The sequence below is a fragment of the Delphinapterus leucas genome, chromosome 2 (assembly GCF_059928025.1).
Source record: "Delphinapterus leucas isolate spDelLeu-1000000601 "Yukka" chromosome 2, BTC_Dleu_Yukka2, whole genome shotgun sequence".
In the NCBI taxonomy this organism is placed as follows: domain Eukaryota; kingdom Metazoa; phylum Chordata; class Mammalia; order Artiodactyla; family Monodontidae; genus Delphinapterus; species Delphinapterus leucas.
The window spans coordinates 158,796,103-158,868,191 of NC_143130.1; the positions used below are offsets into that span (position 1 = coordinate 158,796,103).

Below are 72,089 nucleotides of genomic sequence, written 5' to 3' on the forward strand. Positions count from 1 at the left end.
TCCTGAGTGAGAACCCTTGTCTGGCTCCAGCAATAAAGAACAAAGTCCTTAAGTTGGCCCTTGGCTGGACCAGCCCCAACTATCCCCAAGGCATCTTTACACAACACAGGCAACTCCCACAGGCAGTAAGGACTAAAACAGGACTGATAGCAAATGGTATGGAAGGCTTAGACAGCAGAGAATTAAACTCTATATATGTAATATACATTGATACATACCAAAACCAACACAGGCCCCCAACTCTGGGGTAACAACGTGTTTCAACTGAGATTCTATGAGTATAATGTATCATCAGCAAGTATAAATGCAAAATCCTCTCCACTTCTGTTTACTTTCTCAAATTATTAACACACAAATTATTTTCCACCAGAGGGAGGTACATATTTAAAATTATGTTATCGATTGCACTGTATAAATAGAACCATGTGGAATTCAGTCTCTTATTCCAGGACTGCAGTCCTATCTCCACCCCCAACCCTCATCCATTGACAAGATCAGATTTAGGGTATCTTTAATTCAAGTGCTATCAATGAATAAATAGACTGAGTGACACTGGATGGTAGCAGAGACAATTAAAACAAAGTTATGGGCTTCCCTGGTGGCGCAGTGGTTGAGGGTCTGCCTGCCGATGCAGGGGACGTGGGTTCGTGCCCCGGTCCGGGAGGGTCCCACATTCCGCGGAGCGGCTGGGCCCGTGGGCCATGGCCGCTGGGCCTGCGCGTCCGGAGCCTGTGCTCCGCAAAGGGAGAGGCCACAACAGTGAGAGGCCCGCGTACCGCAAAAAAAAAACAAAAACAAAAAAACCAAAGTTACTTGGTGTCCTATCTATCTGTCATATTGGCTGATTTATAAGCTTCCCACAAGAAGTAATTTAATGGCTCTTTAATAGAAGAAGGCTTGAGAAAATACCAGCAGATGGTATTGTGGGTAATGACCCAGGCTATAATGATTTAAGTAATGACTTGTCTTATCTATCTACCTGTACTCAAAAGGCTGAACTCGCATATATGCACACACATGCACACACATTGTCTTCTGATGGACTAGGCTGCCTAAAAGCCTTTTAGTAGAGAGAATGTAAACAAAATTACATAATTAAAATATATAAGACTCAAGAAAGGAGCAAAACTGGAGAAAACAACAACAATAATAACTGATGCCACAGATGATACAATCCAAACAAAAACTACTTAGTACTTCCATTCTAACTTGCCATGGCTTTCCATTAAAAGATATATGGCATCTTCCTAGAGTACATGCCTTTTAACCACTCCCAGCAAGTTTCAAAGAGATCCTGAGTTATCTACTGCCAAGAAAGGATGAATAGAAATGGCTTATTTCTTCCAAATAGCCCTTTGGCATCCATGCACAACAGAGCCAACTCTCACAAACAGTGAGGAGTAGCACAGGACTCATACCAAATAGCATCTCTTCTACTGATTAATTTCTCGTGGTCCCTATTGTCTCAATTACAGATCCTGCAGCTACAGCCATATCCAAAGTAGCTCCCCCTGAACTTATAGGAGTAAAAGTATATTTGGAAACTTTCCTTAGAGAAAACAACCAGGTCCAGTGCAGTGGCATCCTATCTCCTGGTTCATTTTAAGAATTGGTAACATAGCAGGGCCAGAAGCTTGGCTGTAAGCCAGGGGGTCAGTCAGGAGCAGGACGCTGGGACATAAGAGGAAAGTCTACAGTGACTGTGGCTCCCTTGGCCGTTCTGGACAATGGGGTCCAAGAACGTCAAGGACCTGTTCTCTCTTATGCCTTGGCCAGAGCTGATTTAGCTTTGAGCACTGCTTACGACTGGTCTCTATGGGTAGAAATGGTAGCATATTATTTCAGGGAAGTTGAACTTGCCCTTGCCCGCTGCTCCTGGTGCTGCAGACAGTACTGCTTGCCTCTGGCCATGATGAGACGATCCGTGAGGTCATTTCTGGGCAAGGTTTCCATGGAACAGAGACAGAGTCCATTGGGGCTAATACGTGAGAGAAATTTCAGGGCCCTGTTTCCTAAGAGAGCTGGAAAAGACATTATTAGGTACTGAGAAGAATAGCCTGTGGGCTTTTAAAATCAAATTAAAAAGGGAAGGCAAAATGAGAGTTTTCCCAGGAAAACTTGACTTGGACATACTTTCTGCGGGTGGGGTAGCAGACACCATCCCTGACCTTGCTGACCAGTTTTGGATGAAATTAGGAAGCAAACAAAGCTAGTCATCGGGCCCCTGCTGAGCACCCTCAGCCTCTATACTCCCCTGGTCTCCTCTGTGACTCATTCTAGGTTTGCCCTCCCTGTGGGCATCCCAACCTGCAAAATTAACAAGCTGGTTTTCTAAGCTGTGTCCAGTATAGTAGCAGCGAGCCACATGTGTCTATAGAGCATTTGAGATGTAGTTAGCCTGAATTGAAGTATGCTATAAAGTATAAAACACAAAACAGATTTCAAAGATTTAATACAGAAAAAGAATGTAAAATATCACCCTGGTGTTTTTATATTGATTACATGTTGAAATGAAAATGTTTTGGATATATTAGGTTAAATAAAATATATTAATAAAATAAAACTGTTTCCCTTTGCTCTTTTTTAAAATGTGGTTATTGTAAATTTTAAGGTTACATTTGTGGCTTTCATCTGTGGCTTACATTTTATTTCTTTTGGAGCACACTGTTCTCTATCCTCAGGGCTTTTATTTCTAATATGATACATTTACCGTTGACAATGACAAGGGTGAGCTTTCTCAAATAACATGTTTGATTTTAACAGGAGGTTGTAGAGACAGGTATGTGAGGGAACAGTTAATTCCCTTGTCCTGGAATGTGCTTCCATCTTCTTTATCCTGGCAAACTCTTATTCATCCATCAGGATCTAGATCAAATGTCTCCGCCACCAGGAAGCTTCCCCTAACTCTCCCAGGCAGAGATAGTCCCTTCTGTACTGTCTCAGCACTCCGTGCAAATCTCTACCGGAGCACTCTAAATCACTACAATGTACCTTAATTTAAATGTCTTCCCTTCTAAGCTGTGAACTCCTTCAAAGTAAGGACGGAGTCTTATTAGTTTTAATAGTAATAATAATTCTGCAAGAGTCATACTAAAAGTGTTTCCTGATACCTTAATTTATTCACTTATAAATTTATTCATTCATCCTGAAATCAAGCCTTCTGAGCCATTCAACCAGCAGCAGGGGTCTGCCCACATCCCTTGTCCTTCAAATAGCCCATAATTATGGACCTTGTAGTGAGTCTTCCCCTCATGAATTGCCATCCTAGCTACCTGCAATGAATTCACTTAGAAATAACTCTCTCAGTGATGATTGAACACAGAGTTTTAACCATGTCCCTTGACTGCCTATGTAAGTGTCCTGGGTTTATCTCCTTGTACATGTTATATGTTATCCAATCCAGGCCAGTTTTATGCCCCGCTCTTGCACTGTTCCCTACTCTCTTTCTTTCTAGTGCTGTTGTTCTTAGTGTTTTATTGTAAACTATCTTGTTACCTCACCCCTGTGAATAGTCTCCTGCTTCCAGATGCAATGTTTATTATGTTGCTTGGGTGTTGGCTCTCCTCAAAGCCAGTGGAATATGGGATTCATTAGGAAGATGATGGAACTATGCTCCAAAGATTTAATGATTTAGCAAGGATTCTATCCTTTCCTCTTTTCTGACACCTGCCAATCTGAGGGCCGGCAAAGTCACCTTTCTAACACATCCAAACCAGGCTGTCAGTTTGGCCCTGCCTATGGCTTTGTTAGTCCTTGTCACATAGAGAGATGTCCTGTGTGTAGTAAAAGGAGTCAGGACTTGCCTTAACTGGTTGGAAGTGTTTCCCACCTGCACAAACACCCCATGGAATATCCAGGAATAGGCCTTGCTCCTGCAGCCAGCTGCCCTCTTTCTAATGGCTGGGGTGTGAGCCCCCTATACCATTTGGCTTTTGAAAAAGCAGGCCAGCCTTTGTAAAGGGCAGCTTCAAAAGAGGAGGCAGCCTCACTGTTCTTGTGAAAGAGACATAGTCAAAATTCTATTTTTAATTATCATTGAGATGGTGACAACAAACAAGATTGCCAAGTGATGGTAATCATTTGTTAGTGAAAACAAATCAAAGGTCATTGTGAAAGTGTTAAACTTTGGGTCTTGAGAAGGTCGTGACAAGACATTTAAAGGAAAGAGGAAATCTAACGGATACATATCTCTTCATGTTTAAATATGAGATTACACAACTGTGGACATTTAGTTCTCAGCTTCCTTGCCTAGTTTCTACTTTTCAGGTCCATAGGGATAGTTTAGAGATAAAAATTTGGTCTGCCTGGAATGCTCCCAGCCCTCCCACTTTGACTGAATAACATCTACCGCTGCTTTCCTTCTCGTCTTGGACGCCACTCCTACTGCAAAGTCTTTTCTGATCTCCCAGGATGGAGAGAGATGTTCACCACTGTGTGCCCAGTGCTCAGTACAGTGTACAATCCAGGTAGGTACTCAAGAAATGTTTGTTTGTTGAGTGAAGAAATGAATGCTAGCAGGGTGTAAAAAAAAATGGTAAAAAAAAAAAATGCAGACTTACAGATCAAGTTCTACCTCTGCCTTTTATCAAAGAAATTAACTTTTCTGAGATTTGTGTGCTCACCAGTAAAAACTACAGATATAATAGTATCTACTTCATAGAGCTTTCTGAGAACAAGTAAGCCTATGTGGTAAAAGCATTTTGTAAAATGAAATGCCTTATAAAATTTGAAGCTATAACTCCCTTTTTCCTTTTACCTACATATTTGCTGTGAGGGTTTTATGCAACATTTTGGAATGTGAGCCAAAATTATTTGGGTTGCAGGTTGGAGAGAGCCTGTCAACCATATTCTCCGCTAAGTATAATTCCACAGTGGACTGCATATAATCCATGGCTGATATGCAGAGACTCTCTTCTGGGCAATCCAGGCAGTACAGCCCAGGGGTCCCTAGAAATCAGAGCAATGGAAGGGGAGGCACTTGATAAAAGAGATGGTTTCATGCCTTTCATAACCTGTGACTGTCCACAGTGAGGATCAACTGAGTTTTGAGACCAGAGGTCAGTGAGATAGCTCTGGCATACTCTTCACATGTCCAGTGTTATAATAGCTTTGCCAAATGATTGGGTTGAGAATGAAGCTAAATTTATTATCTTGCCTTCCCTGGGAGCAGTTTCTTGCAAAGTCAGGAACATTCTTTGAGTAATGTATGATGAGTAGGGTAAAAGAAATGTATACAGAAACTTTGCTCACTGGCCTCTTAATTCAGTATAGCATCTAGAATAAACTAAGAAGGGGGGGACTAACGTCTCATGCCCCAGCAAACTTATATGAGAGATAAATGGTCAACATGACCAAATCCAGTAGAGCCAACCGTTGAATCTTAAGAATAAAGGGTTAAGTTCTCCCAGGTATAGTTGACATAACAGTCTTTGTGATATTTGTTACCAGGAATAGACACCTAGCTAGCTTATACAAAAGCTTATACACAAGAAGTTTTACAGGCAGCTGAGAGAAGAGAAAGAGCAGGGCCACAAAAGTATAATAACTGGAACTGGGAAGTCCAGGCGTGGGGCACCTCATTTGTTTCTCTTGGACAGCATGGGCATCTGCCTTTTGGCCTCTCTCTGTCTCCTCTTTATCTTGATTGGCCTCCTTTGGTTGCATATGGTCCAACATAACGTCTTGGGAAATCCACCATCACTCATTTTTAACGCCTAGGAACATTGGCTCAGGTGCCTCTCCTTTGATCCTATCAGGTATGACCATTAAATTCAGGGCTACATGATAATAGAAGGCAGTAGGGCTCAGTGTAAAGGCAGAGTTTTAAAAAAGGGGATGAAGACAGAGATGCAATCATTTAAGTGGCTAAATCTACTCTTCAAGAGTAGTTTGGGGCTTATTAATGGTGCCAAGGATGCATGGATTAAGGAGAAAAATGCAGGAAATGGTCTCCTTTATTTAAGAGCCAGGCCAATAAAGCATAAAACCAGGGTAGACCAAAGTGTGATACATCTCCTCCCTTTTCTTGTGTTTCCCCTCAATAGGAAATAGTGATTTCAGCCTTCTGTGAGTCATAAAGGGAAAAGAAAACTCTTCAAGGGGGCGTCTAATTGTGGTTTAGAAAAAAAATGCCTTATAAAAAATCTGTGCCTGATTTTCCCCTTACCAGCCAGTACACTCAGCATATTATCACCAGTAACCAAAATATTAATATAGTCCTAGATTGTAAATGTCTTTCAGTTGCCTTGTGCTTGCCTTGTGCCAGTTAGATTGTGTAAGTCACTGCAAAAGTACAAATGACAAACCCATACCATGGCCCACTCGCCTTCTTTTCCACATCTGCCTCCATCTTTCACCACAAAGAGCCTTAGCCACATGGAGTGAACACCCACCTCAATCCATATTCCTCCTCCAAAACAATTATCCCTTTGGCTACTTTGGGGTCAAGAGAAAAAGAACAACAGTGTAGTTCACTCTTGGGAGGACAGACTGGGGAAGAGGACTGAGTAAGCACTGAGAACTGCCTTCAGCATCTCAGGTTCCCAGAGCAGTACAGAAGTAAGGAGAGGTCTGGCGTAGGGAGCACACCCTATTTGAGAGGTTGACCCTATAATGTGCTGAGCCAAGGTCAGAGACCTTTTGTTGCCATGGTCCAAGAGCAGTGCTGGCTGGCCAAGAATGTCAGAAATCACCTAGGCATGCTTTGACCCAGGTGAAGTCTTTGACATTGAGTCTAGAACTATGCCTCTAAACTCAAAGCAGGGAAGGCAGCAGGAGCTTCTATGGGTCATTAGCCACAGGGAGCTGCGAGTGTCTGGATTTCTGCTCATGTGCTGTCAAGGAAGGGAAGGATCGTTCAATGAGACAATCACAGCTCCAAAAGAGTATTTTAGGTGGAGTGCAGCCATTATTCCATAAAATCCCAAAGATGTGATGTCTCTTCAACAACAGAGATTTAACATATTTGAAATCAAATTCAACACTTTTTCCTCTTCCTTCTTCCCTTCACTATCCTATCCGTGCTAAGAGCAGCATTGTTCTCCCAATAACTTTGACTCTATATCTCTTCAGTTTCTCTCTTTCCTGAACTCTCTAACAATGAATGCTGTCATCAAGTCCCCTTGACCTTCCTCTCTATTAGATCAAATGTCTCTCCTCTTTCCTATCCCTGCTTCAGAGATGTAGTTCTGGCCCTTATTACTTCCTGTCTAGACCATAACAATAAATTCCGGTCATTCTTCCACTTGAATCCAATCTAAACAATAACAAGACTTCTGTCTTAATCTTCTCAAAATACAAATCTGTTCACATTAATTCCCTTCTTAAAAAGCTTCAGTGGCTCCCCATTGGCCAAGAACTTTTCCAACCCCCTTAACCTGGTATCCAAGTCCTCCAAACACAGCTCCAGCCAAGCTCTTGACAGCATTTGTTTGCTTTTTTTGTTACTATAAAAATAATCCCAGGTAATTGTAGAAAATCTATGCAAAAAATATGAAAAATGATATAAATTTGAATCCTAATTTCACCATTCAAATGTATTTTGGTCTAACTACAGATGTCCTTATTTACAAAAGTGAAAACATCTTTTCTTTTTCATTTGATAGAATACCAGTAGCATTTTTTTATACTTGAAAATAATTTTTAATTGTTAAAATACCATATGCTGCACTGGCTCAAAAATAGAAATTCTTATGTATCATCTGTAGCAGCTTGCATACTACCTTTCACAAAGCAGACGATCAATATATACTAGACGCATTAAAATTATATCAAATTAATCTTAAATGAGGTGCTTAGATCTTGTATTCTGAGTAGGGATTTAAAATGATAATTTATGATATAGATATTGGGTCAAAGAGAGGAAACAGTGACAGACTGCATAAAGGGTATGAAGGTGCAATAATCATTTCTAGTATTTTCAAGGTTTACAGGCTAAAAACTAGGAATAATGTTGACTTGTTAAAATAACAAAGTAGCAATGTTTGATGGGAGAAGCAGTTTGTTGAATAAGATAACTTCCACCTTGAACACCTTGAGCTTTAACAGCTGATAAGATACTCAAGTTGCTACTTCATATTTAAAAGTGCCTAAAGGAAATAGAAAGAAGATGAGAGTTTAGGTCTGAAGACATAGATTTGGGATTCACTGTCATTAGCATAGAATTGGTGATAATAATGATTAGAATGGATAACATTCCATAGAAATGAATAGCATCAAGTTCTGCTTTCAGCAATAGGATCAGCTACATATTCCAGAAAAACCTTCTACTACAAACCCTGAGAAATTCTGGATAAAATAAAACAAACAGACTTTAAGGCATAGATGAGCAACAAAAGAGTAAGAGAAATTCACAGGTTTAAAAAAAGAAGCCTAGGGCTTCCCCGGTGGCGCAGTGGTTGTGAGTCCGCCTGCAGATGCAGGGGACATGGGTTCGGGCCCCGGTCCGGGAGGATCCCACACGCGGCTAGGTCCGTGAGCCATGGCCGCTGGGCCTGCGCGTCCGGAGCCTGTGCTCCGCAAAGGGAGAGGCCACAACAGTGAGAGGCCCGCGTACCGCCAAAAAAAAAAAAAAAAAAAAAAAAAGAAGCCTTAAAGCCTGAAACTGAGTGTAAGCAAGTGTTAAAGTCACAGATTGCCTATGGGCATCTCCTGACAGCAGAAATCTAGATGGCCAAGACCAAGAAAGGTGAGAAGACCTCAGTCTGGGTCACAGTAATAAGTCAAATCTGAGACTCCTACAGAAAGTTGGGTTACTTGAAGGGATATTCACTCAATAAAAATGTGAGCCAGAAAAAGATTCATCCACTGGCAAAGAGAGCAACAGAGGAACCAGTTTGCCTTAGGTCTTGGTAGAAAGGAAAAATGAGTCTGCATTGGAAATTCATAATGACAAGCCTGCCCTCACATGGGGTAGGGGCTTGAACACATGTTACCTTTGTATTCTAGTAAACTGCAAGCAAAATTAATTTTTAAGGGCTTCTAGGTTATTAGTGGCCCAGGACACCTGACAGAAGGAAACACAAATCCTGTCCAGAGAAACAATTCCCTTAACCTAGATTCCTCAGAAACGCCATAAATTAATATCAGCAAAAAGGAAGAATATAAAGTAAAATTATCAAAAACACAGGTAAACAATGCACTAACAACAAGTCAGAGAAAAACAGCCCACGGTCTTCAAGTGTTGGAATAATCAGGTACAAGTTATCTTAAAATATGATTTAAAAGTTTTGAGGGTAAAGAGAGAATTAAAAATAAGAATATAGAACATGGTACTTTCAAGAAATACCAAGGAACATTTGGAAAAGGACTCAAAAGAACTTTCATACATTAGTAACATGAATTTTGAACTTCAAAACTCAGTGGATTGGTTAAACAACAGATTAGACACAACTGCAGAGAGAACTGAAGAAATCATAAGACAGATCTGAAAAATTCAAAAAAAAGAAAAAAATGCAGCACCTTTAAAAGTTGAAAAAAGTATAAAAGCCTTGGAGAATAGAACAAGAACACACGTACACCTATTTGGAATTAACAGAGGAAAAAATAAAGAAATGAAGAGAACTGATATTCAAAGAATTGATGGCTTTGAATTTTTTTGACTCTCTGAAAGACATGCATCTTCAATTCAGGAAGCACAATAATACTGATAAGAGTAAATACCAGGAAATTTCCATTTTACTACATGATAGTAAAATTTCAAAACACTATTGTCAAAGAGAAAATCTAAAATGTAGCCAGAGGAAGGGAAAAGTGCATAAAAATTGGTAACAGACTGTTCACAGACTCTCGGCAGCAATATTGGAAACACCAGTAGAATAATATCTCCAAAAGGTTATGTATAATTATATCCCTGCCTGAAGAACAAGAGTGAAAAAGGATATTTTTAAATAAAAAGAAAATAAAGATAAAAAGTCTACTACAAATGCACCATCGCTAAAAGAAGTTTTAAAGAATGAACTTTAGGAGGAAAGAAACTCATTTCATGAGGTAGACCTGATGGTCAAGAAGGATTGGCAAGCAAATGAATTGGTAAATCTGCAAGTAAATATAAATGAATATCTGTGTATGAAATGATAGTAATTTGAAAAAAAAAATAACTAAAATATTGCACCAAAATAACATTTCAGAATATGTGTGAGACATTTATTGAGAAAATTACAAAATTTCATTGAAAAACAAAAAGAATACCTAAACCAATGGAAAGATATATCATGTTCATGTATAGAAAGATGCAATACCACATAAATGTCAATTATCCCAAAAAATAATTAGAAATGCAACAAACTTTTAATTGAAGTGCTAAAAATGTTCTTTCTTGGAACTTGGAAAATTGATTCTAAAATTTATATCAAAGAGCAAAATGCCAAAAATAACCAAGATGCTCCTCAGGAAGACAAGTATGTATGAGGAAAGTAGGGGAAGGAATTTGTAATAACAAAGCTTTTTATGAAACTATAGTGTTAGTTTTGAATCATATGAAATGGACATTTTTATAGGGCAAAAACTAATATTGCTAACTTCTCATAGTTCAATATAATAATAAAAAAGATGTAATAAAGTATTGGTTTAGAGAACAACAAATAGATGAGGAAAATTCAGACTAGAGTACTTTGGGACGGGCCCATGCATATTTGAAAACTTGTCAGAACTGGCATTATAGACCATTGGAAGAAAAAAAATATAAAGATGCTGTAATAATTAATTATCTGTTAGGAAAGTAAAGCCAAATTAGATTTCTTACCTAATATCATAGACAAAATTAGCTCCAGGTAGATAATCACATACTTATGAAAAGCAAATATTTAAAATGCTAGAAGAAAACATAGGAGTATGTCTTTACAGATATGTTTTCTCCTTCTTCTACAGTAAAAAATTTTCAGGTGGGCACATGGCTGTCCAAAATAAAGACATTTTCTAACCTTCTTTGCAGGTAGGGTCATCTTGTGACAAAAGTTCTGGCCAATGGGATATAAGTGGAAATGTCCATAAAAATGTTTCTTAGAATCTCCTTAAAAGATAGCTGATACACCCATACTTTACCCCCCTTTTTTTCTCTTCCTTTTTGCCCTTCTGCCTGGGATATGGGTATATAAGAACAATAAGGCTTCATGAGGGTGGAGCAGAAAGCTAGAAGCAGCCTAGATCTCTCAGGACTTCATGGAACAGAGCTTCCTTACCTTCTGCAGATTTCCTACCTCAGGATTTTTGCATGAGAGAGAAAAATTAGCTTCTGTCTTGTTTAAGTCATTATTATTTTAGGTCTCTGCTCCTAACGCACAGGCAGACCTAATGCTAACTAGGGCAATTTGCAATGACATGTCTTTTCTCCTTATTTTAGAAAGTCTACAAGAGAAAAACAGGATAGGAATAATCCTATAGGAACATCCACTTTTAATAGACTAAATGGGAAGAGAGAAGAATAAAAAAGAAAGAAGAAGCTATAAGAGTTTAGAAGGGCCACATGCTGTGAAATACAGAGTGAGGATGGGAAAAAAATCACCTGTGGACTCGTCTAGATTAGAAGGAGGTCACTGGTGACTTTAGAGGACTCCAAAGAATGTTTCCAAAGAATGACTAAGAAGTCAGTGAAGCAACACAACACTCAAGGGATTATTACCACCTGCACGTTACTTGGAGGCCTTCCAGCTCCACACAAAACCAGCATACAAACACGTTTGGTGTTTCTGGGCTACGGGTGTAACTAGATGTACCTGAATCATCAAGAAACAGAAATAGCCCTTACCCTGGATAATTTCTTAATGTCTTTTCCATAATTATGACACACCCAGTAGGAACATGCCTGGTCTACTCTATCTGGTCACAATTGAATTGATAATTCAATAGGGATCCAATCTATCTCTAGTCTTCACTAAACAAGGGGATTCTTTTTTCTCTATTGTTTAGAAGATAACCATTTTATGCCATGGGATGAACTACATTGATTACTACCAATGTGTATTATAGATATCCATAGAAGTGTCCACCTGTAACAGAAAATGACAAATCTTCTGAAGGTGCAACTAAAATGTGGGCCTGATAACACTCACCATCTGTATGGAAGCCCTGAGCACCAGAACAATGGAAGAAGTGCATGCAGGCCAGAACTTAGAACTTAACAAAACATGAGTAGGCATTCCCCGGTTATACCCAAGGGAGATGCTTTTCAGAAATGTGCACAAACTGAGAATACACAGGCCAAAAGAAATTTTTCCATAAGAAATAGTGGTAAAGAATAAATTTAGGGGATTTCAGTCATTACAACATACAGCATCTACTTATACATCCGTCAAGTATAATAGGGAGCACACTTAAATGGGTAGAGTAAGTAGTGGAGTTGACCAAAAAAAAAAAAAAAAATTAGTGTTGGGTTTGATGAAGGAAAGTGCAGCCATTACAAAAGCAAGGGAGGTTTGTCTCCATAGGGTGATGACTGTTGGAAATGGGGGATTATGGTCCCTTAGTACCATCAGAGGGTGGAAATTCCTAAACTTTCCCTTAGGATTTTATTCACTGTAAAGAACCTTTCCTATGCTGGACATTTACAATGCACCCCCCCCCCCGGGAGAATTTGGTAGAGCACCTAAACCTCAAACAATTAAGGGAGCAAGGGCAACCTATAAGGTATAGATAAATAGAAACACAAAAAGCAATGAAAACTTGGTGGCCGAAGTAGGAACACCTGATGAATAAACATCCTGCAGCATTTATTGGGGATGCCACCTCCTACAGGAGTGGCCTATGAGGACACCTAGGCCTGTGGTCTGTACACGTTATTAAATTGCCTAGACTGCCTCACACGTGTTGTCTAAAATATATGAAGCAAGATTTTTTGCCTCAATTACCTAGACTAAATCAACAACACAATCCACTCCATTCCATCCCATATCCATAATCATGGCATTAGGCTAAAGTTCTTATTTTTTTTGGAAGGAGAGGAGAAATAAGAAGGGGACAGCAAAGCCAGGAGAGGAAACAGAAGTTAAACTCCCTTTTCTAACTTCTTTTTTTTGGCCGCGCTGCATGGCACGCGGGATCCTAGTTCCCCAACCAGGGAGGGAACCCCAGCCCCCTGCAGTGGAAGCATGGAGTCCCAACCACTGGAACGCAAGGGACATCCCCAAACTCCCTTTTATGAAGCAGGAATGGGAATGGGTGGGTTCCTGGATCCCTAGCATTCTTTCAGTCCACTCTCCCTGGTTTGGGCCAGTTAAAATGGCTACCATTTATCAAGAGGTACCTGAAATCTCTGCCACTACTCTAGAAGACCTAGGCAACTGCAAGACCCAGAACTGTCCCCCCTGGATATTTAAGCTACATTGTACAAGTGTCAGTTTGGGCTCCAAGGGGATCAGGGCTCTAGCCAGTCTTGGTTCCTGAAGGTAGAACCATGGATTCCCAAAGTCTAGATGTGCAGGCTCACCCAGGACAGCTCATTAATTTCATAATAACAGACCCTGCATTTTCCTGATTAAGTTTTCAATTTGTTTCACTAGTGTATGTTGGGAATTTATTCTACTCTAGCAGATCTTCCTTTTGTCTCTTGCATAAATCTAGGCCACATCTTGACCAAGATGACTAAACCACAGTGAATCCTCACCCCTGTGAAAACTGGGAAAGAAAACTGGGAAAGGATTGTGAATGCCTTTGCAAAATGCCCCAATGCAACACATTATTATACTAAGGAATTTTATTACAAATTTTCCTGGAATATATTTCAGGGCTCAATGCTGGCTGGAAGACGCCCTTATTTTTAAAACACCCTTTTCTATGTTTCTTTGTCTCCAGTTCCTTCTACAAGTCCTTCTAGATGGAGTTAAATGGCAAAACTTCAAGGTTTTACAGTTCAGTATATTTGAAGATTATACATTAGATACTATGATGCTTAGATTTTTCATTTACCAGCCAGACTATAAACACTTACAGTATGGGAAACCATATTTTATACCATTTGTATATATACCCACCAAAGGTAGGTTTTGATGTTTTGATGACTAGTGCTTTATTTACGACAACAGGTGCCCAAACATTCATTGGCGACTTTATTGTTGGTTATTTAACTGTCTGCTCACCACAAAGAGGAAGAAATACAAAGAAATACAAAACGTATCTCCTATCCTCAGTTCTCTCAATTGTTATGAATTGGATTGAATTCTCCCCTCTAAAAATCATCGACATATTTTAGTGTCTTTATGACTGCTTTGGCCTTCTTAGTCCCAACTAATAGACACTCTGTAAATACATACTGATTAAATGGGAGACATTCATCTTCTTCTCCATCTAAATCTTGCCCATCCTCCTAGGTCAATTCAGGTCCTTTTAAACTCCACAAAGTCTCCCCTGAGAGCTCTATCCTTTCTCTGAGCTTGTTTTTAATGTTGTACCTATCCGATCACTTATTGAGGTGCCCCTCATTTTTAGGGAAGTTAAAAATAGTAGCCATTGAATTAATTTCTGATACCTTGTATATTCTCAGCATTTCTTGCTGTCCTTCTGGTAACAGACACTACTCCCTTGACAACAGAGTGAGCGTGTTACACAAGCTGGTCCAGCTCAAGTCCTTCCCTCGGGATAGGTTCAAACTCTATCTGAGCCAACCTGATAGTTAGAATAAGTGAGGAGCTTCCCCCAGCCAGGTTACCCAGCATACGGAGAAGCTGGTCTGAAAGACAAAGCTGACACCCAAAAAAGAGAAGAGACAAAAGACCTAGCAAGCACTGAAGATTTCTAAGTCACTGGATTTTGCTGTCCCTGAGGTAAGTTTCATCCCAGCTATTTGCAAGGTTTGGTTATATCAGCCAATATATTCACTTTTTTTGTAGACTAACATCAGTTTGTCACTTGCAGTTTTTTTTTTTTGTTTTGTTTTGTTTTGCGGTACGCGGGCCTCTCACTGTTGTGGCCTCTCCCGTTGTGGAGCACAGGCTCCGGACGCGCAGGCTCAGCGGCCATGGCTCACGGGCCCAGCCGCCCCGCGGCATGTGGGATCTTCCCGGACCGGGGCACGAACCCGTGTCCCCTGCATCGGCAGTTGGACTCCCAACCACTGCACCACCAGGGAAGCCCTTGTCACTTGCAGTTTTGACGAATTCATGACAGGTGCCTTGAGGGAGTCACGTCTTTGTGAGTTTAGTTTTACTGCTTTTGTACATCCCATTGCACCTAGCACAGGGTGCACCCTGCAAGGAATAGAAACTCAGTCAGTAGTTGTCAAAGTACTGATTCTTTAAATTTCCATTAAAATTCTGGAATATTATATGACACTACAAATATTAATTACTATGTGTAGGAAATCATGAGCAAAAGTCTCAGATACTGATACTGTGGTTAAGTCACCTGTTTTGGGGAACAAAATGCACATATTTAACCATGTTGCAAATATATTCCTTGTCATTAACAGGCCACTGCCTTCACAAACCATTCTTATCCTTTATATCTTTGCATAGTGGAAAGTGCTTGATATAAATGTTTTCAGATGTTGATTTTTTTATCACACACTACTGTACTACTGATCATGTAACAAATTATACACACACACATATATATACACACAAACACACACAGACATACATACATACATACAGTGTGTGTTATATGTACTGCTTTAACCAACTTCCTGGAAAGTTTTTTTTATTGCACTTAGAAAACTTGGGGTATAAACGTAACAAAGTAAAAGTGTGCTCCACAGTCTCTTTAACAGCTCCCTTTCCATTAATTCTGTGTGCAACTTGTTCATGAATATGGAAAGTATCTGAAGATTTTCTTTTAACTTGTCTTGATTTCCTTGAAGACTGGCGCACAGCATGAGATTAAAATAACCTGGCATTGCTGGTGATTTTGCCCACAAATACCAAGGAATAAATATTAGAATGATGGATTCCCTTTCCCTTGTCAACCATGAACATGTTCCAGCCAGGGGCAAGGTCTAGAGAGTAAGTTAAAAATAAACAAACAGAACCAAAGAGTAACTTTATTCTTTTTATTCAAAGTTTATTAAAATACAAGAACAAATTTAAAAGCACATGTACCACTCAGCACCAATATAATAACTGATTTCTACTGATAATCTCCAAAGCATTTCTGTTTCTGCAGCTAAGAAGCAGAGATGTACACACACACATTCTCACCACATTTACCCAGTACTCATAGCATCATGCCCCGAATATTCTCCTTGCTAGGGAGGCAAAGATGGGCAGAGGCAAACCAATGTGACTATATCCAACCACTAACTGAGTCGATGACTCTTTCGTCAGTAGTTATCATTTGCACACTAGTAACCTCTGCACATCCCAATCTCCCTGTTTGGGCGCCCGATTACTTGGGCTGGTGATAGAGTCTGGTGATAATGTGACGCAAATTTAAACAAAACTGGCCAACGTTCCCTACCCAATATCTTTTAATTGCTTTGGTTATAAAGTACTGGATACGAATGTCTTCACATCTTCCAATCTTAACACACACAAAAACCACACCGACCAGTGACATGGTCTGGAGAAGTCTTGAAACAATTTTATTTCTTTGCCACTCCCCTCTGTGGTCTTCTTTCATTTATGTGTTCACCTATTTGCTTTTTTGGGGGGAAAAGGGGAGTTTTGTGCCAAAATAGTGACTTCATTAAACCTCTCCTGGGTCTTCGAAGTCTCTGCAGCAAATATTAAATGAACTCCATGGAGTTCTAGTGCAGCTGCCCAAGATGGGCAGAGAGTCCCAACTTGCATGAGCAGTATTGTTTGGAGATATGTACATGTTTGCTTTCTGTTGGTTCAGACTCACCTTGGAACAGAACTGGATCTTAAGTCTGAGACCTTGCTTCTAGTGCTATCCAGAACATAAGGCATTAGGAAGTGGCCCAATGTTTTGCTAAAGTCACTCAATGACACTCATCAGCCCTCCTCCAAAGGTGAGAAGTTTCTTTCCAAATCTTCCAGGATCAGTAGACCAAGCCCTCAGGGCCTAGTTCTTCCCAGTTAGCAACTTCCTGAATCTCCAAGTCCCTGTCCCCCTTCTTTCATAGGGGACCTCAGGACACTACCAAGACAGCGTGGGTCACCAGGCAGAGGCTGGTAATTATGCCCCATCTGGACTTACACAGGAAGACTGGGTTTAGCTTCTATTTTTAAGATAAAGGAAGAAGTACAGAGGAGGTTGTAATATAACTAAAAACATTTTAGCTCTGATTTTTGGCAGTATCATTTAAAAAAAAACTCCTGGAATTAAAAATCTTATTGTTAATCTCCACTGCTCAGAGACATAACATTGGGTATATTCTGAAAAGCTCTAAATGCTGGTAAAGGTTTTTATTAATTCTTCAGTGGGACAGAAGTTAGTGTCTACATTTTCCATTTTGCAATGGCCATGTGATTCTAATTAAGCTTATCTTCCAACTATCAATAAGAAATTAGGTAGAATAAAAGTCCATGTTTATCCTCTTATGATTTACAGAACAGGAAGTCCTGCACATCAGTGCGTTCTTCTTGCTGCGGACATGGCCCATAGTGCATGCTGAGGGTACCTTGTATCCAGCTGGGAGTTTTCCAAAAGGCGTAGACATTGCCTTTAACCTACCTCTCTGGTATTTTATGCATCAAGGCAGCACCCATGCATGACCTCACCATATTTCATAATTTTTATTCAAGAGCCCAAAAAGTGAAATACACTCAGGCAAAATGAAAGACAGCAGGCCTTTCTTCTCTCCTTGATCACAGAATCAGCATTTCCTGGTTAATGGTAGGAGAACTTAACTAAATCAACAGACCATTTCAAAGTTGATGTTACCAAAAATCAGGGGTACATTCTATAAACAAGGTGAAGACAAAGGACCAGAGATCGAAAGTCATATGAGTTAAATGACTGTAACTTTAGCTATACAAAGTGAGAACAGCATTACTAACCTGCTTCTAAGGAGGTCAGTTAACATTTTAATATCTGTATCAAACACTTCTACCCTACCATGCAGACATTTCAGTCATGCCCATTCAAGAAAGTCATCCTTGATTCCACTAATGTTTTCTCTAAGCAATAAAATAAAGTAAGTTTTGAATAGTTCCAAGACATAAGTCTTTCAAACACTAAATGTCTGAGTAAATCCAGATGTTATAATAATACCTAAAACTGCTTGGAAACTATTTCTATAATGGACAAGCTAATCCAGTTTAAAAGACTAAACTGATAGCTCCATGTAAACATAGCCTATGGGGTGGGGGGCAAATGTTTAAGTATTAAAAAGAAGAAATCACATATATATGTTTATATATATAAGCTTATAATGTATAAGTTTATATATATATATAACTTATAATTTTTGCCTTGTGAGAATAGGAACTACAATTCTTCAAAGAAACATACCTTATAAAAGATAGGATAGGTAGGGTGGGTATTGACAATCTAATAATTTCTCTGAACATACCAGCTAAACATTGATTCTCCTCTATCTCAAATAATGAGTTCTTGTTAAGTTCATAAAAGATACACCACAGGAAATCATAAAAGTTCATGATGAGATAAATAAGTTACATAATTATAGGCTTATCCTAACTCTGATAACACCAAGCCATTCTACATATTGTAGGATTCCTGAGCTTTGTCAATTTACTTTCTCTTCTGGCCCCCTAAAGCCTTTCTTCCAGTAACTCTTCTATGTTCCATTGAACATATCTTTGTCCCTGATAGTCAGCCTATGCCTCTGTATGTTTACTTCCGCTGCTTCACTTCTCCATTGCCCTATCCTCAGGGAGAAGAATTGCACACACACAACCTTCTCTTTCTTTAAAAATATATCACAGCTGGGTAGTTTTCCCATCATCCTTTTCCCCAGACAACTAGCACTGCCTGCCTTAGCCAAATCTCATCCCCCCACCAGCATCTCTAACATCCTGTTCCCTTATTGTACATGTAGAACAAAGGGGAATTTTAAGGACAACAGTGTGAGTGGGCTGCCACCAATTCTTCATTTTTCTTCTCCTGGGTACCACATAAATCTCAACATCATTTTGAAGATAAAAATCAGTGGGGTCCACCGATAAGCCTTGAGTTACAGAGTTTAACTACTGAGGACTCAGAAATAATCTATTCTCAATGTGATTTTCCAGAAATTCATTAGATAATGTCACATTTTCAAAATTTGTTTCTTTGTGGGCGCATTTTGTAGAATTTAGAACAGTGGGAAACTTAAATGTTGCAGTTAAAAATAATCAGTTAAAATGGTGCTTTAATATCTAAACAATAAACTATGTAGTGATATGACTATTACGTTGTTCCATTAAAAAAAAATAGACTTTTGGTTCTTGTACACTCAGTTCCCACTTTTTTTCTCATTTCAGGCAACTAGTTCAGGAAGATATTTTCAATTTTAGATATCTTTTTCTATTAGTTTTATGATTCAATTATTAATGGAATGGTCATAGGAACCTTTGATTGTACATATAAATATGGCCATATACTGTGATTTGATAATATCCTCAAATTTACAATAAAAAAATTAAGATACAAAATTGGTTGGTCTATTCTTTTGGAGGTTAGGATATTAGTTATTACTTACATTAGTTATGAGTAAAACTGTAGTATCTTCATTTTAAAGAGAAATGTGGTATATATTAAAATAGCATTATAAAAATGTACTATAGAGGCCTTAGACTACTATACCTCAGCTAAGAGGAACAAAGGAAAACCCAAGTCCAAATTCAAATATTAATGGGAATTCCATGGTACTGAGAATTGCCTTATAGCAAAGCCTCCAAAATCACTGATGGGAATTGTCTCAAACTTACTCTTCTTCCGTTTTGCTCCTGAAGAAACCTTGTTTGTTTTCACCTATCATTCATTATAGTTCACCTACTTTGGGAGAAAAACAGTGCTGCAGCTGAATGGCCAGGGAACCGACATCCCACAGCAGCTGAGAATGTGTATATAGAAAATACAAACTGCTGAGCTCAGCATTCAGAGAACACTGCCATAGAGACCGAGACCAAGAAGGAGTGGGACCAGAGCAAAATCGTAGGGATGGAGAAGGATAGACCAGCACCACTGGACCCACTGGTTTTACCTTTCATCAGCATCATGGGGTATAATTCACCTACTGAAAATGTACACACCACAAACATGTTTCAAAAAGTAATACAAATATTAAAGCGTCTCTTCCCTCTCAATCTCTCCTTCTCCTCAATCTAGGAGTGTATGATAAATACATTGATTTCATACGTATATTCTTGATGCTATTTTAGTGGAGTTTCTTCTTTTTCTAGCTTTGTGTATGTTTCCATGTTTCTGTGACTAACAAATTAGTCCCACTCTCTACAGTTGCAAGGTGAAGCACTATGAAGTCTCCTAATCTTTCTGCCGCCTCCTTTTCCTAGCTTGTCAATTCGATTTTCTTCTAGCACTTTCCCCACCTGCCTAGAAAGTAACCATCAGAGATCAGGTGATCATTCTAACCCTCCAGGTAGGGACCATTCTTGGTATCTGCAGATATAGCTGCGAGTTCTGGGATATTTAGACTGGCATAGAGCACCACATGGCTAGAAACTAGAAGATCAGAGACTACTGTGACATGTTAAACACTAAGGTCCTAACCACATGGCCTGGGCTTGAAGGTCATTATAAGTAAACATTTGGGAATTATCCAGTTGGGCTCTATCCATGCTGAAGAAAGCCTAAGCAATACCCCGTATACTAACAAGGATGGTAGAGTTATTCAGGTAAGTCTTTTCTTCAGGTCCCAAGGCATGCATCAGAGGTATCACTTCTTTTTCAGGGCAGAAAGGAACACATGCTGAAACAAGGTTTCTTCCTCTCCATCTTGGGATCTTTTCATTCAGGGCTTTTCACCAGGAAGAGAAGTAACGGGGCTACTATTTAGCCAAAAGCCATTTAAGTGGTGAAAGTAGTATCGAGATGTTAGAGGTTTATGTTCTTCTGACACGTAAATTCCTGTCTTTCAGTGAGACAATGGGACTCAGTTGAAATAGTGGATTCAGTTCTTAGTTTCCTTGTCTTTACATAACTTAAAAAAAAAAAATCTCTATTACAATCATACCTTTAACCAGCTAATCTAGCTTTCATCTCTTGCTGAAATTCTTCTCCAGCCAACGCCGGACTTCTTGAAGGTTGTAGTAGAAGGGGCCCTTTCCTCCCAGATAAGCAATTTTCTGTCTCTGCACAATACACACACGTTCAAAGGCTACCCCATAAGCGACATTGGCATTATTGTCCATGCGGTCAGCCACAACTTGGCACTGGGGTGGCAAGGAGAAACGCTCCATTAGCTGGTGGGCTGCTGCACATCGGTCTTCCTGGTTCCGGTGCTTCTTCACCTCAAAAGACAAAGAAGAATCCCCAGGCACCGCCCAACCATCTGAAGGATGAGCCTCATCAATGTAGACCAACAGGAAGTCAGCCACTGATGAGAACTCTTCCACCAGTTTGCTGAAGGCTGGCAGCTGGTTAGTAAAAGGAGGTCAAGTGGCTGAGCCGAAGTTGACCACCAGTGGGCGCTCAGGGCTGGCAAAGTCAAGGAGGTGGCACTCAGCTCCATCAACTGTTTTCTCATGGGCACCATTTCCACTGCTGTCATCTCCTTCAGGATTGGAGACATGCACCACACTGGAGTTGGGAGCATCTTCACCCAGTTTCACCTGGTGGTGAAAAAAAGAAAGAGGGAGAGAATACCACATTGAACACATTGTCACTTTAATTCACTCTGTATAGAAACAACTGGCTCTAATAAAATGTGGTATTTCCTTCAGAGGATATGGTAAACATATATTGATTTGAGTAAAGAGCCATTGTGGCAGGTAATATAATGAATGGCCCTGAAGAGAATAAAAGTCCTTTTCATTCTGTATAGTCACTAAAGGTAATTATTTTCATGATTGAAGGTGCTGCAGTTAACTCTCTTCATAATTAAGTTGAGACTGGTATTCTTTACTATCCTTATTTTGTGTCAGTGCTTAGCACACAATATACAACAAAGGTTTAACTGCCTTCATTTTTGTGGGTTTTTTTGTTTTTTGGCCGTGCCCTGCAGCATGCGGGATCTTAGTTCCCCAACCAGGGATCGAACTCGTGCCCCCTGTAATGGAACTGCGGAGGCTTAACCACTGGACCACCGGGGAAGTCCTTGCCTTCATTTTAAAAGTAAAAAGTGAATGGTCCACTTTAAAATAAATTATCAGAATTGTGGGACATAGTACCTCTTTCTGTATTCCCACTTCTGAATTCTAAAGTACTCAGAAAAGACCTTTATTTTCTTGCCTGATACTAAGTCATTTAAGCTCAACCAATGGACAAGGGTACCAGTGGGCTCTATTCCTGCCCAGAACTAGAAAACCGGGGTCCACCATTTATAAGAAGAGCTACTCCCATTTAATCTCTTCAGTACTTCAGCTTTCCCATCTGTAAAATGGTGATAACAACCCCTATCTTCCTCATACGGTTATAGGAGGATGACATAGGAAAAAGTATAGGCTTTGTACACTATAAATCATTGTGGGTGTGTAGTTTGCCATTATAGATGCCGCCCAAAAATGTGAAACAGAATACTATTTTCCTGACCAATTCTCTGTTTAAAAAATATCTACTGTTAGAAGTGATTTGAGCTCTCCTCAGTGTGACATCCTTCCCAAAGGCTTCTATGGCTACTGAATACTTTGGGGTTCTTTTGACTAGAACCTCACCATTTCCATTAAACAAACAAATGAGTGAACAAAAACATAAAATTTTACTTTCTGCAGAATTCTACTTTTAATTTCTCATATTACATGTGTTTTTTGTTTGTTTCACTTTTTTAATCTAAGAAGTCACAAACCATTTACTTTTCTACCACACATTTTATTATCAAGTTCCTCTGAATTATAAAATACTCAGGCAGAAGAGGTGTAGAGGAAAATTGTTCCAGGTACCCTCTTTGCACGTAGTTTAAATTGTTGAACACAGACTGAAAGAAAGTTTGCTGGTCTTTGAATCTGTAAACTGATAATAAAAAGCAGGCAACATAAAAGAGCCAATTACTTCAGTTTGAATTAATACAATTGGATCTTCCCCTAGAATGCTTTAATCAAAGCCAGTAACACTGGGGACAACTTATAACAGTATAGTTGATTTTTATACACTATCCTTAATATTATAAAACACTTCCAACTGGATCGACTTTTTCCCCTCATATAAATACCACCACATATAACATTGCTGTTAATTGAAGTCACTTAGAAGTGAATTGTTAAAAACTCAACAATCCAAACTGATAAAGAAAAAAAAAACACTCAAGGGCTTTTATTCAGAAGCTTCTATCTGATGTTAATGCATAACTCATTTTAACTGCAGAGGAAGAAGTAAAGAAGCCCTTTCTCTCCCTTGTGAAAAATCCTAGCAGGGCAGGTTTGAAACAAGTACTGTTAGTTTTCTAAAAGAAATCTTAGAATAACAAATTTCTTTCTTAGAAAAGGAAGCTGTTGGTGTGGTTTAAATAAGTTCATTTGTTTTCAGTCACTATCAGGAAGAAAGTTATTTTATTTGTATTTTCTTGGTTAATTTGCAAGTGACACTAGGTGAAGAAACCGAATAAGCCACTTTTAGCTAGACTGTTTTATATGAGCTAGACTTGTCTCTGAGGCTTTAAAATATACTTAAAATTTAAAGATATATACATTTTAAAGGTATTATAAACTTTTAAATCTACGGGTTCTTTTTGTACTGCTTTGTAGATTTAGGTAATAGGTAGCGTTACCATCACCTTCTCGTTAGATGTTTCCCACGTCAAATAGCAATAATGATTCTAGGACGGCTGCTTTTAACAATATCATTGTGCTGTGTTTTGCAACACACTGTGATATAACGATCTGAATGCATCCAGATCAGTCTGAATCCATTAGCTGTTGTAGCAACTTCTCATTAAGTGAGCAACCCATACACAGGAGAAAAATCATCTCTGGACAACAGACTTGGAGGTTCTTGGTAGGTAAAAACATCCACCTGCATTTCTGAGTCATTTTTAAGAACTCTGAGCAACTGTGCTGCCTTGTTAAATGGGCCTCTATCGCCCCTGACTCTCACCCAAGCTGAACTGTTGATCCTTGCATTATTCCTGATTATTCCTGAGTAATCTAATCTGACTTCAGTCACAGGTGACACTCTTGTTACCTGTAATTAATTTTCTTGGAAAGGTAAAGCACCTTCTCCTTCTTCTTAGTGACAATGTATCATCCAGCCACATAATTCTTTTCAAAATACAAACAGACTGGTTCAACTTAGAAAACTTAGAACAACATCTTAACTTTAAAATCAAAAGTGAGGAAAGTTACCAAATACGTAATGCTCTTTGGTATTTGGGGGAAGGGGGTGGTGGGAGGTGTTGGTATTTTGTTAAGCTGGGGGAGAATTTATACATACACTTTAAAATTTTTTATTACATACATTATTGTTACTATTAATTGTTGTTATAATCCTAGGTAGAGGTCAGTGAAGAATTTTATGCTTAATAATAACCTTAACCTACACTGAACACAATCACATTTGGGTGATGGATGAGCTAACTGAGGCAGCTTATTTAGAAGAGTGAATCCTGGATCCCACCGTATAGTACCGCCACAATCGACACCTAATGCTGTTGATCTGTTCTTGATTATCTCAGCTGGTCAGTGCGTAAAATGAAAGTAACCAAATCCTCTTCATTTTGTTGAGCAGCCGTAGGACTTGACTGAAGATTAGAATGTCATAAACAGAATTATCCTCTTAATGAGCGTGACTAGGTAAGAGAAAATGCACAGGTAAGAACAGTGCTATTAATAAAACTACGAGGGAAAAACACACACCCATTTTTTGGAAGTCCAGATGTGAGTAGACCAGTAGTCTGCTTTTATAAGTGTCACAGACTAATCATAAAATTTGTCCATCTTTGCTAAAAACTGCTGATAGAGGACAATTTAGCAACAATAAAGAAAAAAAACTTTAACAATTAAAAAGTGAAAGTCTGTCTTAAACTGAAAAAAAAAGAATCTTTTAGAAGGACATTATTGTTCATTTCTCATCTTCCTATTCGGTCACCATGAAAATTAAATACGTATTGTGACTAAAGTTACAAATGGAGAGCTTCTTGGTTTGCTTGGCTTTTCACCCTGCTGAGATGGAATGGGAGAACCACCATTGTCTTCAATGATGGAAGATCTTTGCTTTCCTCAGGAGCAAATCATTCCTTGACAAAAAGCCAGAATGATGAAGAAAATAAAGTTGGTCCCATAATAACATTTAGGCTGCAGGAAAGAAGCTCGACAAAAACAGGTTATCCCCTGGTACTCCCAAACTTTGTTTTAATTTCCCACAGTGGCACAGAAAGTGTCCTGGCCACAAGTTACCTATCATCTTAATTTCTCCTTCTTAGAGGGTTTGTGTTTGGTTTTTGTCCTTAATGAGACATATTTGCCAAAGAGGCATTCAAAAGGCATTTTTTACTCTTGCGGAAGAGTAATTAGGTCGGTACCTCTTTCCCTGCCAGCATTAGCCGCTCTAAAGAGAACCCTGCCCAGTATTTAATGCCCAAACACAAGCATCATTTCCACTAATTGGTCTTGAAGTTCCGATGTTCCCAAAGGGTCTCTTTATTTTGCAAGGATCAGAAAGGACATACGTAAAATGTAATATCGTCATCACTGACTTTTCTCTCTCTCATCTGCACTATTACAGTTGTCCTTTCTTATGTTTTTATAATCAACATGAACACAACACCAACAAGGGAGGAAAATAAAGGGTTTGTATTTTTACAACAGAAGACATCTCTGGGCCAAGCTCAAATGTTGTGATAGCCATATTTATAAATATGAACAAGAATGTAAATATATGACATATATTTGATTCCCTTGATGATGGGATTCCTTTTGCTGACAGTTTTCAGTGCATGGGGAAAAGGATAATGCTGCTTTAGCATGTGGGCTGTGAAATGCAGGGCAAGGGGAAAAAAAAAGAAAGAACCATTCATCAAGTAGAAGCTGGAAATAGAGCATATACTACTAACCTTGTTTTTTTTTCTCTTCCACAGCCTGAGAAAGGCTTCTGGACAAAATATCACCTAATCTCATGATAGAAAGCAAAGCGGATGATAAAAATGGGGTAGGTATGTGGCAGAATTATTTTTACACATCCTTTTTGCTCTCCAAAGCCCTGGAATGGCTTTATTAACTGTCAGGAAATTTCAAATTCTTTGACAATAATGACCAGCCTACATCAATGTCCTTACAAATGTGGCCAAACAATTATTAAGCAGCATTTTAACCATTTATATTCAAATTGGCCCAATAAATCAGCATTGAAGGATAAGCTACCTACTACTTCCTCTGAGTTCAATTCCCTGTTAGCTATTCTCTTGTTGATTTGTAACTTGAAAAATATAGCTCTAAGCTCTATCATTTCCCAGTGTTTTATCCAAGTGATGGACAAGCTCTGGCTGTAGCCTTCTTTTGGGAATGTTTCTTTCTTAAAAGAGGCATTTTCCATTGTGGAAACGAGTGTCAAAAGGCTGAGGTGAATGAAGAGGAGGAAGAGAATGTTAAAGAGACCCTTTCAAAACCAAAATTATATGTTCAAATGAATATGTTTTCTGTGCCACAGCAATATTGACCGTGTAGAAGCTAAACTGCTTGTCAGCATCTATACTGTGTGTTTACTTTTACACTTCATTTAGGTGGGAGCCAGGCTCCCAGACAGAGTAGTTTGTTTACTGGTTGTATTTTTGAGTCTTTGAGCACCAGCACAAGGATGCAGTGCTAGATGCAATGACACTGACTAGGGAAAACTTAAATAATAAACATCTGTTATACACCTCAGTCTCTCACAAAATTCAGTAGATTTTCTTTTTCCTCCAAATCTTGCATGGACCTCCCTCTAACCAAACCCAAACTGTCTTTAAAGGCTTCCCTATAAAGTTAATTTTAAATCCCATTCAACATTTTAATGAAGAAGGGTTTTTTGTTTTATTTTGTTCTAATTTGTTTACATTTCTTTGTTGCCTCTTGTAGGAGCCAAACACAGGCACAGCGCTTTTACCGCACTTTCTCTAAATAGCTTCCCAAGTATCTGCCATTCAACAACCGGGAGAATTAGAAATGACGGGCCTCATCGTATGGCGTGTGCACACGCCTCACCCTGCAAAACTCCGTTTCTGGGGGTGGCAGCCTCAAAATAACGCAAGTCAGGATTGTGAAACACTGTGGTGCCGACTCAAACAGAGACTCCTCCAGTGTGTCTCTAGACAGGGCTACACCCAAAGGCAGTGGCACAGGTGACAGTAGCATTTGGGGAAGTGATTCAATCTGTTTCACAGATTCTGAGTGACCCTCAAGTGCCACCACAGCCGCGAACGCCCTTGCTACACTTGGAGACAGAAGGAGACCTAAACTCAGCGCAAGCTGTGTTCACCATGCTTCCATCCATCACACACCCAGTCCAGCCTTATCTCTGGATATATGGGTTCTTGTGTTGCTTCTTCTCCTGGCAGCTATCACATAAGTCATAAAAGCAAACATAATAATGTCAGTCATGAACTTGGTCACTAATCAAATCAGTAGACAGAAACAATACAGGAGAAGAATACACAAACCGTGTGCAAAAAGGAAAACAAATTACTCATCCTTCTCAGTCTCTCAGCGTAGGGATAACGAAATATTGCAACACAATGAAACACTATACATTGGTGAAAAAATAAACAAATGATCAAGTTTATTAGAGGCATTTGTTTCCTTTTCCCTTTTTATTTCAATAAGCTGCTTAATAGGAGAAACGACCTCACTTAATATTTGTGGGTAACATCAACCCCCATATTTTATGTGAGAATATACATGCATACAGGTAAAATTCTCCAAAGCAGTGCCTTTTCTTTTATAGGCAGAAGTCACTTGTCTTTGAAAAAAGTAAGAGTTTATTACGCTGAGACCAAATAACTGACATTGCCATGTTATCTCCTAACACCTATGAAATACAGGTATAGATGAGGGAACTTCTTAATTCATAACATGCCTGACATACTTGTGCGTGCACACCCCACCCTCCTCCAAATTCTCTACCCCCAGAACAAAATGTGAACATTTCACATTCAGCGTATGCATTTGTGGAAATGAAATGATCATCTCAATATGTCTTTCCCACATCTCCCATTCACCCCATGTACATAATATAAAGTGAGTTTTTACTGTTAGAACTTTTGAGCATCGTTTTGAACTATTATAAAGAAATTTTCACTTATTAAGAAGAGCTCTTACTATGTTCCTGTCTTTAGGACAACAAATGCCAACCTTCTGCAGGTTGCTCTCAATAACAAAGACATATACTGTAGGAACACTTCCCTAATCCACCATGAGTATTCTCGTCTTGAACACTTATTTGATTTTCAATGGAAGGATCCTACTCTGGATTCCTTGCTACTAGAAATTACTTCTTTTCCATTCCTGGTGCATAGATTTTTTTTCTTAATTTTTATTTTATATTGGAGTATAGTTGATTAACAATATTGTGTTAGTTTCAGGTGCACAGCAAAGTGATTCAGTTATACAAATATGTGTATCTATTCTTTTTCAAATTCTTTTCCCATTTAGGTTATTACAGAGTGTTGAGCAGAGTTCCCTGTGCTGTCCAGTAGGTCCTTGTTGGTTATCTGTTTTAAATATAGCAGTGTGTACATGTCAATCCCAAACTCCCAATCTAACACTTCCCGCCCACCCTACCCCCCTTGGTAAGCATAAGTTCCTTCTCTAGACTTATTTTTCTAGTATTTATTTATGGAGGACTCATTCTCCTTCCCCCTCTTATTCTGAGTTTTCCGGCTCTGTTTCTGAGGTACTGCCTGCCTATAGTACACCACTTCACTAGCTCCCATATTCTTCTCAAACTCCCCTCCTGGCATCTCAGACAAGGTCTCTCAATACTGTTAGGGAAAACCAAGAATGTCTGCTTTGATACTAGCTTTTGCCAGATGAGTCAATTCTTCCTAAGCCCAGGGACATTCAGGAGTCCCACGGGCACAGGGAGAGAGAGCAAACTGACAAAGGACCAGTGCCCTTTCCTCTTTGCCCCTTAAGAAGATCTGAGCTGAGGATGCTTCACCATCTCCAAACAGTATGCTTCACTTAGAAACAAAGATCACTCTGGTTTTGAAAGGGCAGCCCCTGGGACGCAGCTTCTGCAGGTAAGTGTGGCGACTGCTACAGTGTTCCAGGCACCAGTTATAAGAGCTTTGAGATTGCCATGAACCATAGATTTATCTGCTCTTTCTAAGACAACTTACTTAACTTTTGAGAAACAAAGCAAATGTGGTTTCTCTAACAAAGTCTGGATTTTTGACAGCTAGTTCTCAGATCTTTCTTCTTCAAACAGATATCTAGTAACTCCAGACTCAGCACCTAATAACTGCTTCAAAAGGTTCTAATCCAAATCAAGGTAGAGGATGATGGTGCACACAGGCTTGCTCTCATTAACTCTTACTTCTACCAGAAACGAAGCAGCCACTCTGCTAAATGATACCTGCTGTTATTATTTTGTGAAATCTTGCCAGCTCCCTGAGAGTTTTGAGTGGTGTTTTCTTTTTTTCTTGCTTTTTAATGCCTACCCATTGAACTGTCTTTCCTAATGCACCTCACATAGCCTTTCATCAAGCAAAAAATGCCAGTTCGTGACAAGAGCAGAATAAATGCAGCGGTCTGCCCTCCCCCAACACTTTCTGACTTTTCTCAAAGTTATTCTACAGGCACCAATACCTTCCACTCCAAAGTCACAGCAAGCCATTAACGACCCTTATTAGGAAGACTCCTTCTCAGGTCACGCAGAGTCACTGTGACTTAATACCTGTCATCCCCAGATCTACTGTGTGTGACAGGTGTAGAGAGCAGACACAGGAGCAACCTTGAGCATAACCGCTAGGCCCCCAAATAGGGCTGCACCGTTCTCACTCCAGTGCTCCAGCTGGCACCCGGCCCCCCACATTCCAGCCCCTGCCCCGGCCGCCCTGCGGAGAAGCCCCTCTCGGCGCAGCTCACCTGTTTGTAGGCATCGAGAAGGAAGCTCTTCCAGATGCAGCGCATCCCCTCTGAGGTCAGCATGCGCCTCCACTCCCCGCGAGTGGACTTGGAGCGGCTCAGCAACAGCACCACGTGCTTGAGGAGAACGACCGAGTCATAGAGCGCCAGGAAGAGGCAGTTGGAGAAAAAAACTGGCAGAATCTGCAGTGTGATCAGCAAGTCTACGCTGAGGATGCCCATCTTCTCTGCCTCCTGGGTCAGTTGCCTTGTGCGCTCTGGTTCCCCTTCACCCTCTTATTTAAAAGGGGGGTGGTGATTGAGGGGGTGGGGGAGGGGAGGGGGAGGTTGGGGGTGGGGGGAGAGGGAGAAAAACTAAATTAAAAGGAAGCCCAAGTTGTCTCCTTTTTCAAAGAAGCAGAAATGGCAAGACCAAGTCCAGTCTCTCCAGCCCAGCAGTTGGAGTGTGCCCATCAATTCATTCAATTCGGAGCTGCTGCTTTTTTTTTTTTTTTCAGGATTTAAGATGTTTAAAAAAAAAAAAACTGGCGTACCCGTCCCTAATCCAGTTACCCCTCTCAGAGTCGGTTAAAGACAGGCAGTTCTACTTTCATTTCCAAGCACCTATGAGACTGTGGCAGAGATTGCAAAATTTTCTTTAGCTTTTCATTGTCTCTATGTTCAGAAACGTAGCCTGTTTCTTTCTAGAATTGCCAGAGTTTTTAAAATGTGCTTTAAGGGTAGTTTTTTCCCTTCTTTACTCCGTTTACACACACTTTCTGTTCTCCTTCTCCCAGCCTGTCTCACTCTCTCCCTTCCTCAGGAGCGACTGACTTCTCTCTTTTTCCTCACTCCCTCTGGCTTTTCCTTCGTGCTATCTGTCTGTGGTGCAAAGTGCCTCTCTCTGCAGCCCAGTGAGTCTCCCTGAAGCCTTTTATACATTCCCTGGCTAATTGCTGCAATAGAGAAATGAAAGCCTAATCTTGGTAAAGATCTTGACGTCATTGAGAAAGAGGGCTTTACTTTGGCCAGGACTGCAGTGAATAGAAAAGCAAAACTCGGCAACTTTTTTTTTTTTTTTTTTTAGGAGGTGGGGTGGGGGGCAGAGGGACAGTGGAATTTTGCTTTGTGATTTAAAGAGAGAGAGGGAAAAATATTAATACCTTTGAGGGTTTTCAGGAAATGCTCCCAAACTTTGGGGAAAGTTACTTAATACAATGTGTAGATTGACAGGGAAACTCTCTCTCCTCTGATTATTATTATTGTTATTGTTTATTTATAAGGGGTTTGGGAAAGAAAGGATCCTGCAAGACAAGTAGAAAAGAGGAAGATTAATCATAGATGGTCTCTGTTCTATTTCTTGGACGATGTGAATGCTTACCTTCCATCTTTACACCTATATACTATGACTGTCTCCCGTCAGATTTGTGACCTAAGCTCTTTAAATATTTTTGAGTCATAACCTTATTTAAGAAAATCCAAAGTGAATTGTGAAGTGGAAAACTTTTAAACTCTTTGAGTACCACCACAGCAGTTTTCTAAAGCTTCTTGTTGAAAATTAGTACAAGTTTTCTTTTTAGTTTTACTGAAGCTTCCAATGCAAAAAAAGAAAAAAAAGAAAATCTTCTAGACATGAAAGTAGCTGGGTGACCAGACCTTCTTTTAGTTCCATTTTGCCTATATGCAGATTAAATAAAATTTTTATTAAGTGGCATTAAGCATAAGGATAAGAAATAAATTCTTTATAAGAGAACTCTTTAATTTCTGCAATTGCCCTGCTTCTGTTAACCTAGCCCCTAAGAGACCTGACACTTTAATGAACCTTCTTTTTGCTTGAAAAAAAAAATTTAATTAAATTTGTAGGTGGTTAAGAGCAGACTTTGAATTGGCTCAAGAGTCACACTGACCATTGCTCAGTGGCTTGCCTCTCCCACTAGTCTCCAAAACTGACAGGTACTTAGGCAGACAATGCTTTGGCAGAATGCCATGACCCCCATCTCGTTCTAGTTTTCCTTCCTCACTTACCTAACAGATCACCTCTAGGAATTATGTTTTCTTGGAAGAAGGAGTGGCAAGTACAGACATTGGGGTGGAGATATAGAATGTAAATTGAAAATTAATTAGCTGACTTCTTCACGTTCACGGAGCTCTCATTAAGCATGAGTTAAGCAGTGGGTGCAAATATATGGTCAGTACATTTCTGTGTTTTGTCCCTGTGGTTAAAACCTGCAAGATCAGAGAACTAATTTAAAAGCCTAGAGTAGGGGTCATTAACTGGTGGGCCCATGGGCTAAATTCTGCATGCATATGCATTTTATTTGCTTGGCACAGTGCTTTTTGCCTTTAATAAAATAATTGAATGTGAGTGCCTTTCGGTTCCGAGAGACCAGAGTTTCCCGTCGGCTTTGTTCGTTGCTATCTCTCAGCAGTTAGAACCATGCCTGGCATGCAGTAAGTGCAAGGAAGGTGTCCTGAATGGATAAATGGGCCAGGCATGCATTGCTCCACACTAGGGGCACCATTCACATACCATATGTTGTGACCATGACTGGGGTACCCCAGAATTGTGTGCATCCTGGTGGACTTGGGTGTGGCCCTCCCCATTGACACAACCCTCACCATTCCCTATTGTCCTAAAAACCTGATTCCTTCATTTTTATCATCAGTTTAGCCCATGACAGTTTTGGATTTGCATCCCATGGACTAAATTTTTAGAGAAGACTTCAAAGCCTAGAAAAATGAACATAAACCACATAGAAAAATATTTTTCCTATGACTAGCATACATTGTTAGCAAAGGATATTATTTGTATACATAATATATATTTACTCCATTCATTCTCTCAATCTTCTCCTTGTGGGAAAAAAAAAAAAGGACAAAAAAGGGAGGTGGCAACATGGTATTTTAACTGGTATAGATGGGAAAGCTACGGTGCCAGACGGAGTGCCAGCCAACAACGACAGAAGAAGGTGTGGACTCAGGAAATGACACTTCCACTCATCGCCCAAGCCTTAAAATCTCACCCCTTCTCAGACATTCATTTTGCCCTGTTTGAATTAAACCAGTGCTCCTTTAAGGTAGAGATTTCTTGGCAGCTATAAACCAATTCTCCCTCACTTGTCATTTGCTTTCAATGAGAGGCGTATGTTTGGAAATGGCAAGACAAGGAGGAGGATTGGTAGAGAATCAGAAAAAATGCCTTCTTTTTAAATGCAAAGTTCAAGGCACGTGCAGACTACAAATGGTTATAAATCAAAATTTTTTTCTTTTTACAAAGTCAGAAGTGTTTGAGAGGTTTTTTTTTTAAAAAAAGAACAAATTGGCAGATAGCCAATCTGATTGTGACATTTCTCAGATTTCTTCTGTCATTTTCTTTAAATGAATGAATAAATAAATCACAAAACCGAGAGCCTTTCTTTTACTTGTTAGACAGTCTGTCCAATCTAGAAATTACATTTCTCCAAAGCTATTTCTCTTTTTATACATGATTCACAACTGCTTGTTCTAATTATTAATAATATTTAGCACTTTATAGCACTTTGATCGTCAAGTAATTTTATACCAATTAAGTAACAAAAACAACCCATAAGGTGATAGAGTATGATTTGTCCCATCATGTAAATGAGAGAAAGTAGATCATCAAGGTTGTAAAGTCAGAGCTGGTGTTGGGATATTTTTCCCAACTCTAAACCTCAATGCTTTTCCTATATGACTATTTTATTGGTCCTGGTCGTAACTCTGAGAATGAAAACCCTTGCCTAAAGGATATCTGGGATTTCACATTTGTTTAATATTGCCCCAATTCAAGCTCCTGGTTCCATTTGAAAGGCTTGGATATCTTCTTGGTCATGTAAGTGTTCTTAGCAATCAACACTGTACACTGTAATGAGTTAGATGCAAACCAATGTGTGGTACGTTTGTTGAATTTCCCCATACAATGCTGTACACAGGTTTTAAATTCCAAAGAGAGGTAGCCTAGAGAAAAATGTTTTAGGCTTTTTAATAAGAACAGAACCACTGTAAAATTGTTTAATTTTTTTCCCTTTTCATAGTTTGAGAGCAGCATGTCCTACCATAGCGTCCTTCCATTTGGAAAAATAAGCATATGAGTGATAAGGCTTCCTTTGGTCCACTTTTTGACTCTTAAATTTAGATTAAGAAAATGAAGTTGGATAACCTGAAAGCACACCTGGAGATTTCAAGGATGGAAGCTACCACTACTCTTTCCTTACTGTTATCTGAAGGCAGCAAAGGGCATTCAAGAACACTATGGAATTCATGCTGTGGATTTTCAAGTGGTCTTAGTTTCGTAAAATTTTATTCCTTCCAATTCAAGTGATTTGCTAAATATAATTTTTAAATGGAGATTAAATTTTACTTTAATAAAAACTTGTCTAATAAATATATTATAAATCCAATAATGTCTGGTCAGGACAGGTGCATTGATCCTGGGTTTGGAAATATGACTGCCATACATATAACCCCCTGCCCCCCACCCAAATAGTGCGCCTCTTACCAGAGAAGGAAATCACAAACTGTACAAGCTCCCACCTCTAGTGACCCCTGACTGTGCTGAGGGTGAGCTATAATGAAGGGTTTACACCACAACTACTGAATCACTCAAAATTCCCTGTGGGCCCATCCATTCTACAAACACAGCCATGTTCCCTGCCCTGTGATGAAAGGAGAAGCTCAATGGATAAAACAGACAACCCCAGAGTAAACTCTGACACACCTTGAGCAAAGCAACTTAGGGCTGGGGTCGAGAAGGCGGACGCTCTGGGTGGTATGAGAATTCTATCCCAACAGCCCAGCCGTGTCTTAGGTCCCTTTGCAAGCCCTGGCAGAGAGCGCAGTCTGAGGTGTTAATGCATTCTTCCCTCAGAAACTGCTGCTGCTCTTTTTTCTTCCAGGCCACCTACTGGCAAAACAGAGAAGGAAAAGAAAAGGGAAAACACAGGAGGAGGGGAAAGCAGAAATGGAGAGAAGGAAGATGAGGAGGGTGGAGAGGAGAAAGAGGAATGTAGAAAAAAGGAGAAGATTCAATGAATTGCCTGCAGAGGCTGCCAGCCAGAGAGCCAATTAATGCCAATTGTGGCAATGCTTTTTGTGAGGAAGACAGCTGTCCAGAAACTGGATGGATGCCAGCACCGCATTTCACAGTGGCCACTGAACAGCTGTTAGGAGACAACAGCCTTCATTTGCTATTGACCTGATCTAGATCTAAACTGATGGCCAGTCCCCAACCCACCTGGTCAAACCTCTTTAGGTGCTATGAGGCTTTCTGAGTGTTAGTTTTGAGACTAGTTTATTAACCTCTAGAGACAGCAGGGTTGGATGGAGGGTAGTGGAATAGATGAGAAGAACACTTTGTAAAGTTATACATGGTGAATTCCTTCAGGACAAAAAGCCCTCAGAAGGAACAAATTGAACTCACCCTCTCTTTTCCAAAAATTTGACTCAACATCCTCATTCTCCCTAAATCCTTGACCCAATGCAATAGACCAAAAGAAACAAGGGAACATAATCAAAATCAGTCATCATTTTTGGAAGAACTTTTCCTCTACTTTGTTTCATTCCACAGCTCATAGGAAACCACCAGATGATATTAAGTTTTAAAATAAAGTAGGTCATACTTTATAAATGGTTTTATAGTAGCTTTTAAAAAAAAATCCCTTATATATCACCACACTCATACGCTGAGTACATGAACACAGAACACGACAAAATGTATTAACATAAACGCCAGTTCATGCCATTCCAGAAGTAATAATGTAGCTTGTTCCCACTGAGAGCAAAGGATGCCACACCACCTCTCTTAAGAGTCAGTAGATACTAATGCACAGAGGAAATATTCTATTCCAAGCTCAGTGGAGATGGTGAAGCTAATAGAATTAACTGTAGCATGAAAAATCCATGTTTGATATGGGAGTAAGATACCTTCAATGAGGATGATTGTACAATGAGATATGCTACCAAGGGAGGTTATGGAAACGTTATCAGTGGACCTATTCTCAAGGTAAAGAGGGAAGCCCATAAGATAATCTCTCAAAACCTTTCAAGCCTCTGGTGCTATTAATAGTTAAGAATAAGTTAATATATAACACATACATAAAACCGTCCAACTGGGCTAATGGCAGAATACCATAATCATAACTTATTGCTCCATGCCCATTTCAATTTTGAAGACTAATTTTTTGTACAATTGAGTGAATCCTTATGCTTTTCTAAGGGAGAGTAGATGAGATGAGAAGGCAACTCCTTAGATGTCTTCTAAGGAGAAAATATAAGACGTGAAATTCAAATCTATTTTTAAAATTCAGCCTCATTTATTAGATGGACCCTGGTATCTTTTATCAAGACACAACTACTTAGCTAAATGATTATTTAAAAAATAGATGTATACAAATTCCTGAATAGTCTTATTTTGTTTTCCAAGGGGAATGTTCTATCATGTTTTGAGGACTCAACATCTACCTTCCCGAAACAGAAACAACACTCTTTACGGTTGCTGCATTAGTAATGAGCTAAATGACACACAAATCTAAGACCTCAAATTCCTCAGAGCACAATCTCTATTGCTTCCTGGTAAATGTTAAAATAACACCAGCTTGCTCAAAGATTAGCATTCACCTCCTATCAAGAGATGTCTTATTCTGACGATCATCTGACTCAATCTATTTCCGGGGCCATACAGGTCCATACGACCAAAAGCAGACCCCTGAACTGATTTCTCTACCTATAAAATGGAGCTAAAGATGTCTTCCCACATTTATCCCAGGTTGGTGGCTGAGATAGTCATAACACAGTCATGCTTCTAAGAAACTTAGTCTTTTTAAAAAAAATGCTCAAAATAAAAAGCAATCTTGGATGATGTTTATTCAGACCTGCCAATGTCAATAGATTCCCTCTAATAAAAACTTCTTTGGATAAAACAAGTTCCTGGCAGGTCAGATCTGATTTCAGTATTAATTACCTACCTGCTCTACCAGACTTTAAGGAAATTTTGGTTACTTAGTGGAAAACAGGAAAGATTACCTGTAATTGGGGATGTTAGAAATGGGCAAATTTTTGCCTAAAGAATGATAATAATCAACCTGAACCTTTGCCCAAACTCAAAGCTGAACTGAACCTGCTCGAGAGCCCTCTAGAAAAGCATGAACTTAACGATAAATTATTCACCACGTCACACTCCTGCACCTTCCATGATTCTAGGGAGAACAGAAAGAAAAGTAGGGAGAACAGAAAGAAAAGCTACCCAAATACTTCTGATCCTAGAAAACAATTGTTCTCCTAGGACAGATAAATGTTCAATAACAAAGGAGGAAGACCACTGACATTTTAGTGGATAATGTGCTTGTCAAATTGAAGGCTTAACAAAAGTCAATGGCTGCCAATATGTGTGGTACTATTTTGTTTTATTCATCCTACACAGAAACATGTCCCTACTATCCAGAACTGTGGTCTCAAAAGAGCTATCAAAGCTATTAGTTTTCTTGTGTGACAAAATGACTCTTCCAGAAGGAATTAGTAGGCTTTGCGTGTTGGGAGGAGACAGGAGGCAAAGCAAAAAGATGGAAGACAGAGCTGGATTTAGAATAAATGTAATAAATATTGGGGTGGGGGGCAGTGCATAATCAATAGCATTTGATTCCTTGATCACAACAGATGCTAAATATTGGGAAAAACAGAGAAACATAAAGAATGTAGAGGTTCAAGGAAAGGATGTGAAATTGGAAGTCAGTGGGCAAAATACTTTGTTTTTCTATATGCAGCCCCCAGCGAAAGGATATGGGAAATGGGAGAAAGGGGATAGGAAAAAGTCAAAGACATTTGCTTACCTTGTGAAATTAGCTCAAGTTCACTCAAATGATTAGCCACGATGACATTTATTCAGTTAGCCATCCTCTTAAAACAGACATTTACTGAAACCTACAAAGAGCTAGTCATTGTACTGGGCATTGAAAAGGATCCCTGGGTCTCAATTAAATTCAGAGTCCAGTAGGGGGAGACAGATATGTAAACCAAAGACGGCAACTCAACATTCTAGGGGCTATAATAGAATTGCAGCATACAGTATGGTATAAAGGAAAAATTAGCCAATTCTATGTGGGATAAGGGTCAAGGAAGAGTTAATGAAGAATATACACAGGCCCCACTAAATATAGTTCTGCAAAATCTAATTTAGAGATGTGGCCTTTGTTAATGGAACAAGCTTTAAACAATGTTTTCATATACATCCATGTTTGTAATATTTTATCATTAATCTCTACTAGAGGGACTTACATAGTATTTTTTGACTCTGAAACATAAGTTGTTTAGGAATCAATAACCTTCTCTTGATAAACAATAAAGCTGTTATAGCTACACATAATGAAAAAAGTTTGCTTAGAACTTTGTTTTGACAGACCCTATCAGTAACAAAAAGAAACAGGGACCTGGGTATATCCTTTGATTTTCAATTGACAGGAAGTTACTATGTACAAGTTCAATCTTAACATCTTAATGTTATGGATATACCATGGAAGCTGGGAAGCACTTCTTGGCAGTGCTGTTCACGTCTAGTTAAAGAATACCTCAGTGACAGGCATAGCAGTGACCAGAACAATTCCAGTTCTCCATGACCACACTTACATGATTTCAAGGCATTCATTTCATTTTTAGGTTCTCCAGGTACCTCACCAGGGAAGCTAATAAAGCACATTAAGCTTCCAAATTAGTGACTATTGAACAATGTAGGCTTTAAACTGCTACAGGGAAAAATGGGTCCAGAAACTCAGAATGACTTTAATCCAAATTTTCAGTCTTTCTGTTCTTTTCAGTCTATAGCTTAGAGTACCTCTCTTGATTCTTTATTTGTGATTTTTATTACCTTTGACCTCTCATGACAAATCACCCTGACAATGTACAGAAAGCAGGGTTAGAAACACTGAGGATGTTTACTTGCTGGGAAAATTTATGAGCTAGTTCAAGAATGATGTGGAAATCAAGATTTTATGGAAATAGGTATATTTGTGAAATGCAGAATCTCTGGTATAGGTGTACAATGAACATTCTTATTTCCATATTTAGAGTATAAACTCCTCCTGGGAAATAGTTAAATCCTGAGATTTGAAAACAGTGTTTATTATGGGAAAATTCAAACACATGTAAATGTAGAGCGATAAGAATAAGGAACCCTCATGTACCCATCAGCCAGCTTCAACAAATATGAACTCATGACCAATCTTGTTTCATTTCCACCCACTTTCCTGCTTCCCATGTAATTATGAAGGACATTCCAGTCAAGATTTTTGATTCTCCCAAAACATCTACAATGTTTTTTTGACTACAGAAAGCATCATATAAATTAGCTAGCTAACTGATATTCTCTTGTCTCTATCTTTTTAATCACTGACACATCTGTCAAGCCACTAAGGAAGAAATGTAAAATAGACATTCCTCCCCATTATTTCTGAGCTTAAATCCAATCTTTCATCTGAGTACCCTTGTGCTACAGTGATGGGTGTTGTAAAAAAAATGCATACATACATTGATAATAAAACTATAACATTTTTCATAAGTTACTGAACCACAGTCATTTCCTTTTTTCATTCATTTTTGATTGTATGCAGTACACATGCTGACTCAGAGTGAGATTGCATTTTAAGTTACAAGGTGGTCTCAGCTTACTCATTTGCATCCACCCCCAAATGCAAGGTATGACATGAAACTGCCTACTAGGTCATAAGAATCTGACAATTCTGACAGAACAAAAGCTTATGATAAGAATTCATGGAGGTGATCAATGACAAGCTAATGTGTTTCTTGATGTGGAGTTTCTAATAGTGAAACTTCATTGATACAAGAATATAAAAAAATTAATATAAAAACAAACATCACATGAATATAAAATTTAACTTCTTTGTGAAACCCATAATAATAGGTCTGTATGCCTAATTCCCTAAAGTTATTCTTCCCTGAGTCATCAAACATTCCCTAAACAGGATAGTCTCTTCCATTAGAGATCTGGCATCTTCTCAGCTACTTAGAATTCCAGAACAACCCCCAGCCCCAAAAGTGATGAATGGATGTTTTGCAGGGTTTTATGGAAAATATAATACCTTTCTATTTTATACCATATAATACCATATTACTGATCACTAAGAAGAAGGTGGAGGGGAGGAGGGGAGAAGGACGTGCATCTATTTGATTCTCTGTATTTTCTCCTACAGGAAGTATAAAATTTTACCTGATGCTATTCCAGAATAGTGTACTTGCATATGCATGTCCATTAAATTTTGTAGGTGTGCTTTGCTATATTGGAAAACATATTCAAATAATAAATCTCAATAAATGAAAATGAGTTTCTTTTCCTACAGTACATAAAAATGCCAGGGCAATCTGCTTTCCATGCTCAGACACCAAAGAGCTAAACATTGAGTGATATCCAACTTTATGAGACACATAAAAATGAAATAAAAATGAGTAAGAAGATAAACATTAAAGACATAAACACTGTCAAACAGAAATGATTACAAAGTTTGTAACAATCTGCATTTTTCATTGCTTTCTATTTACCTAGTTTCCCCACTATGCATTTCTTTTGCTCATTTCCCTTCTTTTAATAATGTATGTTCCCATAATCGCGGATACTAAAGTAAAGGATCTGAAACAGGACTTAGTTTATATTTATCTGGAGAAATATAAGTAACTTGAAAATACAAAATTTTCCCTATATACTTGAATGTTTCATCTAGCCACTTTCATTTAATAGCGCTGGAAAATTGAGCTCCTTTTTCACAGGGGTAGTTTGCTTTGTACTATATGAAACCACCATATTCAACATTTTTTGACCTACAAAGACAGCAATTTCATATTGTTTAACCTAATAGTATTTCAAATAGCAAAAAGTCTACAGATTGCCATTTCTCTTAAGCTACATATGGTATTTATTGGTGAAATGCATATAAAAAAATGAAAGTATTGTTTCCATTGGTGTACCCTTGACATTATTGAAATTTTATTTTTTAAATCATAACATATTAATAATAAAAAACAAATTAATATTGTTTTTTAGTCTGGTCAGTCAATGACTCTGTCATTGGCCTAATGTAGCCCCTGGAAGAAATTACACCCTACCAATTAGTGTGTTCAGTAGACATAGCAGTTCCTTCTTCAAAATTATGATACCTAAAATGTATGTGAGAACACAGAATGTCACTATTTATAAGACCTAGTAAAACCTTTAACTAGGAAATGTTTTGTAGACAATATGTTGCTTTGTTATTAAAAACTTAGATGTGCTTATTCTATAGTAATGATAGGGGGTGGTGTGGGGATGGACAGTCTAAAGTTTTGGAAGTAGAAGTCAACCTGAATGAAGACTGATGTTATAAAGTCAGGTTACATAACGATGGTACTCAGTTTAGCAAGAAGGGGCTTCTGTTACAATCTAATTTTACGTATGTCCATAAAAAGTTGAAAAGGTAACTCAGATATTTTAAGTATAGAATAATTTCTTCTCTGATCATATAGTTCATGTCTGCTACTCTGAAGGTATTAGTATTAATGGGAACTTTTTAAAGACTTGATTTCTGAGTTACCATCTCAATTTGGGGGTTAACTTAGTCTGTCCCTATTGTAGACAAAGTTCAATAAGCTCCACAAAGCAGACCAAATACATTCTTTAGACACCAAGTCACTACTTTACTTCTATGATGTACCTTCATTAAATTTGTCAAACAAAATAAAGTAACAGTAAAGAAATATGGATTATATAATAGAACACCAAGTAAGTACCCAATTATCTCACTTAATCCTTCTTTTATGATAATGATGATATCAACACAAACAGCACCAACAAGTAATGACAGCTGACACGTATTGAGACTTCATATGTACTACTCACTCCTCTAAATGCTTTAATTGTATTAAGTCATTTAATCTTTATAACAATCTTACTGGCCTAAATACCATTATTAGGCTCACTTTGTAAGTGAGAAAACCAAGGCTCAGGGGAGGGGTAAAGCAAATTGCCAAAGGTCACAGTCTCTGAATTACAAAACCCTAATGCTAGAAGGGCTCATGAAGCACTCAATCAGTTTATCCCTCAATTTGTGTAGTAGACTAAAAAAAAGGAAAGAAACCCAAAAACCAACCAAACAAAAACCTCCCCTGCAAATGATATTAAGTCCTAATCCCTGGAACTCATAAATGTTAACTTATTTGGATAAAAGGTCTTTGCAGATGTGATTATGTTGAGGATTTTGAGATGAGAGATGGAGAAATTATCCTGGAATATCCAGGTGGGCCCTAAGTGCCATCTCATGCACCTTTTTAAAATGGAGGCAGAGGGACAGTTCACACACATACACACACGAAAAGGTAATGAGAAAAGAGAGCAAAAATAGATTTGAAGACGCCAGCCTTAAAGATTAGAATGATGTGGTCACAAGCCAAGGGATGTTGACTACAAGAGGAAAAGAAAGCATTCTTCTCTAGAGCCTCCAGAGGGAGCATGACCCTACCCACACATTGATTTTTGACCCAGTGATACTGATTTCATACTCTGGCCTCCAGAACTGTGAGAAAATAAATTTCTATTGGTTAAAGCCAATTAATTTGTGGTAATCCATTATGGCAACCGTAGAGAACTAATACAGGCTGAAATTAGAATGGTTAAACTGTTGAACATAAGTTAAATGTTCTTGTTTTTAAAAACTCTAAAGATTAAAAAATTTTTTCCTTCAGTAACACACTGCAACGTTTGACCATCTCACTCTTGGAAATAATTCTTTCTAATTTATAAATCATATACTTCCTTTCGCTCTGCCTTCTATAGGAAGAGATATTAGTTTATTTTTGTCCTTTATGAAAGTCCTCCATACTCTAAATGACTTCATATCACTGTTAAATTTCACAGGATGAATAATTCTCATTTATTTAGTCTCTTTATTACAGGACCAATTTCTGGTGTTAGGATTATCTTTCTAGTTTTCCTCTGAAGTCCCACTATAGTTGCAAAACTCAGAAATGGTTCCAGATTTCCAATAAACTAGATTTTTTTCAAGATCTAAGCATAATGGAGAGAGCTATGGAATGGGGTGAGCGTAGCTGTGTGATTTTCAGAATTAATAATGATCTTCAACTTATAAATACTTACATTAATTTAGTCAAAATTCTTCTAACATTAACAGTGATTATTTACTCTACAGGCATTTCTATCAATTCCACAAATTGCTTCTAGTCATCCAAATAGACTGTCAAAAAATTGTTAGATAATAGCATCTGTGATTCCTATACTGAGAATTTAATCTATAAGGTAGTACAACAAATTGAAACAACATATATTTACTTAGTGATGGGAGACAAGATTTTTGAATAACAGAAAAAACAGGGGATATCATGACCTCTAATCCATTTATGAAAATTATAAAAATTACAGATACACTTACTTGTCCTAAGCTCTGGAAGGTTTTACACCACCTGACTGATTACTCTGAAACCACAACTAGATTACTCTGTGATAGGATGGCCAACAGAGGTGAAGCTATCTGCACACCAGATGCTAGTCGCACCACCTCACCTTAGCCCCCAAACAAAAATGTCTCCAATACTGTCAAATGTTCCCTGGGGAACAGAATCAATCCCCATTGAAAATACTGATTTAGAACAAGCATAAATAATAATTAATATAACCAATTGCTGAAATGGGATAATTTAAGAAACAAAGAGTGGAGCTAATGCCTCTTTTACATTGGTCTTGCTTTAAAGGAAATCATAAAAGTTGTAAGGCAGGCCAACAAGGACCCCCTTGAACACAAAAGATAGACTTCTTTAAAAGAACAATTGAGAGTTCATTTATTTTTGTTTTTTTTTTGAGAGTTTATTTGTTAATCAGACAATTTTGTGACTGATCTCTGGCCTCCAAAACAGCTTGCTCCTGTTCCATATCTCTTCGACGTCTTAATTTAGTTTTCTGAGAATGAGGATTTTAAAGCCAATCCTTGACTGACATGGATTACACTGACATTCAGGGCAGGTGTGCATCCAGAGCAGTTCTATTCATATATGTATCTAGAGCACACAAAGGCAATGTTCCTGCGTTAGATATTAACAGTTTCATTAACTTAAGTGGCCAACAGACATATTTTTAATTCCCTGGGTGATTTAGAAGTGGAGGTAAGGAGAAAAGGATTTAGTAAAAGGCCAACTGAGATGCTTTCCCCTTGTTTCACCCCCAAATGGGATCTCTGTTCTTTCTACAGCAGAAAAAATAAAACTAAGTGATATTAGTTAAAAGACTCCCAATAGCAAAAAGGTAGCATGATCTTTAAGAGAAATAGAAACTTAGGAAGCAGATTTTCAGCCCTTTACTTTCAAAATAATAGAATATGTAAGCACAAAGAATCTTAAATCCATCAATAACAGATTTCTGTAAATGTTTGTAGAAATGACACCATCTGAGTTGCTAGAACTCTAAGAAGCTTCTACTGTGATTTCTCTTTAAATCATGTAATTTTTAAAAAATAAATTTCTTTCATTATTTATTTTTTGACTGCGTTGGGTTTTCATTGATGCACACGGGCTTTCTCTAGTTGCGGTAAGCGGGGGCTACGCTTCATTGCGGTGCGCGGGCTTCTCATTGTGGTGGCTTCTCTCGTTACAGAGCACTGGCTCTAGGTGCGTGGGCTTCAGTAGTTGTGGCACACGGGCTCAGTAGTTGTGGCTCGCGGGCTCTAGAGCACAGGCTTCAGTAGTTGTGGCACACGGGCTTAGTCGCTCCACGGCATGTGGGATTTTCCCGGACCAGGGCTCGAACCTGTGTCCCCTGCACTGGCAGGCGGATTCTTAACCACTGTGCCACCAGGGAAGTCCCAAATCATGTAATTTTTAAAAACATAATCGCAGGGGTCACATGATATTCTCTAGACATCTATCCTATTTGCATTAGGGTCAAAAAATTTCAACTCTGCTTTCAGAATTAAATAATCCTCACAACCCCAAAAGATAGTCTATTACAGCCTTCCTCCTATTACCAGGTGAGGGTGAAGCTTAATAGCTGGCTTTCATTTCTAATACCTTCAGCCAGCAATACATCTTTGCCCATCCTACAAAGATAATGCATGTACGAACAAATATGGGCATGTGTTTATTGTTATTATTTTTAATCAGGCATCATTTGTGAGAGTATATGGGCAAAGTTGTTGGAACCTTCCTGTTCCTGGCATCACAGCCACTCCCTTCCAAGGCAAAGGACACAAGCCCTGCCCCAATTCTTGTACCAGCAAGTCAAGGGCTTCTGCTGAGGATCTCTTTCACAGTCATGCAAAAATGAGTACAACCTCTGTAGACTGAAAGTAGATGGGGCCAGTTCTTGTTGCATTCCTGCCCCTCCTTCTGATTAAGTGTTTTGCTCTTTTGATTGAGGAAGTTTCAGTGGGTGAGGAAGTTACCCTTGAATTGTCATCCCTTAAGAGGAAGCTGACAGTGCTAATAGTTCAAGCATGGGTTGATTGATGAGACTGTCGCAGCCTGAGAGGCTGACAATCTTTGTCACTGTCAGGATCAGTTAAGCAGTTTCCCCTGCCAAAATGTAGGTCTTCCTCCCCTTCCTCCTATACTGCCCAAAAAAGAGACAGGAGCACTACTGTTACTAAGAATAGAAGTCTCATGTGATTTGAGTTTTGTTGACTTTGTAGATCCAAGGACTTTGGCTCACAAGTTGGAAGAATTCTCCACCAATTTTTCTTAGTCGATAATGTTGCATAAGGGAGAATACAGGGGTAAATCAGGTTTTATGAGGCCTGAAGTTTCTATAATTTGGGAAGGCCCTCTTTAAGAAAAAAAAATAGTTACAAATACAAAAATTGGGTACAAAAATAAGTAGCTATTCAGAATGTTGAAAAGACATCACAACAAATTACAAATTTTAAAAGGCTGAGAAATACCACAAACATCACAAAATTCAGAAAAATAGCACGGTATTCTTTACTAATTAACTACCTGATACATTTCTTACATTTGGTGACTATTTTTTTATCACCTCTTCATAATACATCAATACTGTCATACATTTTTCTATAAAGAATAAAAGATAATAGTCTTTTCTGTAAATCTCCAAATAGGAATAAAATTTCTTCTTATTATTGATTGTTCAGAAAATTTTCTTTCAGCTTTACAACCCATTAAGGTTAATGTAAAGTTTTAGGAGGAATGTCAAATTTTCTATTATATGAGAGTTGTAAGACTAGAATTTCCAGTGATGAGTTTTTGATTTTATATATGTCCAACCTTATTTTTCCTTAAAAACCACATCCTCTAGTCCTGTGGTCCTCTACCTTGTTGTCATAGTATCAGTTGATTTGTCATGGGGGGCAGCATTCCTAGGAGCAATCCCACATCAGGAAAGCTAGCAATAACTTAGTGATGCACAGGTGACTGCAAATAATATAAACAGGTCCCATTAAACCTGAATTAAATGCATTACTACTAAAACTGTCTGCTACTGTCCAACACCACCTAACATAAGAAGTATAAAAGAATAAAAGTTGGGATGTAAAGAGACAGTTGTTTTAACCAATTGTGGTTAAAATACCTCCCTTGTGTAAATTTTGCAAAAATATATCACTATGTAAACACACTGCAAGTGAAGGGCCTGAGGCTTAGCTTCATTAACATACCATAATGTAAACAGAACTGTAAAGGCTGTACCCTCTGTCCACACATTCTCATCTCTCCCTTGTTTTTCCTCACATACTTTGCAACCGCTTATACCACAAAATGACTGTCAAGAAAGTTATTTATATAGCTTCCATCAAGTAAATTTGTAATACTAATAAAATAGTATGATTTTATTAATTATAAAAGGAAGATACCATGAGGACTTAACCACACATTTATCAAACACACAGGATCTCAGGAATAGGGAAAAACAAAGATATAGACACAAAGTAGTTGAAGAGAGCTTCCCTGGTGGCGCAGTGGTTGAGAGTCGGCCTGCCGATGCAGGGGACACGGGTTCGTGCCCCGGTCCGGGAAGATCCCACATGCTGCGGAGCGGCTGGGCCCGTGAGCCATGGCCGCTGAGCCTGCGCGTCCGGAGCCTGTGCTCCGCAACGGGAGAGGCCACAACAGTGAGAGGCCCACGTACCGCAAAAAAAAAAAAGAAAGAAAGAAAGAAAATAAGTAGTTGAAGAAATAAGTACACAAAGACAACTTCATTCTGTATACATTTATTTAACTACAGGTATTATGTACTTATCGCTCCAAGTACTGTACTCTATGTTAGAGATAAAAATATGATGACAATTTGGATCTTGCCCTCTGAGGGGTCCTCATCTTAAAGATAAAGTATATAATCAAATTCACATGTGTGAAAGATGTTCCTACTTAAAAATGCATGAAATCATGAAAAAAAAAACTACAAGAAAAGATAGGTAAATATCTCTTTTGGATGCTGAACAATTAAAGCAAATAATGGAAGAAAACACAAAGGAAAATATATAAATTTAAGTATATTACACTTAAATACAACTCTGCTTACAAACTACTGTCAACCAAATTAATATCAACCAATGTATTTATTGCAAAAGGAGACTAAATATAACTTCTCTATAGTTATTTAAATTAATTGAGAACATTTCTATCAATCCAGTAGAAAAATAGGCAATAGAGATGAATAGACAATGTAAGAAAAAATGTGACCAAAAAAATATGAACATATATTTAAAAGAAATAGTAATGAAAGAAATATAAATTAAATCAATTCATGATATTATTTTTCACTTATAAAATTACAAGTGTTTTTTAAGACAGAAGTTAATCCTAGTGAGGGTATGTTAAGATAGCAACTCTAATATATTGTTAATAAGAGTGTCAATTGGTATAAATATTGTAGTAGATTGAATCATGGACCCAAAGATATCTAGGTCAGAAATGAACAATTATTTCTATTTTCAAAACTATCCTAAGGAATAATCAAAGACAAATACCATATGATATAACTTATATGTGGAATCTAAAATATGACACAAATGAACTTATCTAGGAAACAAACAAACTCACAGACATAGAGAGCAGACTTGTGGTTATTACTAAGGGGTAGGGGGGTAGGGGAGGGAAGGACTGGGAGTTTGGGATTAGCAGATGCAAACTATTATATATATATATATATACGTATATAATGCATGCCTTTTCCCTTGTCAGGCAGACAGGGTGACAAGCAGACCATTTTGAAGTAATTAGGAATTGAGCTGGGTGAGAGCTGGGTTGCCACTTTAAACAAAGGTGTGAGCTATTCTGTGTTCCTAATAAAACTCTCCACCTTGCAGAACTTTGACTTCTAAGTGTTGAGACACAGAAATAGTGTTTATTGGGTATTTTAGCCCAGTCTCCCTACTGTACAACCTTAGACAAGAATCCTGTGGAGAAAAATGGTGGGGAGTAAACAGCTATGCATTTAAGACTCATCCAGTTTCCAAGTAGCTATGCCATCCCTCTGTTAAAAGCTCCTGATTTCTCTTTCCCTCAGCAATGTCTGCCTGTCTGTTTTGAAACCTCAGCCTATGATCAGACTTGATAAAAGCCCTCAGAGAGAAAGATGTTTGCCAAATTTGCCCATCTAGAAGGTCTCTTCAATCTCTGGAAATTGATTCCTCTAGACCACTACACAATTATCTAATGACTTTTATATATAATTTATATATATATAAATTTATATATAATTTTTAATTCATTCAGATTTTTCTAGTTGTTGCAGAAGAAGCAATGTTCTGCCAGTACCTTATATATCTTAAAGGAAAGTAGAAGTTCTTATAGCTATAAAATAATTTAGTTCAATTAATTTTTTTTCCATTTAGAAAACTCCATACATAGATGACTTTATAGATAAATTATACCAAATATTTAAGGAAACAGTAATGCCAATCTTAAAAAAACTCTTCAAGAGAAGAATAATAAAAAAAAACACTCTCCAACTCATTTTTTTGGAGGCAGCATAACCTTAATATCAAACCTTACAAGAAAGGTAACTTATGACCCAATCTGTAATAATTATAATGGCAAAATAAAAAAATATATAAATGAACTATTTGCAAACAAACACCAAAAGAATAATACCTCACAACCAACTGTGTTTATTTCAGCAATGTGAGGTTTATCATTTGAAAACTTATCAATATAACTTCCCACATTAATTGAAAAAGGAATAAAATCATATGACTACCTAATATATGATATGAGAAAATATATGCAAAGAAAATCTTTAATAAAATTCAACAATGCATAATAAAAGCTCATTGTAAACTAGGAATAGAAGAAAACTTCTTTAATCTGATAAAAAGTTATTTTAAAAAATTACAGCAAACACCCTACATAATAGTGACATGTTGAAAACTTTCTATCTGCTATCAGTAACAAAAGAAGTCTTCCCGCTGTCACCAATTTTATAAAGATGTATGAGAAGTAGCAAAGAAGAAAAAAACTGATAGGACTGTGTACATATAAAATCAAAAAGAACCTACAGATTGAGTACAAAGTCAGTGTTTAAAAATCAGTGGTATTTTTCTAATCATCAATGAATAGAAAATGAAAGTTTATGTGACACCATCTACAATAGCATTCAGATACATTACATTTCTAGGAAATAACCTAAGGAAATATTTAAAGCATGTAAAGCATTTCTAAAGCACAGAAAAATAGGAAACATTATGGAAAAAAATAAGCAGTATCCAAATGAGGAGCCACCAAATATTTCTGTAAAGGATCTGGTAATAAATATTCTAGCCTTTACATTCTAGATGGTCTCTGTCAGAACTACCCAACTCTACACTGTAATGCCAATTCAGAAATAGATAATAGGTGAACAAATGGGTGTGGCTGTGTGCCAATAAAACTTTATTTTCAAAAACAGGCAGAGGACTGTATTTAGTCCATGGGTCGTAGTTCACTACTTCCTGATTTAAATAATCAGAGGAAAAAATATATTAATATACAATTAAGATATAATAAAGATATGTATTCTCCTTAAACTGATCTTTACATTTAAATCTCTCACAGTCAAAATTCAGGAAGTTGAGTTTTGTCGTCATTGCTGTTTTTGTTGTTATTTTGTTGTGGGCTTTTGGTAGACATTGGCAAACTAACTCTAAAATAAAGTAAAAACTTAAAGGGCAAAAGTTTGCCAAGACATGCTTGAAGAACAGAATTAAACTACTTTGGCAGATGTTGAGACTTATTTTAAAGCTTCAGTAATTAAGAGAGCATGGTATTGCCAACAAGGTATATGCCTAGATCAACAGAATGTAATAGATAGTCCATTAACACCCTTACATATAAATAAAATTGGTTCATGACAAAGGTGGCAGTGCAAAACAGTGCAGGAACGATGGTCATTCCAATGAATTATTCTGGGTCTAGATATTGTAAAAGAAAATATTCCTCATAAAATATAGAAAAATCAGTAAGTATACTGTAGATCCAAATGTGAAAGATAAAACAATGAAGCTTCCAGAAGAAACCATTGGGAGAATATCTTCAGTACTTTGAGGTAAAGAAATTTCTTAACTAGGACACATAAGGCACTAATGCTAAACAAAAAGACATTAGAACTAAGAAATTCTACTTATTAAAGGATACTTTAAGAGAGCAAAAATGTAACTCACTGACTGGGAGAAGATACTGTAGAGACTTAGTACACAAAAGAAGGCATCAGAATGAAAAGATGCTCAATGTTATGACACATCAGGAAAATGTAAACCAAAACTACAAGAAGACGTATCAGCACATACCAGCTGGGGTAGCTAAAATAAGACTGGTAATACTAAGTGTTGCTGAGAATGTGGGACACACAAAAGTCTCATACACTGCTCGTGGGTTCTAAAAGTTGAATATATATATGTCCTACTAACCAATTCCATTTTAAGGCATATTTGAAAGAGAAATAAATGTACACATACACAAGAATGTTCATAACAGCACTATTCGAGATAATCTCACATTCGAAACAACTCAAATGCTAATCAACACTAGAGTGAATAAATAATTGTGGCATATTCATTCAATGGACTATTGCACAATAATGAAAATGAATAAACCACTGTCCCACATATAATGTGGATATATCTCACAAACATAACATGGAACAAAATAATTTGCCAGACACAAAAGAATACATATTATTTCACTTAAATAGATGTTTAACAAACAAGCAAAACAAACTATAATATTCTAAGTCCGAATAGAAATGTTTGGAGATGGGGAGAAGATAGCCATAGAGAGAGCATAGGAGGGTCATCTAGGGGTTTGCAATAATCTGTTTCTTAACATGGGTGATAGTTACATAGATATTTACTTTTGTGACTATTCTTTTAGCTATACATATTCACATTACGTTAAAACTTTTGCTTATTCAGGTACATGAATAGAGTTTATGTTTCTCTAATGCATAGGACAAAGACTAGAAGAAAAAACTCCAATATAACAATGCTCATTTCTGGATGCTGAGGTTATAGATTATTTAATTTTTATTTGGATCATCACACTATTAATTTTCCTCCTTTTTATTTTTTTAATTTTTTTTCTTTATAACAAAGTGAATCAACTATACATATACACATAACCCCATATCTCCTCCCTCTTACATCTCCCTCCCACCCTCCCTATCCCACCCCTCTAGGTGGTCACAAAGCACTGAGCTGATCTCCCTCTGCTATGCAACATCTTCCCACTAGTTATCTATTTTGGTAGTAAATATAAATCCAAGCCACTCTCTCACTTCGTCACAACTTACCTTTCCCACTCCCCATGTCCTTGGGTCCATTCTCTACATCTGTGTCTTTATTCCTGTCCTCCTCTTAGGTTCTTCATAACCATTTTTTTTCTTTACATTCCATATATATGTGTTAGCATACGGTATTTGTTTCTCTCTTTCTGACTTACTTCACTCCGTATGACAGACTCTAGGTCCATCCACCTCACTAGAAAAAACTCAATTTTATTTCTTTTTATGGCTGAGTAACATTCCATTGTATATATGTGCCACATCTTCTTTATCCATTCATCTGTCGATGGACACTTAGGTTGCTTCCATGTCCTGGCTGTTGTAATTAGAGCTTCAATGACGACTGTGGTACATGACTCTTTCTGAAATATGGTTTTCTCAGAGTATATGCCCAGTAGTGGGATTGCTGGGTCATACGGTACTTCTATTTTTAGTTTTTTAAGGAACTTCCATACTGTTCTCCATAGTGGCTGTATCAACTTACATTCTCACCAGCAGTGCAAGAGGGTTCCTTTTCTCCACACCCTCTCCAGCAGTTATTGTTTGTAGACTTTTTGGTGATGGCCATTCTTGACTGGTGCAAGGTGATACCTCATTGTAGTTTTGATTTGCATTTCGCTAATGATTAGTAATGTTGAGCATTCTTTCATGTGTTTGTAGGCAATCTGTCCATCTTCTTGGGAGAAATGTCTATTTAGGTCTTCTGCCCATTTTTGGATTGGGTTGTTTGTTTTTTGGATATTGAGCTGCATGAGCTGGTTGGAAATTTTGGAGATATATCCTTTGTCAGTTGCTTCATTTGCAATTATTTTCTCCCATTCTGAGGGTTTTCTTTTTGTATTGTTTATGGTTTCCTTTGCTGTGCAAAAGCTTTTAAGTTTCATTAGGTCCCATTTGTTTATTTTCGTTTTTATTTCCATTTCTCTAGGAGGTGGGTCAAAAAGGATCTTGCTGTGACTTATGTCATAGAGTGTTCTGCCTATGTTTTCCTCTAAGAGTTTTATAGTGTCTGGCCTTACATTTAGGTCTTTAATCCATTGTGAGTTGATTTTTGTGTATGGTGTTGGGGAGTGTTCTAATTTCATTGTTTTACATGCAACTGTCCAGTTTCCCAGCACCACTTACTGAAGAGGCTATCTTTTCTCCATTTTATATTCTTGCCTCCTTTATCAAAAATAAGGTGACCATATGTGTGTGAGTTTATCTCTGGGCTTTCAATCCTGTTCCATTAATCTATATTTCTGTTTCTGTGCCAGTTCCATACTGTCTTGATTACTGTAGCTTTGTAGTATAGTCTGAAGTCCAGGAGCCTGATTTGTCCAGCTTTGTTTTTCTTTCTCAAGATTGCTTTGGCTATTCGGGGTCTTTTGTGTTTCCATACAAATTGTGGATTTTTTTGTTCGACTTATGTGAAAAATGCCATTGGTATTTGATAGGGATTGCATTGAATCTGTAGATTGCTTTGGGTAGTACAGTCATTTTGATAATGTTGATTTTTCCCATCCAAGAACATGGTATATCTCTCCATCTGTCTGTATTAACTTTAATTTCTTTCATCAATGTCTTATAGTATTCTGCATACAGGTCTTTTGTCTCCTTAGGTAGGTTTACTCCAAGGTATTTTATTCTTTTCCTTGCAATGGTAAATGGGAGTGTTTCCTTAATTTCTCTTTCAGATTTTTCATCATTAGTGTATAGGAATGCAAGAGATTTCTGTACATTAATTTTGTATCCTGCTACTTCACCGGATTCATTGATTAGCTCCAGGAGTTTTCTGGTAGAGTCTTTAGGATTCTCTATGTGTAGTATCATGTCATCTGCAAACAGTGACAGCTTTACTTCTTCTCTTCCGATTTGGATTCCTTTTATTTCTTTTTCTTCTCTGATTGCTGTGGCTAAAACTTCCAAAACTATGTTGAATAAGAGTGGTGAGAATGGGCAACCTTGTCTTGTTCCTGATCTTAGTGGAAATAGTTTCAGTTTTTCATTACTGAGAACAATGTTGGCTGCGGGATAGTCATATATGGCCTTTATTATGTTGAGGTAAGTTCCCTCTATGCCTATTTTCTGGAAGGTTTTTATCATAAATCGGTGTTGAATTTTGTCAAAAGCTTTTTCTGCATCTATTGAGATGATCATATGGTTTTTATCCTTCAATTTGTTAATATGGTTTATCACATTGATTGATTTTCGTATCCTGAAGAATCCTTGCATCCCTTGGATAAATCCCACTTGATCATGATGTGTGATCCTTTTAATGTGTTGTTGGATTCTGTTTGCCAGTATTTTGTTGAGGATTTTTGCATGTATGTTCATCAGTGATATTGGCCTGTAGTTTTCTTTCTTTGTAACATCGTTGTCTGGTTTTGGTATCATGGTGATGATGGCCTCGTAGTATGAGTTTGGGAATGTTCCTGCTTCTGCTATCTTTTGGAAGAGTTTGAGAAGGATAGGTGTTACCTCTTCTCTAAATGTTTGATAGAATTCGCCTGTGAAGCCATCTGGTCCCGGGCTTTTGTTTGTTGGAAGATTTTTAATCACAGTCTCAATTTTAGTGCTTGTGATTGGTCTGTTTATACCTTCTATTTATTCTGGATGCAGTCTCGGAAGGTTGTGGTTTTCTAAGAATTTGTCCATTTCTTCCAGGTTGTCCATTTTATTGGCATATAGTTGCTTGTAGTAATCTCTCACGATCTTTTGTATTTCTGCAGTGTCAGTTGTTACTTCTCCTTTTTCATTTCTAATTCTATTGATTTGAGTCTTCTCCCTTTTTTTCTTGATGAGTCTGGCTAATGGTTTATCAGTTTTGTTTATCTTCTCAAAGAACCAGCTTTTAGTCTTATTGATCTTTGCTGTCAGTTCCTTCATTACTTTTTAATTTATTTCTGATCTGATCTTTATGATTTCTTTCCTTCTGCTGACTTTGGGGCTTTTTTGTTCTTCTTTCTCTAATTGCTTTAGGTGTAAGGTTAGGTTGTTTATTTGAGATGTTTCTTGTTTCTCAAGGTAGGATTGTATTGCTATAAACTTCCCTCTTAGAACTGCTTTTGCTGCATCCCATAGGTTTTGGGTAGTAGTGTTTTTATTGTCATTTGTTTCTAGGTATTTTTTTATTTCCTCTTTGATTTCTTCAGTGACCTCTTGGGCATTAGTGTATTTTTTAGTCTCCATGTGTTTGTAATTTTTACAGATTATTTTCTGTAATTGATATCTAGTCTCATAGCATTGTGGTCAGAAAAGATACTTGATATGATTTCAATTTTCTTAAATTTAACAAGGCTTGATTTGTGACCCAAGATATGATCTGTCCTGGAGAATGTTCCATGAGCACTTGAGAAGGAAGTGTATTCTGTTGTTTTTGTGTGGAATGTCCTATAATATCAATTAAGTCCATCTTGTTTAATGTATCATTTAAAGCTTGTGTTTCCTTAGTTATTTTCATTTTGGATGATCTGTCTACTGGTGAAAGTGGGGTGTTAAAGTCCCCTACTATGATTGTGTTACTGTCGATTGCCCCTTTTATGGCTGTTAGCATTTGCCTTATGTATTGAGGTGCTCCTATGTTGGGTGCATAAATTTTTATAATTGTTATATCTTTTTCTTGGATTGATCCCTTGATCATTATGTAAGGTCCTTCTCTGTCTCTTGTAATAGAAATAAAGACTAATTTTAAAGGCTATTTTGTCTGATATGAGAATTGCTACTCCAGCTTTCTTTTGATTTCCATTTGCATGGAATATCTTTATCCATCCCCTCACTTTCAGCCTGTATGTTTCCCTAGGTCTGAAGTGGGTCTTTTGTAGACAGCATATATAAGGGTCTTGTTTTTGTATCCAGTCAGCCAGTCTATGTCTTTTGGTGGGAACATTTAATTCATTTATGTTTAAGGTAATTATCGATATGTATGTTCCTTTTACCATTTTCTTAATTGTTTTGGGTTTGCTATTGTAGGTCTTTTCCTTCTCTTGTATTTCCTTCCTAGAAAAGTTCCTTTAGTTAGCATTGTTGTAAAGCTGGTTTGGTGGTGCTGAATTCTCTTAGCTTTTGCCTGTCTGTAAAGGTTTTAATTTGTCTGTCAAATCTGAACGAGATCCTTGTTGGGTAGAGTCATCTTGGTTGTAGGTTTTTCCCTTTCATCACTTTAAATATGTCTTGCGACACCCTTCTGGCTTGCAGAGTTTCTGCTGAAAGATCAGCTGTTAACTTTATGGGGAATCCCTTGTATGTTATTTGTTGTTTTTCCCTTGCTGCTTTTCATATTTTTTCTTTGTATTTAATTTTTGATATTTTGATTAATATGAGTCTTGGCGTGTTTATCCTTGCATTTATCCTGTATGGGACTCTCTGAGCTTCCTGGACTTGACTGACTCTTTCCTTTCCCACATTAGGGAACTTTCCAACTATAATCTCTTCAAATATTTTCTCAGTCCCTTTCTTTTTCTCTTCTTCTTCTGGGACCCCTGTAATTCGAATGCTGGTGCGTTTAATGTTGTCCCAGAGGTCTCTGAGACTGTCCTCAATTCTTTTCATTCTTTTTTCTTTATTCTGCTCTGCAGTAGTTATTTCCACTATTTTATCTTCCAGGTCACTTATCCATTCTTATGCCTCAGTTATCCTGCTATTGATTGCTTCTAGAAAATTTTTAATTTCATTTATTGTATTGTTCATCACTGTTGGTTTGCTCTTTAGTTCTTCTAGTTCCTTATTAAAAGTTTCTTGCATTTTCTCCATTCTATTTCCAAGATTTTGGATCATCTTTAGTATCATTACTCTGAATTCTTTTTCAGATAGATGGCGTATTTCCTCTTCATTTGTTTGGTCTGGTGGGTTTTTACCTCTCTCCTTCATCTGCTGTGTATTTCTCTGTTTTCTCATTTTGCTTAATTTACTGTGTTTGGGGTCTCCTTTTCACAGGCTGCAGGTTGGTAGTTCCCTTTTTTTGTGTGTTTCTGCCCCCATTGGCTAAGGTTGGTTCAGTGGGTTGTGTAGGCTTCCTGGTGTAGGGGGCTAGTGCCTGTGTTCTGGTGGATGAGGCTGCATCTTGTCCTTCTGGTGGGCAGGATCGCATCTGGTGGTGTGTTTTGGGGTGTCTGTGACCTTATTTTGATTTTAGGCAGCCTCTCTGCTAATGGGTGGCATTGTGTTTCTGTCTTGCTAGTTGTTTGGCATAGGGTGTCCAGCACTGTAGTTTGCTGGTTGTTGAGTGGAGCTGGGTCTTAGCGTTGAGATGAAGATCTGTGGGAGAGCTTTCGCCATCTGATATTACATGGAGCCGGGAGGTCTGTGGTGGACCAATGTCCTGAACTCGGCTCTCCCACCTCAGAGGTACAGGCCTGACAGCCAGCCGGAGCACCTAGACCCTGTCAGCCACACGGCTTTCTTGGTGCCGAGTTTCACTGTAAGGACACCACAACCCAACCCACTCCTAGGGGCAAGTGGCCAGCCCAGTGATCTTCGAGCTCCACTGGGGCCAACAACCAGGAACCAGGCTGACTGGCATTCTCTCTTCTACTTTTTAATTATTATTTTGCTGTTCTATCTCTTTAATGTCAATGCTTAAAATGCTGATTAATTTTGAAACTTCTTCTTTAAGGCTAATAATTTCCCTCTAACACCGCTTCAAATACATAAAACGCTTTTGACAGTAGGATATTTAGTATTATTAAATGCTCAGTATTTTCTAAATTTATCATTTATTCTTTGATTCATGAATATATTTAGTAACATATATTCTAATTTTCAACCCTTTTTCTATTTTAGAGGGTTAATAACCTCTTAGTTAATGGCACTGTGATCAGCTGATATGTTGTTTATGCTGTCAATCCTTTGAAATTTGTTGTGGCTAATTTTATGGTACAGCACAGGGTCAGTTTTCATATATGTTTCATATGTGCTTGAAAAGAATGCTTGTTATCCAGTTGATGGGGGCAATGTTCCATATAGGTAAATTAGAATATGCTGTCTGATTTTGTTGTTTAAATCTTCTATACACATAGATATAAAAGTATCTTAGTTAGCTTGTGTTATCAAAGACTAAGATATATCACCAACATTGATGGTGTTTTGTGAACATTCCTCGCAATTTTGTCAATCTTCGATTTAAATTTCTGAGGTAACGATGAACATACAAACTGAGAATGTTTTAACTTTTTGATGAACTTAGGCTTTCATCATTTTCAGTGCTTCTCAAAATCACAAGTAATTATTTTGCCTTGGTGTTTACTTTCCATGATATTGATATAGCAGCTTCCTTTTGGTTAGTATTTGACTTGAAGTCCAAGGAGGTTGCATGACAAGCCCAAGTTCACACAGATAATTCACAGAAGTAGAACTTGGACCCACACTTCCTGACTCCCACTCCAGGACTCTTGCTAAGTGTCCTACTAGAATGACCAGGATGTGGTACAGACAGCAGACGAGAGCCAGAATGGAATGAATGATAAGAGCCACGGAGCAATGGGGAATAGCAGGCACAGCTATAAAGGATCACTGGGGGACAAATAAAGGCAGGCACAGAGTTTTAGAATTTTTTGACAAGGGTGTCATGACAAAACAAGATTTAAGGAAGCCTATAATTTTAGCAGTATACAGGACAGAGAGGTGGGGGGAGGAAATAAGACTGTTTAGGAAGAGTCTGAGACTCTTTGAGACTGTCTTTGTCCTCCGCATCCCACAGAATGTAATAAGAGCTTGAATCAAGACCACTGGAATGGAGAGGAAAAGGTAGATTCAAGAGCCACTGTATGAAGGAAATGACACACTGAAATGACTTAATGGATTTTGGAGATGAAGGGAATTGTAGAGTCAAAGATACTACCTCATTTATATCTGTAGTACCCTGACAGCTTTATTATTTCTTAGGTTGGAAGCCACATAGTTGAGAAACAGTAGCTGGCCTAGAGGAGGAGAGAAAATAATGAGTTTTCTATCCGTGCTCTAAGTCTGGTATTTCTAGTACACAGCTGGAAATATAGGATTTAGAACAGATCCAGATACGAAGAGTTTTTGATGATGATGATGAAGATGAAGATGAAGGGGACTACTCACATAGAAATGATAGTCAAATCTTTGGATTAGGCTCTGTTTCTTTTTTTTTTTTTCTGCGGTACGCAGGCCTCTCGCTGTTGTGGCCTCTCCCGTTGCGGAGCACAGGCTCCAGATGTGCAGGCTCAGCAGCCATGGCTCACGGGCCCAGCCGCTCCACGGCAGGCAGACTCTCAACCACTGCGCCACCGGGAAATCCCCTAGGCTCTGTTTCTTAAGCATATCTGTTTCTTAAGCACCAAGTATCATTTATTGCCAAAATTTTTAAATTAAAAATTGCTGTAATTTATTACTATCATCTTTTAAAAATTGATATCAAGGATAATGGCTTCATGAATAAACTTCTGGACAACGCAGAAAGCGTTCTGGTACAATCACTGTACTCCAAGTCACTTTTGAGCATGACTGTATTAAAAAGTAAGGTTTACTGCTGCAGACCTATAAAATTTCTTGTAGACCTCCGCTTAAAGTATTGACAAAGCTCAACCCTATTTAATTCACAACCATTAAGATCAAAGCATTCAGTGGTACATCTGCTTATGTAATTATCAGTAATGCCAGAAAACAGCTTTATGAATTTGGTCACAATGAACTCTAAGGGAATAAGCAGTTGGAAAGGCTATGAGAGCTTTCTCCCCAGAAGTTAAAAAAAAAAAAAAAAAAATGTACTCAACCCGGTGAATTTTTTTTCATTGAGTTTGGTTTTGTTTTTTGTTTTTCCAACTGGATATAATAAAAATGTCTGAGATTTTGCTACATAATATGATCTTTCAGAAGGGTCAACACTAATGTTTTAGGTCAGTTCAGCAGGCTTGAGTTCAACTCTGGAAGTGGGTAAGTTCCAACAGGATTCTAACAAATCCACCCAGAAGAGGCAGAATGTGTCCATAGATTATTTATGTTGAGTTCCTTCACTGGTAGAACAGAGAAGCCCTGAAGGAATCGTGTAGTTGTCAGAGCATCAGTTAAAATACTTAGAGGCTCTGGGGCTTCCCTGATGGCGCAGTGGTTGAGAGTCCGCCTGCCAATGCAGGGGACACGGGTTCGTGCCCCGGTCCAGGAAGATCCCACATGCCGCGGAGCGGCTGGGCCCGTGAGCCATGGCCGCTGAGCCTGCGCGTTCGGAGACTGTGCTCCACAACGGGAGAGGCGGCCACAACAGTGAGAGGCCCGAGTACCGCCAAAAACAAAAAACAAACAAAAAAAAAACTTAGAGGCTCTGAAATCAAATTCAAATCCCCAAAAGGCCCACTTAGTCCTCACACTACAAGGTACATTCATGGAGTATAATGTTGTCTGCTAGAGGAGGCTTTAGGATGAGACTTTTATATCAATACAATGCACACAGAACTTTGGTCTTTAAAGATCCCATGGTATTTTTGATATCAGGAGAGGCTTGCCTTAGCGTTCTCAGCCAAAATTTCTGGGACTCAGCTGAAATTTTGGAGTCATTGAGAACTTGGCTATATATATCTAATCTCAGATTAATAATAAAAGACATTTTTAAATTTAAAATCTCAAACTGTCTTACATATCTAGAGTAAATATAGTGCTCCAAAAAATGTCTCCCTACATTAGAATGAGAAGAATCTATTTTGGCCAAGTTTTCACCTTCGAAATGCATACAGAACCATGAAGCAGTTCTAAAAATTTCCAAAGATTCAGGTAAATATACAGTTCTCTAAAGCTTTTTGGAAAAAGAGATTTTCTTTTGTTTGTTTCACCAAGAAACCTGCTACCTGTCTGTATTCACCTTAAAGCACCATCTCCTGCCTCTCTCCCCTCTTTCTCACTGGAGGATGAATGGGACATGAATGAGATCAACTGAAGTTCTTTAAAGTCAATCATTCTATCTGTCTATTTATCTGTCTCACTCTCAATCTCTCTCTCTCTCTGAACTTTCATGTGTAGCTACTCTTGTCCCTTAGGTCAGCATTCCTTACACTCTCTTTCAGATAAGTCCTAAGGATCCTTTAGCACTCAGCTGAGCTGTCACTTCCTTCAGAAACCTCTAGAAATTCTAATCGTCTTTCTCTCACTTTAAGCTTCTCTCTTTTGACCAGATTAGAACCTTTCCAACTTCCACAGTAACTTTTGCTTCTTTCTGTCATAACACTTATCTATATGTCTCCTCCTCCAGCAAGAGTTCCTCAAATCTAGACTGCCTTATCTGTACCTAATTTTTAGTCTAATTTTGTTAAATATTTGTTAATAAGTGTGTAATGGAGAGCTGATAAACTACTTTTTCTCTCACTGGCAGAGATACAAAGCAAATGTGCATCTTTTCTTCTGAGGTTGTTAACAAATTACATTCATTCATTAATCCATTGAAAATATTTATTGTAAAACTCATGTGTCTGGCACTTTAGGCACAGAAGACAGAATGATAAACAAGCCAAAAAGTGTCCCTCTTCTCTAGAGCTTATATTCTAGTGGGGGGGACATACAATAAAGCAAAGCAAAGCAAAAAAAAAAAAAAAAAAAGTAAATCTACAATATGATGTCAGTGTTATATACAATGAAGAAAAGTCATTCAGAGCCAGGGATAGAAAGTGAATGTTTGTGTGTGGTGGGACGGGGACAGGAGTGGGGCTCAAGGGAGCCTTTTCTGACCTGAATAACGTGAGTGAATGAGAGCAAACATGGAAGGAAGAGCGTTCCACTTAGAGGAACAGCAAATGCAGATTCTGACATGTAAGCATGTTTGATGTACATGGAGAACAGCAAGGAGGCAGTGTGGCTACAGCAGAGAGAATGAGCACAGAGTGGTAAGAGAAGGATGTAAAGCTGGGCAGAATTCTGACCATTCAGAGGCTTGGAGGCTCTTAATCGTCTTTGCATGGGATGCATATAATGCAAATGTGAAGGGGGCCCCTTGGAGGGCTTTGATAAGGGACATGACAGTCTGATTTAGGTTTTAGAGGGAGCACTCTCGCTGCTAGGTAAAAACAGAATGTAGGAGGACACAGACAATTGTTAGGAAGTTCTTAGAGGAATCTGGGCCAAAGATGATGGTGGCTTTACCTAAGGTGGTAATAATGGAGATGGTGGGAAGTAATCAGATTTCAGGTCAGTTTTGAATGCAGAGCCAATAGGATTTGGTGCTTACTATTGTGAAGCTATGTTTTAAGTTTATTACAAAGTAAATAAGGATCAGGTTAATCTCATGATTAATCATAACACTAACAACACATACACATGCATAAACACACACACACCAAACAGATATAGCTAATGACACAACATACATGAAGCCCGTGGTTTGGCCTGCTCTGAGGCTATAGACACTACTTTTAGATTCTATGGGTGACTTAGAATTCACCTGACAACCACTGAGTAATTGCTCCAAGTGAGCTCACTAGTCTACAGCTGCAGTTTGTCAGCATTCACTTCACAAATGCATTGCCCTGAGTACAAATGTTAGTGTGCCCGTGAGGAGTTACTTCTACCCCTCTGCCATCACAAAACCCTGGTTTGGTGTCCATCCAGAAAGGCTAGGCTATCCCAAGCTCCACTTCAGAGATATAATAAAAAGGGAGAGGTTTGGAGTTTGAATCTTGACTTTGCCACTTAACTGACCGAGTAACCTTAAATGACTTACTTAATCTCTCTCTGAAACTTAGTTTACTCATGTATGAAATGTAGATAGTCAACAAACTTGGAAAGATGTTTGAAATTCTTCCTCGTCCTGCTTCCTGTGCTTCTGGACCTCATTCAGAGTCTTGTCTGGAAAAGTATAGCATCAAAAAACTGGTGAAACCACCAACAGGAACATCCATGGCATATTCAACATTCACAGCCATGTCCAATGTCAGAATTTGTCTCTGCTCCAAAGACCTTTAGCTTGGAACAATTCCCGTCTAGAGTGGCATCCCTAGGACCGCTTGCTCTCTCTGTAACAGAATCCAAAGACAGCTTCCAGTCTCAAGTTTCCATGAAAATCCTTGGCACTCTTGAGGGTAATAATACTGTCAGCACAGCAATCCACAAATAGAGATGATAATAATGTCTCAGAAAGCAGGCATCGAACTGAGACTTTTTCAAGATTTGGCAAGTCAGTCTCTTTATGCTGCCCTTTTGGTCACTGAAGAGCTAAGGCCACTTTAGTTTCATTAATGTTAGAGCAGTGTTTTAGGATAAAGGTTAAAATTGCTCCAGTGGGAGAGAGGGAAAGAAAGAGCAGACAAGAGCCAAGGGTTGAGAGTTGAGCAATGTGTCAATACAAACAATGGAAATTATCAGCAGACACTGAGGGCAAATTACTTTCATATATAGAAATTACGCCACAATAAAAGAGACTGATAGATGCTTACACAGCTGTGGTTATTAGGGCGACATAATAGCGTTTGTTCAAAGCAAATATTGAAGTAGCAGCAGGCTCAATGTGACAGGCTTTCAGACCTTACCAACGATGGAGAAGAGACAAGTACCAAATAAGGCAATAAAATCATCAGGGAAAAAAGAATAAAGATTGAGCCCTGGATTAATGTGATGAAGTGGGAGTGATGTGAGGAGGGTTTTAACAAGGATACTTTTCTGGTGTGTGAGGTTAATTCTAGATATCTAACAGGTTAACAGACAATTTTCAATTTTACAACCTGTGCGTAATTAGAGTGGTTGTTTGTGAGTTACTCGTTTTGTTTGTAATTGAAATTTGGAGTTTGGACTGTGCAATGATTGATATCAGAAGGGAGATGGAACATGCAAAGAGGTGGCATTTTGTCCTCCAGAAGGAAACGTCCCGTAGATAAAATAACCTAAAAACTTCTTTCCCAGCAGTGCATTATAATGTGTAATTTGGATAAAATGTATTATTGGAAATGGTGGTAAAGAATGAACTAAAGTAAGTGTGTATCTCTTCTGTTGATGTCATCTTTTAACACGTGCCTCAATTAAAACTAGGCTCTCTCTTCTCAAGAAATAATATGTTTTCTTCCCTTTCCCGGACACATTTTACCTGAACAATAGCATTTGGTTTTGATAAATATACCCTTTGATGTCATAAGAGAGATGATCACTACCTTTGTTTACTTCCTGTCTCAACCTGAAATGTGGCTCTGGAAATACTACCTGTTAAAGATGTCAAGGAGAGGAACAACTTTACCTATTATATAAAATTGAATATTATATGTGATTTTTAGTCATTTTTATAAATTTATAGCAAAAAGCAGACTCTATAGCCACTGTTAAAAAGTTATTAGCATTATTAGCCAACCAACTCTAATTCAAGGAACACTGTAACTCATTGACCATAATCTGCTGATTATCTCTTCTGTAAACTGTACTTCAGGCCCTTTAACTACTCAAAATTTTCTTCTTTCTTCTGAGCCTGAGAGCCCACTTCTTATGGAGGAGCTAACTGTGAGTCTGTAAAGCTTAAAAACTTCACAGTTTCATTTGCTTCTTTTTGTTCAACTGAAAGAGGCCTTGAGAAAGTTTGACTGACATTTGTGATAATTATATTTGGAGATTAAAATAATGTAGGGTTTCGAAAGGTTTAAAATTTATTCACCATATTGGGCCTCACATGATTATGGCTTCCTTTGTATCATTTTAGTCAGGTATTGAAATCCATTTGATGTGAATGTAATAGTCATTTTAATGGATATTGTTAATTCCTTGTTTTCAGCATAATAGATAAAGGGGATTTTAATTAAATTCATTGTGTGAGTGCTCATTGGGGGTAGAAAGTTTCACAGAATTATTATTTTTTCTGGCATGACATGTAAAGAACATTGTAAAAGACAGGGAAGACAGCAATATCAGAGTACAGCTGGCATTAGAGTCAGGCCAGTTTCATCTCCCCCATAGATGATGGGGCAGGCTTCAAATAACACTAAAAAGTGTGCCTTGAGACTATAGTGTCCATAAGGGACCAGCACAATGTAACAACATTGCTTGCTTTCTTCAAAACTGGTGGAACTCTTAAAGGTGAGAATTTGGGTTTCCCCAAAAGCCTCAATAGAGAGCCCAATCCTAGGTCCCATAGCAGCCCGCTAGAAATATGGTAAGAAATGGCAAGAGATTTTGTCCCAGTATTTCCAATTCCTGTGACAGCTCAGAAAATCATAAGAACCGCTTCTCCCTGGGGGTTTTAGGACACTCCTGGTTATAAGCCCTGGGTGACCAAGGGGCTCCAAAAGTCATTGGTCTGGTCACAAAGGAACTATGACATCAGAGAGGGTAGCATTCAGAGAATGAAAAGTCCAACAAGAACCACTGAGATGGTGAGTTCATTTTGGTAGAAAGGGAAAGCTTGAATTATTTATTCTGTAGAATTTTTACAACATAGTATTGATTGACCATGTCTCTCTGGGTCACTAAGCCCAGAAACTCTGCCCTTAGCCTGCTACTCACAAACCTTTGTCATAAATTCCTTAGTGTTGTTAGACTGCTTTCATACAGCACAATGATTAAGTGTAAAAATATAGTGGAAGCTTCCACTGGGGAAAAAAATAGTTATATGCAGTTCCAACCATTTCCAAACAATCTCTGCAATGAATAAACCCGCTACACTCCTATCTTATCTTTGAAACTTTGAGTTAGGATGCTAAAATTAACTTATGCAATAGGTATATTTGTACACTTACACACACATAATACGAATATGTTAATAGTTTTCTCTGGGCAGAGGAATTATGTGTGACTTTCTTTTCCTTTCATGTGACAATATTACAATGGTAATGAATATATATTACTTTTAAAATCTGCACAAATGCCTTGAAAAATTGAAAAAGTAAGTAACATATAAAAAGGTATCTTTCTCTCTCTCCAAACAAACCCAGTTCTTCCCACACTCAGTGTTTATCCTAACAATCTCTCCAAGATTTAGAAATAGTTGGTATGGAGAGGAATGTATAAAATCTAACTACACCACACTTCTTAATTTTCCCAAATTAAGTGGAAGGAGTAGTTTTAATATACATTCTTTGGGGAGAAAAGGGGACACCCACTTTTTTTAAATTGGAGTATAATTGCTTTACAGTGTTGTGTTAGTTTCTGCTGTACAGAGAAGTGAATCAGCTATAGGTATACCTATATCCCCTCCCTCTTGGACTTCCCTCTCCCCATCCCACCCATCTAGTCATCACAGAGCACCGAGCTGAGCTCCCCATGCTCTACAGTAGGTTCCCACTAGCTATCTATTTTACACATGGTAATGTATTTATGTCAAACCTAATTTCCCAATTCATCTCACCCTCCCCTTCCCAAGCTGTGTCCATACGTCTGTTCTCTACGTCTGCATTTCTATTCCTGCCCTGCAAATATGTTCATCTGTACCATTTTTCTAGATTCCACATATATGCATTAATAGACGATATTTGTTTTTCTCTTTCTGACTTACTTCACTCGTATGACAGACTCTAGGTCCATCCTCGTCTCTACAAGTTACCCAATTTCGTTTCTTTTTATGGCTGAGTAATATTCCATTGTATATATGCACCACATCTTCTTTATCCATTCATCTGTATACCCACTTTTAACATGAACTCCCTGATATCACTCTCCCTTTCATGATTAAAATTCTCAGGGGTACTTCTTGCCTCAACCTCCTTGCCAAACACTTCTCAGTATTTACCATGTGCTTCTACCTCCCACCCACCAATTCCTTAAAACTCATCTCCCAAAAGTCACCAATGACCTCCTATTAACCCAATTAAAATACGCTTCTCACTCTTCCTCTTTGACTCTTCTGCTGTATTTGACAATTTTGACTTGCTCCTCCTTCTCCAAAAATCAAAGGCAAACTGAATTTATTACTCTTGCCCTTCTCTAATTCCAGTGTCTATTCTTATCTTCTCTAATTCCAATGGCTATTCTTATCTTCTCTAATTTCAATGGCTATTCTTTCTTTGTTTTCATCACCCATTTTAAGTTTTATCTTGGCCCTGCTTTCTCCTCCCACTTCCCACGTGAAAGCCATTTCCAAGTCTGTTTTCAATCTTCATGCCACTTTATTTCAGCATACACTGCCTTAAAACCTGCTACATATTTGACATTGTGCTAGGCACTGGGTATGGACTGAAAACAGAGTGATATACAAAGGAGAAAGTGGCAGATTTGCTTGAAGAGGGTATGGAATAACCTCCCCTGGGAAGAGGTAGGTCTCATAGGTCATAATAAAGATGCTGAACAACTTAGACTTCATCTCATGAACGAAGGGAACCTGAGGAATTTTAAGCCAGGAAGTAATGCATATTTGCATTTTAGAAAAATTGTTAAAAGGAGTGAAAGAAATGAAAGAAAATACTCAACTAGAGATGAGGAGACTTACTGGGACATGATTTTTGTTGCCTAGGTGAGAACTGATGCAAGCAGGAACTAATGCAGTGTCAATGAGGATGGAGAAGAGTGAAGGAAGTTAAGAAGAGTCAGAATTAAAGAGAGAAAATCTATAGGATTTGATGTTGATTTCATATAGGAGGGACAGAAGGTGAGAAAGAATGGAATCCCAGGATTCTGATTTGGGTTTCTGAATGGATGATGCTGATGCTATATCTTACAGATAGGCAATATAGGAAGAGGGTGGTAGGGGAGACGGGGGGTTGAATTTTAGACACATTGAGATTGAGATACCTCAGGGAAATCCAGGGAGTGTTGGCTTGATGGATCTGGAGCTAATGCTCTGAACTGGAATATAGATTTGACACTCATAAGTATAAAAGAGATAGTCCAATCCTATGATTATAACAGGAAAATAGATGAGACACTCAGGGAGAAAGAACAGAATAAGGAGAAAATAACACTAAGTCAGAGTCCAGGAAGTAATGGCACCCAAGTGTAAGAAGAAAAAATTAGCAAAGGAAAAAGAAATGATTGCTAATTCTATAAACCCACCTGCATTTGTGGTGATATTCTCTTTTCCTTCTTGCTACTACTGAGGTGTCCCACTAAAAATTTCTACCCTCCCAAGTAAGCTTGCAAACAACTCCAAAATCTGTGTCACTGACTCAACTTCTTCTAAACTCCTTAACAAGGCTCTCCAAATCTGATTCAAGTCTATTTTACCCAGACTTTTCTACCATAACTCTCTTACATAGCCCCTGAGTTTTAGCCAGTCAAGACAATCCCTTTTCTTCAAAGTTTTCATTCACTGTTCTGCCTCTCTGCCTTTATTCATGTTGCTCCTTCTTCCTGGAATTCCCACATCCCCCACACCTAGCCTCTCCACCAGCCGTTGTTCATCATCCTTACCCATGACTTATGAGAAGCTAAAAAGAGCCCAGACTGGAGTCACTACCATCAAAGGGAAAAGGACAAAAAATGCTAATATTTATTTGGGATCTACTAATGTGTTAAAACTATGCTAGACAGGGAGTATGTGAGTGCTTGTGAATATCATTTAATCTTCACAGCAACCTTAGAAAGTCCCTTTTGTAGATGAAGACACTGAGGCTCATTCATCACTTAATGAATGTTTATCAAACATCTATTATTGCCAGGCACTGTGCTAGATGCTAGATAAACAATAGGGAACCAAAAAGAGTCTCTAGTTGCTCCTACAAAGAGCTAACAATAGTGGGAGAGACAAATATTAAAATATATTTGTGTAAATAAATGTTTAATGACAAACTGGAGTAAGGGCCATAAAGTGAAAGGATGGGAAACTAATTCAGGGAAGGGGGTCTCTTTGCTAAGGCAGGCTCATTTAAGCTAAGACCTACAGGATGAGTAGCCAGATGAAAGGAGTGGAAATAATGTTTCAAGCAAAGGGAAGCCTGTTTGAAGTGTAAGGAAATTATGAAAGGCCAATGAGGCCAGAGAGATGTGAGTAAACTGGAAAGAAGTGCTCTGTGAGACTGACAAAGTAGGCAAGATTTTGCATGTCCTTTGCATGTCCTTGTAGACCATGTTTAAAAGTTTAGATTTTTCTCACCAAGCAATTAGAAGAGATTGAAGGATTTTAAGCAGCAGAGTTACACGAGACCGATGTTTACAACAAATCAGAAAAACTAAATAAAGTCATGCCAATAATAAATGGTAGAGCAAAAGATTAAACACTGGGTCTGATGCCTAACATTTGCAGAAAGTTTGTAATCTCAGTCCAAGCCTATTAGCATAATCTGAAAGGCATGGTCACCCCTGGCCTGGCTTGGGTGGTCTAATTCAGATACTGATGGCTTTTTTTTTGGTCACACCACATGGCATGTGGGATCGTAGTCCCTGACCAGGGATCGAACCCACACCCCACACCCCCTGCATTGGAAGCATGGAGTCTTAACCACTGGACTGCCAGGGAAGTCCTCTGATGCCTTTTTTTTTTACTCGAAGACTTAGCTGACAATCTCCTGAGTAACATAAACTTTCTCTTTTCCATATGGAACCATAGGGCTGTCTTTCAAGTGATGCATGCTTTTTATATCCACCTGTAGCAAAGGTAACCTTGTCTGCCTTTTAACTCAGCATCATCCCTTAGAATGACAACTGTGGTTCAGTAAGGTGCTTGGGGTGGTGCTGCTGCTGTGAAAATCAGGCACATCAGTATCAAGGCTTCCTAGAAAGACATCTAACTAACCAAAGGCAGCATCAGGTGGTAGAACCTGATTGCCTAGTTTCCAAATCTGGCTTCACCATGTTAACTGTATGACCCTGGGCTAGGAACTCTGAGCCTATTTTCTCATCTATAAAATGGGGATGTGATAATAATAATAACAATAACTAATTCATAGAGTGGTGAGGATTAAATGAACTAATATATATAAAGAACTTGCAACATTACCTAGCACTAAATAAGTGTTATATAAGTGATGTCTATTATTATGAATAATAATAAAGGCATTTGAAAGTTAGGGTGTTTCTAAGGAAAAAAATTGCATATATCCATTTGTAACCATTTTTATAAATAGACTGGCCTTTTAAGATGAAGAATCCAAAGGAAAGAGACGTTATTTCATATCCCTACGGTAACATGTGAAGTTTGTGCTTGTCAGATGCTTCATGACCACTTTTGTGCTTCTGTCCCAACATGAGAAGTAGGAAAGCTCAGACAAGTGGACTGTGTTCCCATCTGGAGTCTAGTAGAAGGTACACCCTCAAAGAACTACCTCTGAAAAACATTGCCATGGACTTCCCTGGTGGCGCAGTGGTTGAGAGTCCTCCTGCCGATGCAGGGGACACGGGTTCCTGCCCCGGTCCGGGAAGATCCCACATGCCGCGGAGCAGCTGGGCCCGTGAGCCATGGCCGCTGAGCCTGCGGGTCCGGAGCCTGTGCTCCGCAATGGGGGAGGCCACAACAGTGAGAGGCCCGCGTACCCCAAAACAAACAAACAAACAAAAACACTGGCAGACTGGCAGGATCTGAAATCCACTCAACAAGCTTTTAAGACCGTTTCTGGTGCTTATCAAATCAACAACCATTAATAAGGTACAGAAACAAGCCTAGAGACCATGTCAGATTGAACACTTCACCAAGGTGACAACTCCTAAGAGATTCTAAACTAGTTTCTAGACAAGTTACCTGAAATGTATTACAATTGGCCTCCCCACCTGATTCCTGAAATAGAGAATGCAGAGCATTCCCTAAGTAGGGAGAGGGCTTCCCTGATCCTATTACTACATTGAAGAAATGCAAGGCTCTAAAACCATTGGTCACTTAAATGGAATGAGTCCTCAGGTTTATTGCTGCCATGTTTTGCCAAATGTTGAGATCTAGCTCAGGTATCCAAATTGACCTCTCCCTAGAGGAAAGAAAGAGGGACCTTGAAAATGTTTCCAAAACTAGGAAGAAAAAAGTGTAGAAGAGGGAAAAAATGGATAAAATCCGGGTAAACTTAATTGTAGGGGAGAGGCACTGGCAAGAAATGAAGGGCAAAATATAATGAGTAACTGAGCACAAACAGCTTTCACCTATTATAGTTGAAAATTGATTTAAAGAGCATCAAGAAGAAAAGATGCTAGGGAAGAAGACAGGTAATTTCCCTTCCAACGTGACTCCATTGTCTACCTGAGGACAAAACTAAAATCTTCTATGATTCTTCTACCCAGATAACCATCATTAGCTTTTTGGCATGTATGCTTATTATATTCTTCATAGATATATTTATATAAACTTAAGTTAAATTGGAATTATACTTTACACATTGTTTTGTAAACTAACCTTTCATTTAATAAACACCTAAATTATTACTCTTCTAAATTATGATCTTTAATGACTGCTTAGAATCTTCTCTTATGGCTAAATTCTAAATTATGCAATCAATAATCCATTGTTGGCCATTTCAATTGTTTGCAATTATAGTAATGTTGCAATTATCATCCTTATATCAGATTATTTCTTTAGACTAAGTGGAAAGAGAATTATTAGGTTGAAGGCTATAAACATTTTTAAGGCACGTGTGATATTTACTGTTAACTTGTACCCATTAAGGTTGTACTATTTGCCTTTCCACCAGGAGTATATGTCTATATTGATTAAAAAACAAAATATAAGCAAAGGTAAATAACAGTTTCTATGTCCAAATAAGAGGAGGACAGGAACTATAAAGTTATAAAAATTAAAAGAAGCATAGCTTTACTTAAATTAGTGAGCAAATAAAACTGATATATTTATCACTGATTCATTTTAATGCTCTTCTAAACCTTTTTTTTTTTTTTTTTTTTAAATCTCATTTACCTCTTTAAAAACACAGTAGAGGATAACTCAGACAGGCTTTGGAGTAAGAGAGAAGTGGGCTCAAGTCCTAGTTCTCCAGTTGAAAACCCTGGTGAATTACTGAACTCTGTGAGGTTAAATTTATTCATATATAAAATGAGCACAAGCACACCTCTCAGGATTGTTGGAAAGACCACACAAGATGACGAATGGAAGTTGCTTAGGACAGTGCTTGATTCTTAGGAGGTCTTCTCTCCTAGAGAATCTTCCATTAACTTTATTTTTTTTTTATTAAATTTTATTGGAGTATGGTTTCTTTACAATGTGGTGTTAGCCTCCACTGCACAACAAAATGAATCAGCCATACACACACAGATATCCCATCACTTTGGGACTTTCCTCCCATTTAGGTTACCACAGTGCATTAGGTAGAGTTCCCTGTGCTATATAGTATGGTCCCATCAGTTGTCTATTTTATACATAGCACCAATAATGTTCCATCAACTTTAAACATGTTCTGTTCATGGTATTTTTTTAACATAATGGGAATATGCTCGTATGTTGCTGAAATGAAACTAAAAACTGTTGTGCCCATTCTTCTTTTGTTAATATTTTTTCATCAGGAAATATTAAGAAATAAGCCATAAATCCTGATGTAAATATTTAAGAGAAAGCTTTATTTGTTCAATGTTTTAAAAGTTACAAT

General features: G+C 38.2%; 1 protein-coding gene across 1 annotated transcript; it reads right to left on the reverse strand.

Moving 5' to 3' along the window:
- Positions 1-14,919: 14,919 nt before the first annotated feature.
- DIO2 (iodothyronine deiodinase 2) lies at positions 14,920-35,832 on the reverse strand. The gene is made up of 2 exons (XM_030761944.2): positions 30,006-35,832; positions 14,920-21,626 (listed from the first exon to the last, which is right to left on the reverse strand). Exons 1-2 carry the CDS (start codon positions 30,225-30,227, stop codon positions 21,039-21,041), a joined length of 810 nt encoding a protein of 269 aa, XP_030617804.2. The 5' UTR covers positions 30,228-35,832; the 3' UTR covers positions 14,920-21,038.
- Positions 35,833-72,089: the final 36,257 nt, after the last annotated feature.